The sequence below is a fragment of the Quercus lobata genome, chromosome 9, assembly GCF_001633185.2.
Source record: "Quercus lobata isolate SW786 chromosome 9, ValleyOak3.0 Primary Assembly, whole genome shotgun sequence".
NCBI lineage: Eukaryota > Viridiplantae > Streptophyta > Magnoliopsida > Fagales > Fagaceae > Quercus > Quercus lobata.
The window spans coordinates 31,659,224-31,731,312 of NC_044912.1; the positions used below are offsets into that span (position 1 = coordinate 31,659,224).

General features: G+C 35.5%; 1 protein-coding gene and 1 long non-coding RNA gene across 6 annotated transcripts; both read right to left on the reverse strand.

Annotated features, from left to right (window-relative positions):
- Positions 1-5,265: 5,265 nt before the first annotated feature.
- LOC115958886 lies at positions 5,266-13,304 on the reverse strand. Of its 3 annotated transcripts, XR_004084709.1 has the most exons (5): positions 12,262-13,303; positions 11,908-11,968; positions 10,759-10,843; positions 7,724-7,850; positions 5,266-5,390 (listed from the first exon to the last, which is right to left on the reverse strand). It is a non-coding gene; the product is annotated as an uncharacterized LOC115958886 (long non-coding RNA). The 3 variants fall into 3 exon arrangements; XR_004084708.1 differs by having other exon boundaries at positions 11,908-13,301; XR_004084710.1 differs by lacking the exon at positions 5,266-5,390 and adding an exon at positions 6,214-7,135 and having other exon boundaries at positions 11,908-13,304.
- Positions 13,305-35,397: 22,093 nt separating this feature from the next.
- On the reverse strand, positions 35,398-43,512 carry LOC115958885. Of its 3 annotated transcripts, XM_031077144.1 has the most exons (7): positions 43,014-43,512; positions 42,262-42,473; positions 41,918-41,978; positions 40,018-40,102; positions 36,629-36,808; positions 36,156-36,556; positions 35,398-36,067 (listed from the first exon to the last, which is right to left on the reverse strand). In XM_031077144.1, the coding sequence occupies exons 6-7, from the start codon at positions 36,378-36,380 to the stop codon at positions 35,426-35,428; spliced, it is 867 nt and encodes a 288-aa protein (XP_030933004.1). In that variant the 5' UTR covers positions 36,381-36,556; positions 36,629-36,808; positions 40,018-40,102; positions 41,918-41,978; positions 42,262-42,473; positions 43,014-43,512; the 3' UTR covers positions 35,398-35,425. The 3 variants fall into 3 exon arrangements, with proteins under 3 accessions (XP_030933004.1, XP_030933003.1, XP_030933005.1); XM_031077143.1 differs by lacking the exon at positions 42,262-42,473; XM_031077145.1 differs by lacking the exon at positions 42,262-42,473 and having other exon boundaries at positions 42,843-43,512.
- Positions 43,513-72,089: the final 28,577 nt, after the last annotated feature.

Here is a 72,089-nt window from a genome sequence, read left to right on the forward strand (position 1 = left end):
TCCAAAAAATTAAAGTGTGGGAAAGAATGTTGTATATAATAGGGTTAAGAAGGGTAAATTGGGTGATCCAAATAACTAATTTCTCTACGGTACATAATTACTTGTGCATTGCTTGCTCTTGCGAGTCCAGTCGTAGTTGCAATCTCTAGTTGCTCTTCATGGATTTCTAACCCAACCCTATTACAATATAAGCCCACAAAATACATATAATTTATGCTTGAATATACAAAGAAATTTGGGACGAAATATAGCCAATATAAACAAGAAAAATCACAATTCAACCGCAATACCTAACATGCTTGCACTTATTACATTTTAAATATACAAATATACAATACTTTAAGGGTTAGTTTACAGTTAAACTCTACGGTCTTGAAAGTTTTAAATTTAATAATGAGATTTAAGGCAATTACATATTAAACCTCATAGTTTTGTTAGTTTTAAACCGAAACTTAAACTTTAAAAATCACATCAATTTAAAGGTTCCAATAAAACCCAAAAATCAAACCCAGAAGAGAAGGTTAAAATTCATATAATTTTAAAAGTTCAAGTTTCAATAAGGTTTGATTTGTAACATTATTTTAAGATTTAATTTGAAACTTTTGAAACTATATCTATATGATTATTTAATTTGAACAACCCTTAAAATATTTGATTTTAAATGTAAATTAACCTACTAAAAATGGGAAAAATAAGATGCATAAGTAGTAAACTTTGATATTGAAAATGTCCTAGAAATGGACTGACTCAACAACGAATAAATATCTTAGGGGAACCAATGGTCCAATGTGCCATTTCTTATATTTAATTGAAGAACAACAAATTGTGACCAGATAAGAAAAAAAATTACACTCTGTAATTTGGAAATCATCCAAATAGCATATTTAAACAGAAGCTCATAACAAAAAAGATTGATGAAATCTGGGGGAGGATTACGGACATGTGCCAGGATTTCAATCAAATTTCTGAGTGGGATAAACTCATGGAATTGATTGAGGCTAAAAAAATTGGAAAAGGGAAAAGCTTGATAGCCATGATTTGAAATTAGCTGGATTGAGGTTACTGCAGTGTACGACGCTGGGCCCAAAGAAATCTGATCATCATTCATATAAAATCGAAGAATCTGCCTAATAAAGTGATCTGTTCTTAGATTACTTTACTTTTTATTGCTTGTGTAAACTTGAGTTTGAGATGTCTCTTTTTTTGTAGTACGTAACCAGGCTTTATAGAAGTTTTAATGAATTTCTGATTTCTGGGTCTTGAGCTGTCTAGCACAAAGGTATATATTTCTCGCTTTAATAGAGCTGTATCTTGTTGTTTTGTGCGATAAAAGTTTAGCATTCTTATTAAAAAATAAAAAATAAAAACCAAAGAGATTGATGAAATCAATGAAAAAGAGAAGGTAAAAAAGAAAAGAAAGGGATTGATGTGAACCAAAGAACCAAATCAATAGAAAAAAAGGTCCTTCCTCAAAAAAAAGAAAAAGAAAAAAAGGTCAAGAAAAAATTAATTAAGATAGATACATCCCACCAAGACATATCTAAGATTTATAAGTCGGTTAGCATATTGTTCATTTTTCACAGAGATCAATCTGCCAAATCAGTGTCAAAGTCTACGTAATTAGGTTATAATTGTAACATATAAAAGGATTATAATAATATTTAGAGTATAATTTTTATATATTAAGATGATTCATAAAGTTAGTTATGACTTTAAAAAATGTCAAAAATATTTCTAATTTAATTAAATAATCTTTATTCTTAAAAAATAAAAAATGAAGTTAAAATTGTAATTAAAAAAAAAAAAAAAAAAAAAAAAAAAAAACTACAAGAGAAATTTTTTTCCTTAAAATTAAAACACTGTCTAGTGGCTGGTAACTTATGATTATTAGTGGATTGAATTTGTGGACACATGCTAGACGCATATAGATAAAGTAACCGACTATCTATAACTGTCTTTATAAATCCATTTTGCTTGACACAAGACTTAGCCCACCACCGTTGGTAAAAGTTATACTTTTCTAGGAGAGAGACAATTCTAAGTTTATTATTACTTTCTTGTGTTTTGGCCTACAATTTTTTTTTTTTTTTTTTTTTTTTTTTTTTTTTTTTTTTTTTTAGACTCGATAGTCTGGGAATGGGGATGAAGGGCCGGTAACTCTTGAAGTGTGTTAGAAGGCTTTAAACCTTGACTCAAACTCACTCTTTCGATGTGGGACTTTTTTTTTTTTTTGAGATAGACTCGATAGTAAACACACACACACAACTGGGAATGGGGATGAAGGTCTAATATCACACAACTAACCCACTACAAAAGCCGGTAACTCTTGAAGTGTGTTAGAAGGCTTTAAACCTTGACTCAAACTCACTCTTAATCGATGTGGGACTTACCCACTTTGTTTTGGCCTACAATTTGTTTGAGTAGAAACCAAATTTTAATTAGCCTAGGTAACTCAATAGTGTTTTTTAAGATTGCTTGAAGTGAATATCAAGATTCTTAAACAAACTGGAAGTGAAAATTTGAACTCGAAGACTAACATTTGGAGTTCGAAAACAAAAAACTTTTTAACAAATACGCGAATTAAAATTTATAATGAGAAAAATTCTAAGTTATGGGCCTAAGTTATTAAGTCTAGATTACCCAATTTAACTTATGAAGCAAATTTAAAGGATTAAAGCCTAAATGATTATTTTAAAAGTAAATTAATTCAAACTAAGCAGTAAATCAAATCAAATCAAACTTAAACAAACAACTAAATCTTGCATCAAACTACTTAAATACTTTACTGAACAATAATATAAACATAAATGAAATAAGCTTAATTACAAGAATAAGATCTTCTACAAGCCTTAAGACTATTTGATTTGTCTATAAACTACTTGATCTCCTAAGAAAATAATACAATAATCTCAGTCTAGTATATTTTTGGTAGATTCAACCCCTATTTATATATGAAGTAGTGTCAAGTGTGTTACATGTCATCCCATGATGAACTTCCTCTACCAAGTATTAATATTTGTTGCTATTAATGATCACTCAGTATGCATATAGTAGATTTTTTGGTAACTACTTGAGGTAACTGCTACAACAACTGTTTGGAGATAATTTTCCATGGTCTCACTGTCACACAAACCATTCAAACTAATACCATTTGTCATCTTCTAAGGCTATAATCTTTAAGGGGTTATTCTTCTTCTTCTTCTTCTTTTTTTATTTTTTTATTTTTTTTTAAGAATGCTGTAATTTATTCTTGACTACAATTATATAGTTCAATATGATAGTTTTTTATCATCAGACCAAGACATCAATCAGTATTCAGTATAGGCGGGGATTGAACTCCAAATTTTTTATTCAATTATCAGAAACTTTACTAATTAAACTAACTAGAACCTGCAATACAATCTTTTGAATAAAGTAAATATAAAAAAAGTTCGATTAATTCATGTCTTAAAAGACACACGTTTGTAAAACCAAAAATTGAGACTTTGTAATTACTAATTTTATTTAATCTTCTCAGCAGCATTTAGAAGAATCTTTAATAAGGTCAAAAAAGAAAAAGAAAAAAACAGAGAATCGCCTACAAGTTGGAAAATAGAAATCAAATCCTAAAGCTGTGGCTTTATATTTAACTTGATTAAAATAAAGGGTAATGGTTATCACAACCACGTCTCACTCACTGTATGCCGCTTGTGTCGTAGCTGAAGTCAGTGTCTTTCTTTCTTTAAATACTACATGGCAAAAAGGAATCTTTCATCCATTCACAATTTGAAAAGAAGAAGAAGAAGAAGAAGAAGAAAATCATAGAGAAGAGAGACAAGGCACTGAGAAAAATGTCAGAGCCAGAGATGGTGATCCCAAGTCTGAACCCAGGTGGCGAGGTGGACTACACCAAGATAGACCCCGAGATGGTGATCCCAGATCTGAACCCAGGTGGCTACGTGGTCTGCACCAAGATAGACCCAGAGGTGGTGGCCAAGCTGAACCCAGTTGCAGAACTTTCTGACTCTGGGGTCGACACAAAGCCATGGTTCAACAAACGAAAGCTCGGAAGTGTAATTCCGAAACAGAGGAAGCTAGTGAAGCTACTGATGTTTGAGCGCTCGGCTCAATTCCTCAGACACGTTTTCTGTCCTCGCGGTGCCTCTTCATCACTTGCCAACAAAAGCTTTTGCTGCTTCAAGAATGGCAACCCTGTGCACCCACACACACCATAGCACCTTGGGTTGCTGTACTTGTCAACCATGGTTTAGGCTCCACAATGAGTTTAAATAATTTTTGAGATTCTGGTATTGCCACTGATCTGGAAGTGTACTTGCTTGTGATTTCTATGTTATTTAAATAATACAGAGCATACATTTCTAGCATTTTCAGCCCGCAAAGTTTTGAATTTTGGATTTTCGTCTTGATTTGCTATGTGGGTCTAGTGTGTTATAAGCTCACCGTCATTCAAAGCTTAGGAATTCAACGATTTTGCCCTGGTTAGACCCCAGCGTCAGATAAATGAAAAGAAATGGCCTCTTTTTTTTTTTTTTTTTGTGTGTGTGTGTGTGTGTGTGTGTTGGGTATTTGATCAATTGACCCGATCGGAAAATTTGTGATGTTTTGATGTAATTTGGGGCGGACCGGTGGTTTGTGCGGTGGTTTTGGAGTGTAATGGGTAACGGAATGAGGTGGTGACAGGCCGATACCGATGGGTCAGCTGTGTTTGTGTCTGGTTGGTGGGAAGAAACGGCTGTGTGTGCGGGCGGTTGTAGTGGTTGGTGTGTGGGTTTCATTGCTGCCGGGTCTCGGGAAGCGCCACCATCTCGCCGCCTCTTTGGGCCCACAAAGTGGAGTGGTTGTTAATATATATATATATATTTTTTATTTTTTATTTTATTTTTATGGTTGATCTTTTTGTTTGAATGAGGGTCATTTTGTTTTAGACGCAACTTTGAGGAATAATCATGATTGGTAAATTTATTGGGTCATCAATAACCGGACTTTTTATAACACTGCCCATTTAATAAAGTGGTGCCCTTGATACTCTACATTTATTAAATGCTTCTAAAAAATTTAGGATCACACAACTTTTATAAATATTATTCGCTTTATTTATGATGAACCTCTTTTTTTTAATCACTTTATTATGAACTATGGATCAGAATAATAAAAAAAAAAAATCATAGTTTTAATTTTTTTATAACCTAAGAAGATAATAATAATAATAATAATAATAATAAAAAGCAAGGACGGCAGGTGACAGTTTTTTTTTTTTTTTTTTTTTTTTTTTTTTTGCTGAATAAGACATATATTAACACAAAAAAGAGAGCAGAAACAAACAGAAGCAGGGGAAGGATAATGGCGTGCTCTTACATTTTGTGCAACATGGGCCATAGAGGACAGAATTCCTGTTGCGATCAAGTCAATATGAGTCAGGATTTTATCCACAAAAATTAAATAAATAAAAAAATGATATCCCGAAAGGGACTTTAGCACCAAAAAAAAAAAAAAAAATCCCGAAAGGGAACATGTGTTTTATTTTATTTTATTTTTTGGAAATATTTTTTTAGAATTTGAAAAAATTGTTAATATTTTTTTAATTTCCAATTTTTTTTTAAAATAAAAATTATTGTGTGCCTTTAGGGCACTAATTAGCAAAATCCTATTTTGATATAATCCTATTTAAAGGTTAAAAATAAGAATTAGCGTAACCTAAGTCTACTCCAATGTAATCCTTTTAAATTTTAATAATCTTTTAGGACCCGACAGAGTGACACTCCTATTAATATTTATTTATATACTACAGAATACAAGGTTTATAAATTCCAGATTTATTTATTCTAATAAGTTTGGGACACACCAAATCTAGTGAATTCATGAGCCTTGGTTGGCTCGAGGGGTTGGGTTGGTTACTTGGATATGGGAACGAGACAACATTTCGGGACAAACAAAAAGTATACGGACGTCTAGTACTACCAAAAAAAAAAGAAAAAAAAAAGGAGAAGGTAACAACAAATTGAGAGCTAGCCTAATATATGCTTCAAAAAGCAATCGTATGTTGCCACGCATTAAGGAAAACGACAAATATTGATGGACCATTAGTAGTGTTGTTTCTACAAACTATAATAGTTTCTGCATCGGAAAATGTTAGATGGTGTACACCACTTTATCAACAAATATGTTTAGATGAAATAGTTTTTGATATCTAATCATTTTGATCTTTTGCAAGTATAAAGAAAGAAACAATGTAATGTCATGATGAAATTTTGCAATAAAAGTGAGCAATGTAACATTGACAAAAGTTACTCACGTAGCTTATCAATCTCAATTTTGCATTATCTTAGTTATGAATGTTGTAGTGAGTGACCTAAGAAACCTCCAGGAAACATAAGAAGTGCCTTTCCCATAGAAGCTAGAGCAAATAGCTATACAATTTATATTCATATGAACTTATAATTGTGGTACTAGTGGTTGGTCAAAAGACTCAAAACTTAATATTGATATAACAAGGGGCTTCAAATGATGAAGACATGAAAGGGACATCCCAGTCAAACTTAAAATATTGGCACTAACATCCATATTACAGTATATATTTTTTGAGAATTTTTATTGGCTTGACCTTGGTCTCGGAGATTGGCATACCTAACTTTATTAATCTAGTAATAAGTCTAAAACAGCCAATAGAACCTTCTCTCCCCAGCTTCTAGACCAATGGTGCTCTGATTCAATATTGCATACAAATTTAAAGCTAAATTTGATACTGTAGGCTCCGACACACTCAAGAATACAGATTAAGGTATATAAAATGAAATTAGAAAAAGCAGTTGTTTCCTTCACAGTTTCCTTGAAAACTCAACTGAGCATAAGATCTTACAGAAACAATCTAATATTGAACCCCAAAATTGTTTTTCTAAATGTAAATTATCACTCAAAGAAAAGAATTAGAAATTGACTAATAACAATCTAATGAATACTACATAACCAACACTTCAAAAACAGCAATAAAAAAAAAAAAAAAAATGAAGTCTACTCAGGTTTTATATATAGTGCTCCATCTTCAATGGTTAAAGCTTATCGCTTGAGTTTTTGTTTTGATTACTGATTACTGGTCACAACATAGCACTCAGCAATAGAGGGTCCAAAGACTTTGAACCTGCTTTAGAAAAATCAACTGTAATAAAATATTTCCTTTTTGACTTATTAAAGCAAAAAACCTAAGCAATCTCAACAGGGCTCAAATGGGGTTCTTTGTTTGGCCATATTTTATACGCTCGATATGAAACTAGAAACATTGAATGGGGCTCAAAAGAGAAACGAATAGAAAGAAAGCGGAACCCACTTTTTTTTTGGATAAGAATAAACTTGTGACCAAATTAAATTACAGAAAAAAGCCTCAAATTCTGTCAAATTCCAAAGAAATAATATTTTCAAGCTTAAGTTCATATGCTTTATATCATTTTTGGACAAAAAATGGGGACCAAATTATGAATTTAGACTACAATTTGGAAATCATCCCAAGTAGCAGATTTTTAGATAGAAGCTCAGAAAAGATTGATGCTAACATTGATGTAACACAAAAAACCAAAAGGCAAAAATTGAAAGAAAGAGAAAGTTGAGATAGATTCATGCCACCCACCCATGACTATGACTTTAGAGTTTTTGTACATTTTCAAAGTCTCAAACCAAAAAAATATTCTAAAGATTAAACATACTTAAAAAAGAAAAAAAAAAGGGTACTGACCTGATAGGATCCTGGCCATAATTCCTCAATTAGCAAATAGTAGCTCGTCGATGCTACCCTCCTCTTAAAATCCACATAGGCAAACAAGCATCCATGAATAGATGAATTTTGCAAACACAACACTTCTCTGCAAAAAGTAAAGCAGGCTCAAATGACAATATTAGCAACCAATCAAATAATTCAGCAAATTTAGACCCTAAAAATTGCATTTGGTAAAGCAATAAAACGCAGGTGCAAATGGACATTTTATCAAACACGTAGGATGCTACAAACTCAGAGTAAACACATTAACACACACTAAAATCAATGTCTATTACAAACTCAACATAACCAAAAACACTTACCTGTGGGAGAAAAAAAAAATTATGTCTTTGACAAACAATATTCATTCCAAAACAACCTTTCATTTCTGGAAATGGATTGTGGTGGTTCCTCAACTTCTTTCTTCTTATATATTTAAGCAGCTTAACAATGCTTGGACATTGGAAGGGTAGATAGGACTGGGCTTTGTTTGGGGGAACTACGGAATCTATCTGCTGCCTTTTCTTCTGGGACTTGCGTTCAATAAAAATCAAATGAACTCCAGCCTTTTATTTATTACTAGCCTCATCACACGATTTGGGCAGGATGAGGCTTTTTATTTTTTACTTTTTTGGATTTTCACGTTTTACTCATCACAGTTTTATTTTATTTTTTATTTTAAGAAAGAAGTTATATTAATATTGGACTATAAACGTGAGAGGGAAACGTGTAGGTGGGAAAAAAATAGTTTAGTGATAAAAAAAAAAAATAGTATGTTTGTAAGGGAAAAAAAAGCAGTTATATTTATTTTTTATTTTTTTTTTAAAAAAAAGTTGTATTAATACTTAGATAACTAATTGAGAGAATGCAGAAGTGCAAGAAAAAACCTTTTTTTTTTTTTTTAGTTTTAATTTAGCTAAAATTAGGAGTTTTTAAATTACTAATTTTACATATCTAACTCTATGATTTAAGCCTTAAAATGGATAAATGTGAAAGTATTTTAAGCATCTAAATTGAGAATTCTAACCCGGGAAGTCATAGTATAGATAAGTAATATATTATTGGATTAGGCTTTGCTGTGAGAGACACGTGCCTCACTCACACACACACCCACACTCAAGTCATTGACATCTTCTACTACTACTAATGTCAATTTCGTCAATTTTCAACATAACCTAATTACTTGCTCAGTTGCTCCACCTATAATTAAGTCTTCCACCTTTCTGTTTTTTTTTTTTTTTTTTTCATTAAAAAAAGAAAAAGAAAAGGCAATCCACGTTTCTAATAAAAGTAAAAGCAGAGCAGAGAATAACCCACAAAAATCAAAATTAAAGGTTGAAAAGTGTACAAAGAAATATCTATCACAGGGAGATTAGAAGCCTTGGAGTCCAAGTTTATCACTTTTCATTGGAATGGCCATGTAGCACTCTTGGCGCCCAAGATTGACATTATTAATCTCTATAAAAAGCTTCACAATTTGGAAGTGGCAGTACTATCAAAAAAAAAAAAATTGGAAGTGGCAGTGAACACAATGGCCGAGGCAAATAAGGAGGTGAAATTGAGCTCAAGTGAAGAAGAGGTAAGCTACAACACAGAACAATGGTTCAACAAACCAAAAAATGGGAGTGTAATTCCAGTGAAGAGGAAGTCAGTGATGAAAATGATGGTTACAGCCGTACTAGCTAATAAATCAGCACCACCCACACAGACACAGTCCAACAAGGTCAGTTGATGATTCCAGAAGGGCAAAGGGTAAGGCTATATAGCATTAGCATATATTATAGCCAAACCCACAACATCACCATGACCATGCTTCAAGAAGTAAAAAATATGTACATAGATGCATATGTAGTTAAGACCCACTTGTAATTATAAATAATGGGTCTTCTTGTAGTACTTCTAGTTCTCTATCTTTCTCTCTCTCTCACTCCCTCTTTCTTTTTCTTTTTTCTTTTTCTTTTTTTTCTTTTTTTTTTTTTTTTTTTTTTTTAAATTTTAAATGTCAGTATTTTTAGTTATCTGTATTGTTCATATTCTTTGTGATTTCTCTCTGCCTTTTAAATAGGAAAATGATAAAGCAAGACTAACTAATTTTAGTTTGCACTGGTGACATTTATTATGCAAGATCTTTTTTTTTTTTATTTTTTTATTTGGTGCTAAAAAGAGAAAGAGTTATAAAACATCAAATTACAACACCAAAGTAGGTACTGCAAATAGCCCACTTTACCAGAGAAAATGATTGAAGCTTTCTTGTCTGCCCTTTTATGGATCTAGTCAAGGTTGGACTGGAAGAACAAGATTCTCAATCTGAATTGGTTCAATTGATTCCTTCTCAAATAGTTCTTTTTTTTTTGATAGGAAGATTCCTTATTAAATAGTTGTCTAAGCTTGGTTCTATCCCATTCTTTTACAAATTACAATATCAAATTAATTCCAATTACTTTTTTTATTTTTTTTTAATTTCTCATTTGAGATATTATTATGGATCCTTTTACTGAATCTAATGAGTTCATGAAATTGCATACATTTGGTTCGATCAAGTTACTGATGCTGAGTATTGAAAACAAGTCAAGGTTGTCCATGACCCAATCAATTGTTTAAAATGAAATCATTCATAATGGCATCCATAAACAGGTTATATGCTAATAATTGAGTATGATGAAAAATTATGTATTTTTTTCATTTATTTATTTTGAAATCAACATAGTAGCATGTTAATACAAAGGAAAATGCTAGATTTACAAATTTTTTTACGAATTGCCAATGCAGTAAGTGGCTATTATATTTTATTTTTTGAGTGGTTATTAGTAAGTAAAAAATGATATCAGTGGTATACCCAAATAATAATTAATAAAAAGTAGCCACAATTAATAGTTTGTAAAAGTGTTATAAGGTTGATTAATGTAAACCAAAAAGAAATAAAAAGCCAAGCATAGGCAGATACATACCAGCAGCCCAGATCTAACATTAACATACTTAAAAAGTTAAAACGAAAGAAAGAACAAAAGGCTGACCAGATAGAGCAACCGAGGATTGAAGTCTTCAGTTAGCAAATAACAATCCATAAATAGAAAATGTCTTTGCACACTCAAAGCTTATCTGCAAATAATAAAGCAAGCTCAGATTATATAAATTGCAATTAATTAAAATAATTCAGCAAATTTAGACCCTACAAATTGCAATCCAAAGTTGTGAAGATAAAAAACCTAAACAGCAATAAACCTCAGGTCCCTAAGACATTTTATCAAACTGGTAGCAAATTCAGAACTCAGTAAACACAAACACTAAAGTCAATGCAAGTTACAACCTCAGCAATACACAAACACCTAACTCTGGACAATTGATATTCTGAAAAACAATATTGATACCAACAGAAATCTTCCCTGTCTTCACTCTGCACTCTTTGACTTCAAATTAGAGTGCACTAGCTTGTGATTTTTACTGGTCACAACATAGTACTCAGAAAATATTAGGGTCCAAAAACTTTGAACCAGTTCAACAAACATCAACTGTAATCCAATCTTGCCATTTTGACTTAAGAAAGCAAAAACCTAATGGTTTGATTGGATTGAGGAGAAGTAAAGGAGAGTAGAATTGAACAAAAATTAACCTATTTTCAGCCAACTCAACTCTACTCTACTCCTCCTCCTTCCCTCCTCAATCCAAACGGGCCTTAAATATTCTCAACAATGCTCAAATGGGGTTTTTTCTCTAGTCATATATGATACACTTGATATGACACTACAAACATTGAAGGAACTTGAAAGAGAAACGAATAGATAGAAAATGGAACCTACTATATTAAATATAAGAAAAAACCTCAAATTCTGTCAAATTCCAAAGAAATTAATTTTCTCAAGCAATAAGTCTCATATGTTTTTATATCATTCTAGGAGGAAAAATATTGACAAAATTAGATATTTAGACCATAATTTGGAAATCAACAGATTTTTAGATAGAATTTCCAGAAAAGATTGATGCAAACATTAAGGAAAAAAAAAAAAAAAGGCAAAAATTGAAAGAGAGAGAAAGCTGAGATAGATTCATGGCAACGATCCATGACTTAAGATTTTAGAGTTTTTGTTCATTTTTCAAAGTCTCAAACCAAACACATATTCTAAAGATGGAACATACTAAAAAAAAAAAAAAAAAAAGGTACTGACCAAATAGGATCCTGGCCATAACTCCTCAATTAGCAAATAGCAGATTGTCAATGTCACCCTCCTGTTAAAATCCACATAGGCAAATAAGCATCTATAAAATAGAAGAATTTTACAACCACAAAAGCCTATCTACAAATAGTAAAGAGAGCTTGAATAACATCGTTTGCAACCAATCAAATAATTCACCAAAATTTACAAATTGAACCTCCAAAGCCTCACATTTGGGGAAGCAATAAAATGCAGGTCCACATGGACATTTTATCAAACACTTAGCATGCTGCAAACTCAGAGCAAACACACACTGAAATCAACTTGCATTGCTAAATCAACATTACACAAACACTGAACACTGACCTGTGGGAAAAAAGGTTGAATCTTTGACAAACAATATTCTTTTCAAAACAACCTTTACTTTCTTTTGGCTATAAGATTAAGTGTGGGACTTCAAAGAGCACAAGATATTTTTTTTTTTCCACACAAAAAGTGAAATAAACTCCAACCACTTTATTTATTTGAAGAAACATATTATTGGATTTGGCCGCGCTGTGAAAGACACGTGCCACGATCAATTTGGCTGAGCTAATAGTTATCACTGACAATTTTGTCAATTGCCATCATAATCTAATTACTTGCTCAGTTGCTCCACGGCTATCACTTAAGCCAATCACCCTTCAAATAAAAGAAGATTAAAAGTAGTAATTTTAATTTCCAGCACAGCCTTAGTGCCCAAGAATGCCACTGTTTGCTACTCTTGGCGTCCAAGAATGTCTTTCTACTTCACACTATTAATCTCTTCAAAAACCTTCACAATTTGGAGTAGAAAAATTTGAAGCAAATTTAGAGAGAAAAGAGAGATGGAAATGAACAAAAAGGAAGATGCAAAGATGGTGAGAAAGCTGAACCCAGATGGAAAGGTGGGCTGCTGTGGCTACACCAAAGTAGAGCCAACGAGCCCAAGTGAAGAACCGGTCAGCTCCAGCACACAGACAAATGGAAGTGTTTTTCCCGCAAAGAGAAAGTCAGTGTTGGCACAGATATTGAAATCTGTAGTACCCACGACTGGACCACCACCAGAGTCCAACAATAAGGCCAAATAGCCACACCCACCACACCAACGTGCCCATGGATCAAGAAGAGAAAGGTGCATAGAGGATGGGTCGTGTTGTAATATACTAGTGTTTTCAGGAAAAGTTATTGTATAGTTCCGGACTATACTTCGTCTCACTGGCAGAGGAGGTAGGACCCATCCCTTCATGAGAGGAAGGAAGCATCGTTTCGGAACTATGCAATAACAGCCTTATTTTTAGTTATTTTTGCAGTGTACCCTGTTTCTTTTACTTTTCCTTTTTCGCAGTGTACTTTTTTTATGCTCTGTGATTTCTATGTCTTATAAATAAGAAATTGACAAAGCAAGATTAGCTATTTTTAGTGTGCTTTTGTGACATCTATTATGGCCAGATCTTTTTGTTTTTCTTTGCTAAAAGAGAGAGCTATAAAACATCAAATTGCAACACCAAAGTAGTTTGATTGAAAGTTTTTTTGTCCACCCTTTTATGGAGCATGTCAAGGTTGGATTGGAAGAACAATATTCTCAATCTCAAGTGCTTATATATTGATTCCTGATCATAACTGTTGTCTAAGCTTGGTAGCATTCTAGGAAAAGATTTGACACTATATTTGTTTCTCAAAAGCTATACAAAGAGGTTGTCTTGGCGTGTAGCAATGTTCCATGAAAGTTTGGTAAGCATAGGCAAATCAAAATCTGTTGCTGGTCTAAAACACACAGTTTCATTGTATCTTTGGGCTTATTCAATTCACAATCAGAGAAAAATGGAAGGAAAATTTTTTATTTTTTTTTTTTAATTTATAAAGAAGTATTTCAACCATGACCATGCAACCGTTATTTTACGAATTACAAGATCAAATTACTTCCAATTACATTTTTTTTTTCTTCTTTCTAATTTGAGATATTATATGTATCCTATTACTAAATCTCAAGAGTTCGTGAAATTGCATACTCTTGGTTCAATCAAGCCACCAATTCCGAATATTGCAAGCAAGCCAAGGCTGTTTATGAACCAATCAATTCCTTAAAATGAAATGGTTAATGGGGGCCGGACTTTCTTAGCAAATTATTACTTTCTAATTCTCCCATGCAATTTTGAATTTTTTTCCCCAAATTAAATTTAGAAAAATGATTTTCATTAAAAAAAAAAAAAAGAAAAAGAAAAAAAAAAAGCGCTCTTTGACCGTAAAATGGGCATAATTTGTTGTCTAGAATTTGGACATTGACGTGCGTGCATTAACTTTCTGAAGCACCAGTTGCAGTTGGTGCCTTGATGGGAACTCATAAGTTCCCTTAAGAGGAATTGACGGTACATTGGTACGTGGCCATCAAGAATATTTGTTAGGTTGTTTATGCGCAATAAAGGCAACATATGTTTTTGTTGCATCCACTAAAATTTTAAATTATGAAATAAACAAAATGAACAATATTTAAAATAAAGATTATCTAAAAATAAATAAATAAATAAAGATGATCTATTAATTTTCATAACAAATAATGTTTCCCTCATTCTCATAATAAAAATAGTGTATTCAATAAATTTATTTGGTAAGGGTAATGCTAAATTTTTAAAAAGTTTTTATTAAACTGATAAGTTATTATTGTTTTAGCCAAAAAAAGAAGAAGTTATGATTGGAATAATATTATTTTCATATGAACTTACTATTAATATTATTTTAATTATATACTAATCATAATTAAATTATATTTAAAAAATTACAAAAAAAATTGTGTATTCTTGAACTTTTAGCTTTGAAAAAATTGATTACGGTTGACTAATGTAAACCAAAAATTAAAAATAGTAGAATAAAATGGCGAGCACACAGAGATAAGTAGTAGTAGCAACAGCAGCCCACATATCTAACATTAGTTAATTTAGTAAAAAAGAAAGAAGGGAAAGGATAATAGATAAGATAAGACGACTTAGGCTATTAACTGTTCACTTAGGACTAGGAAATTACAGTGTAGCACTGTTCTTAAAACTGCATACATACAAAGAAAATTACTATTAGTTTACATTTTACTAGTTACGTAAGATTTATATTCTAGACTAAACAAAAGTTTATAGTGTCCAATATTCATGCAAATTATTAGATCCTCAACTTCTTTCTTCTTATATATTTAAGAGGCCCTAAAAGATAAAAATGCTTGGACATTGGAAGAGTATGTTAGTAATGGGATTTGTTTAGGGGTATGGAGTGTATGGACTCTTATCCGCTACCTTTTCCTCTGGGATTTCCTGGGACTTCAAAGAGTACAAGAAAATTTTTTTTTTTTAAGGTGCATTAAAAATCAAATGAACTCCATTCTCTTTATGTATTTTAATTAACATATTATTGGATTAGGCTGCGCTGTGAGAGACACGTACCACTCTTAGTTTGGCTTAATTATCATTGACGTAGACCTCTGAAGACAATTTTGTCAATTGCCATCACAAACTAATTACTTGTTCAGTAGCTCCACCTATCCAGCCAACCACTTCTTCAGCTATGCCTATTATTTTTTTAATTCATTGATCAGAAAAGAAGAAACTTACTTACAAAAATCATAATTAAAGGCATAAAACTTAAAAGTGTACATTGATTATATCTACCATAGGAGATTAGATTCCAACATAGCCTACTAACAACAACAACAACAACAACAACAACATAGCCTTAGCGCCTAAGATTGTCATTGTAGGACTCTTGGTGTCCTAGAATGTCTTTCTACATGATTGACATTATTAATCTCTTCAAAAACCTTGACAAAATTGAAAATTTGCAGCATATATAGAGAGAGAAGATGTAAAGGCATGTGACACAGCATGTGATAAGACTAAAGGAAAATGACCTATAGTAGAGTAGTCTAAGCTGTAGGTAGCTTATGCTAGTGGTATTAGTAAAGTTAGTTATTGGTGCAAGTCCACGTGTAAGCATTTGATGAGTCATGATATAATTAGTTACAATGATCCCAAGCTTTACAGAATGGTTATGTATATGTATAGGACTCAATGAATCAATAAGATCAAGAAACTCAGAATTAGTTCATTAAATTTGCTTTTCTTCTTTACTCTCTTCTCTACTCTCTTCTCTGCTTCTTCATATTTTTCATTTCTTTATATTACTTTTCATGGTATCAGAGCCACAATTTATAGCTTCTGCTCCGAGCTCTAGTTCTTCAACAACACCTTCCACTTCCACTACAACAACTACTCCTACTGATAGGTAGAAATTCTTGAATCAAAGCTGATGAACTTGTGGAAGCTGACGACTTTGCTTACATGCCCATAAACACCTCTAAAAGATTGACGATCCATCTCAAAGACTGACGGGTGCACTTAAAGGTCATCAATGTAAATAGGAACGATCAGAAGGCATTGACAAACAACGAAGCTGACGGGATGAAGCTGACGAATTCAGCATGACTTGGTCTACACACATAAGTATATAAGAAAATATTTTGCGCCCCACGTTTAACCCTAATCAAGAAAAGTCCTATAAGGAAAGAACTTCGCAAAATACGCGACTTAAAGAGGATCTCTCCTACAAGGAAATATCTTCTTAATCAAGGCACGGATGTCAACCCTACACTACTATAAAAACCCAAGACCCTCATAAACTAAGGTTCCCATAATTCACCCCAACTCTAGCACTCTAGAGTTGTGAGAAGTTTTCTAACTTGACCTTCAGAGAGTCTTTGGCCGGCACCACATCGGTGCTTTCTGTTAGGTCTTCTCTTTTTGTTGTGCAGGTACTGTCATGAGCGCATAAGGGCTGTGTGGCTCATTGGTGATTTTTTGGCATCATCAATTGGTGCTGTCTATGGGAACACAGGGCGATCAAGAGATAAGCCATATTCATCGCTTCTCGGATAAGAAGTTGCATGTTACTTACTCGTTCAATGGCAACAACCACCAACAATCAGGGTGACGAATCATGACCCATTGCCCTGGAGAGGCAAGTCTAAACCCTCATAGCAATAGTGGAAAGCCTCACCAAGTAGAATCATGACCTAAAAGAACAGTTGCGCCAGAAGAACGCAGCAATGGATACTCAAGAGAAAGACCAAGAAGGCACCGGCTTTGAGAGAAGGAACCAAGAAGGGCCGGAAGGAAGCAACACCCCAAGCAAACCAGAATGACTGGACACGATTCGGCCATCCGTCACCGAAATGGTTCCACCTCACATAATCGCCAAGATGCAAATGATAAATGAGTGGATGGACTTTATGGTGAACGTCCTTAGAGGACGGGTGTCTAGCGACCTTGATGACTTGGTCCACCAAACTAATTCATCATTCACAGTGCCCATCATTTCATTCCCCCTTCCACCAAAGTTTCGTATGCCCCAGGTGGAAAATTACGATAGATCCAAGGACCCCTTAGATCACTTGGAGTCTTTCAAGACCCTGATGCACCTGTAAGGGGTGATAGACGAGATGATGTGCAGAACCTTCCCCACCACGCTGAAGGGACCCGCAATGATCTAGTTCAACAGGCTGACGCCAAACTCCATTGGAACCTTCAAGGAGTTAAGCGTCCAGTTTGCCTCACACTTCATCGGGGGACATAGGTACAAGAAGTCCACTGCATGCCTGATGAACATTAAACAGTGGGAGGACGCTGAGGTCTTACATAACTCGCTTTAACAAGGAGGCTTTTTTGATCGACGAAGCGGATGACAAGATATTCGTGGTAGTATTAACCAATGGGCTACGAAAGGGCAAGTTCCTATTTTTCCTATATAAGAACGACCCAAAGACTATGTTAGATGTGCTTTATAGGGAAACCAAGTACATGAACATGGAAGACCCACTATTAGCCTGAGAAGAGAAGCCCAAGGGGAAAGACAAGAAGATATACGACCGGACAGAGGGCAAAAGATGGCTAGAATTGGAGAGTGGCGGGAGGAGAGACACTCCAAGCCCCTTGCAAGAAAGTTCTCAAGCTTCACCTCGCTGACTGCCCTAATCGACTAGGTTTTAATGCAAATCAAGGACGAAGGAGCCTTGACCTTTCCCGGCAAGCTGAAGGGGTATCCTCATAAGAGGTCTAGAGACAAGTACTACCACTTCCATCGTGATCACGGCCATGACATAGCCGACTACTATGACCTAAAGCAGCAAATTGAAACCCTTATCAAGCAAGGAAAGCTGCAGACATTCGTTAGTAAGGAAAAAACGGATACGCCCCAAGAGCAGGCTCTCTGACAAGAAAACGAGTTTCCTAGGCTGCCCATATGAGACATAAAAATGATTATGGGGGGCACAACGGCTGTCGGGACGTCCAAAAAGGCCTGTAAGACTTACCTGAGGATGGTCCATAATGTCCAGTTGACAAGTTCCATGCCGAAGATGTCACGGATCGACAACCCCGTAATCGAATTCTCGGAAAAAGATGCCCGACGTCTTCACCACCCACACGACGATGCACTTGTCGTCAGCATACGAGTAGGAGATTACAACACGCACCGGGTTCTGATTGACAATGGTAGTTCAGTTGACATCCTTTACTACCCATCATTCCAATAGATGAGGATTGATAGAGAGCGACTAGTTCCGACGAACACTCCGTTCATGGTTTTGGAGGAATAAGGGTATACCCTCTTGGTGCAATCGCATTATTTGTAATGGTGGATGACTACTCCTAGCAGATCACTAAGGACGTAACATTCCATGTAGTCGACTACTCGGCCACCTACAATGCTATCTTCGGACGACCTACCCTCAATTCATGGAAGGCCGTAACCTCAACCTACCACCTAATGATCAAATTCCCCACCGATTATGGAGTAGGAGAGCTATGCGGGAATCAGGTAGCCACACGTGAATGCTACATAGTTATGATGGAGATGGATGACCACCTCTAGGCCATAAATATAGAGGAGCACAAGACAATGACAGAGCCCGTCGAAAAGCTTGAAAACATACTTCTCGATGACCCCAAGCTTGATCAAATAACTATTGTTGGTACGCTAGCCAGTTCGATGATCTGGTAAGCACTTACAACTTTTCTTAAAGATAACTGAAATGTATTCGTTTGGAGCCATAAAGACATACTAGGAATTGACACTTCAGTTATGGTGCACAAACTGAATATATTGCCCTCTTTTCCACTCGCCTGTTAGAAGAAGCGAGTGTTCGCCCCCAGAACGGGACCAGGCTATAGCAGAAGAAGTCCACATGCTACAAGAGGCGAACTTCATCAGTGAAGTTTACTACCCCAACTAGTTGGTAAACGTGGTAATGGTCAAGAAAGCTAGTGGGAAATGGAGGATGTGCTTACACTTCCCTGACCTAAACAAGGCATGCCCCAAAGATAGCTACCCCCTCTCGCGGGTCGACGTCCTAGTTGACTCTACGGCCCAGCACCAATTACTAAGCTTCATGGACGCCTTTTCCAGTTATAAAAAGATTCGAATGGACAAGTTGGATCAAGAGAAAACTTCATTCGTTACCAGCCAAGGCCTCTTCTATTACAAAGTGATGTCACTCGGACTCATGAACAAGATATTAGCGAACTAGATCGGGAGGAATGTTTAAGTCTACGTTGACGACATGTTGGTAAAAAGTGGAAGGGAGGAGGACCATTTGGTGGATCTTAGGAAAACATTCGACACCCTTCGCTCTTACAACATGAAGTTCAATCCGAGTAAATGTGCGTTTAGGGTGATGGCGGGAAAGTTCTTAGGGTTTATAGTGTCTCAAAGAGGTATCGGGGCCAACCCGAACAAGATTAAGGCCATAATAGAGATGCCCCCCCCCCCCAAAGAACGTAAAAGAAGTACAAAGTTTAAATGGTAAAGTCACCGCCCTTAACAGGTTCTTGTCAAGGGCAACGAATAAGTGTCTACCCTTCTTCCGCACGCTGAAAAAGTCTTTTGATTGGACGGCCGAGTGTCACTAGGCATTCGAGTATCTAAAGGTCTACCTCTCTTCCCCATTGCTATTGAGTCCTTCACAGCCAGGGGAAGAACTATTCCTCTGTTAGGATTAGTGCCCTTAAATCTTATTATATGATGCTATGTATGATATTAAGTATGACATTATGTATGACATTATATATGACTTAATATTATGATTAATAAATTTGTTTTATTATTATCTGAAATAATGATAACATGAATATTCGGACATTATTATATAGTCCATGAGATGCATAGTATGTGATTTATGTGAAAAGTCACAGAAGATATAAATCACAAGTTCTTTGTAAATTCAGAATTATAGTTCGTAGTAGGTGATAAAATTGGACATTTCATCTGCGAAGACTATAACATATCAACTAAGATGATTTGTCTTAATCATGAAAGTGGAGACTTCTAGTTGATATGTTGATATGTTTTAAGAGTTAAGACATATTGAACCGGACTGCTGTGAGATTTATTATTCTCCTAATGACTGTCAATTGAATAATAAATTTCCTGACTTCTATTTACATAAACTCTTAATCCTGAGAGAATAATGGATCTAATCATAAAGTGTAGGTTACTTTGATTCCGAGTAATGCAAGCAAGCCAAGGCTGTTTATGAACCAATCAATTCCCTAAAATGAAATGGTTAATGGGAGCCTGACTTTCTTAGCAAATTATTACTTTCTAATTCTCCACTGCCTTTTTGAATTTTTTCCCCAAATTAAATTTAGAAAAATTATTTTCATTTTTAAAAAAAAGAAAAAAAAAATGAAGAAGCTCTTTGACCGTAGAATGGGCATAATTTGTTGTCTAGAATTTGGACATTGACGTGCGTGGATTAACTTTCTGAAAAACCAGTTGGTGCCTTCATAACTAAGTTCCCTTAAAAGGAATTGACGGTACATTGTACGTGGCCATCAAGAATATTAGTTGTTTTTTTTTTACAAAACTGGGACATGATCCATACACAGACAAAATGTGTTGTTGGGGAGTTCCTCGCTTCGCCGTTGTTTATGCGCAATAAAGGCAACATATGTTTTTGTTGCATCCATTAAAATTTTAAATTATGAAATAAACAAACAAAATGAATAATATTTAAAATAAAGATGATCTATTAATTTTCATAACAAATAATGTTTCTCTCATTTTTATAATAAAAAACGTGTATTCAATAAATTTATTTGTAAAGAGTAATGCTAAATTTTTAAAAAGTTTTTATTAAAGTGATAAGTTATTATTGTTTTAGTCAAAAAAGAAGAAGTTATGATTGAAATAACATTATTTTCACAAGAACTTACTATTAATATTATTTTTATTATATATCAATCATATTAAATTATATTTAAAAAATTACAAAAAAATTATGTATTCTTGAACTTATAGCTTTGAAAAAATTGATTACAGTTGACTAATGTAAACCAAAAATTAAAAATAGTACAATAAAATAGCACGCACACAGAGATAAGTAGTAGTAGCAACAGCAGCCCACACATCTAACATTAGTTAATTTAGTAAAAAAGAAAGAAGAGAAAGGATAATAGATAAGATAAGACGACTGAGGCTATTAACTGTTCACTTAGGACTAGGAAATTACAGTGTAGCACTGTTCTTAAAACTGCATACAAACAAAGAAAATTATTAGTTTACATTTTACTAGTTACGTAAGATTTATATTATAGACTAAACAAATGTTTATAGCGTACAATATTCATGCAAATTATTAGATCCTCAGCTTCTTTCTTGTTATATATTTAAGAGGCCCTAAAAAATAAAAATACTTGGACATTGGAAGAGTATATTAGTACCGGGATTTGTTTAGGGGTATGGAGTCTATGGACTCTTATCTGCTGCCTTTTCCTCTGGGATTTCCTGGGACTTCAAAGAGTACAAGAATTTTTTTTTTTTTTTTTACTTTAAAAGGAGCATTAAAAATCAAATGAACTTCAATCTCTTTGTGTATTTTAATTAACATATTATTGGATTAGGCTGCGCTGTGAGAGACACGTGCCACTCTCAGTTTGGCTTAATTATCATTGACATAGACCTCTGAAGACAATTTTGTCAATTGTCATCTTAAACTAATTACTTGTTCAGTAACTCCACCTATCCAGCCAATCATTACTTCAGCCATGCCTATTATTTTTTTAATTCATTTATCAGAAAAGAAGAAACTTACTTACAAAAATCATAATTAAAGGCATAAAACTTAAAAGTGTACATTGATTATATCTACCATGGGAGATTAGATTCCAACATAGCCTTATCGTAATAATAATAATAATAATAATAACTAGCATCTGAGCATATGCGTCTTCTATTTTTTGGATAAAAATTAATAATTTGTATTTATTATAATTTAAAATTTCTATTTTTTCCAATTACCAAAAAAAAGAAAAGAAAAGAAAAAATACTTGGGATGAGTTTTGTAGATTGGAGGAGTTTAAAACTAACAAAAGAGTGATCTTATTTTATAGAGAGTTAAAGAGTAGAAGTATGAATTTAAATTAACGTAAAAGTAGAAGCTTATTAGAAGCAGAAAAACATTTCAACGTAGAAGTAAGAATATATTATTTTTGTCAATTTATTATTTTAACCTTACTTTTAAGTTTTAGGTAGGGGTATTTTTGACAAAAAAAAAGTAATAACTAACTTTCTTTTGTCAATTTACTATTTTATCCCTATTTTTAAGTTGTTGGTTAATTAATTTAGGGATATTTTTTACAGGAAAAAAAGTAATAACTAACTTTCTAAATCCTCTTAATATATAAAAATAATAATAATAATAATAACATAGCCTTAGCGCCTAAGATTGTCATTGTAGGACTCTTGGTGTCCTGGAATGTATTTCTACATGATTGACATTATTAATCTCTTCAAAAACCTTCACAAAATTGAAAATTTGCAGCATATATAGAGAGAGAAGATGTAAAGGCATGTGACACATCATGTGATAAGACTGAAGGAAAACAACCGGTAGTAGAGTAGTCCAAGCTGTAGGTAGCTTATGCTACTGGTATTAGTAAAGTTAGTTATTGTTGCAAGTCTACGTGTAAGCATTTGATAAGTCATGATATAATTAGTTACAATGATCCCAAACTTTACGAATTGGTTATGTATACGTACTGGACTCAATGAATCAATCAGATCAAGAAACTCAGAATTAGTTCATCAAATTTGCTTTTCTTCTTTTCTCTCTTCTCTACTCTCTTCTCTGCTTCTTCATATTTTTCATTTCTTTATATTGTTTTTCATGGTATCGGAGCCATCATTAATGGCTTCTGCTCCGAGCTCTAGTTCTTCAACAACACCTTCCACTTCCACTACAACAACTACTCCTACAAATTCTTTAGTGAATCCATTGTTGCTGCTCTTATCTAATATGACGAGTATGATGACGATGAAGCTGGATTTCACCAACTATATGGTCTGGAAACATCAAATTGTTGTGATTTTTGAAGTTTATGCCATGATAGGCTTTGTTGATGGTTCATGTGTAGCACCTGATCCTTTCTTGAAGGACAGTTCTGGAAGCTTTACTAGTGAGCCAAACCCTGAGTATCTCAGTTGGAAGAATCGAGAGCAAGCCTTGTTCACCTTCATCAACTCCACTCTATCTCCATCAATCTTAGCCATTATAGTGGGTCAGAAGTCTATGAAGGGAGTCTGGAATGTGCTTGAGAAAAGGTTTGCTTTTGTATCTCGATCTTATGTTTTAATGCTGAGAAATGAATTGTTGAGTACTAAGAAAGGTTTTGAAAGCATTGATAATTGCTTTCAAAGAATCAAAGAAGTTAGGGATAAATTGAGTTTTGTTGCTGTTTTCATTGATGAAGAAGAGCTTATACACCTAGATTTAGAAGCTTTGCCTCAAGAATATGGTGCATTTTGTTCAACAATAAGAACTAGGAATGATGTTTTTACCATAGAAGAGTTAAATACTTTGTTAAATGCTGAAGAGAGAGCTATTAAGAAAAATTTGTGTGTAGGGATACTTCTATGGCTATGATTCTTCAAAGTGGGTTTAATTAGAACAATAATAGAGGCAAAGGCAAGAATGGTAATCAAAGGGGTTATGGCAGAGGTTTTAACAATTTTGGCCCTAATTTTGGTTTCAACAATGGCCAAACATCTATAAATACCAATTTTGGTTTCAATCCTGGTCAATCCTTTGGGACTACCAATATTACTTCTCAATTTCCTGGTTTTCAATCACATTCTCAGATCAAGAATGGTGGTTTTCAATCCTCTAGGACTAGTTCTGGTTTTCACTTAAATCAAGTTCAATATCAATCTCAGAATTCAAGACCTACTTGTCAAATTTATGGCAAGAATGGTCACACTGCCTTGGACTGCTATCATCACATGAATTTTTCCTATCAAGACAAACATGCTCCAGCTAAACTAGCATCTATGATAGTTAGTTCTATGGCAGCATTTGCAACTGCTAATTCTGCTTTAGCATCTACCTCTACTTGGCTCACTAATACAGGATGTTCAGATCATGTGACTCCAGATTTATCTCAGCTTTCCTTACACTCCTAGGCCACTGCAGGGAATGAATCTGTTACTATTGGCAATAGGCAAGAATTGCCTGTGACTCATATTGGAAATGGTAAGCTTCATACACCTTCTCATCAATTTCATTTAGGCAAAATCCTTAGGGTACCAAATTTGGCTTCCAATTTGCTATCTGTTCATAAACTTTTCTTACAAAACAATGCTTATTGGTAGATTCTCTATCAAGGCCAGAGTAAGGATGGTGTCTATCCAATCCCTTTTTCCTCTTAACTAGCTACTGATCCTACTCATCCTTCATCCTTTACCTTCCAATCCTCTGTCAATACTACAATCTCTCCTTAAGCATTGCTATGGCATTAAAGACTTGGGCATCCTTGCTCTAAGCTTCTTCATTCTGCCTTGTCTTCTTTCAATAATATTGTCAAAATTTTTGTTAATGATGAAATTTATTCACAGTGTACATATTGTATAAGTGCTAAGATACACAAGTTTCCTTTTCCAAAGCATGTTATGTCAAGTACTTTTTCTTTACAGTTGGTGCACAGTGATGTTTGGGGCCTTGCTCTTGTTACTTCTGTACTTGGCTATAGATTCTATGTCATTTTTGTTGATGATTTTACTAGGTTTACCTGGTTATTTCTTTTTAAGCATAAATCTAAAGTGTTTACTGTTTTCGTGCACTTTAAAGCTCTTGTAGAAAATCAGTTTGAGTCTACAATCAAGACCCTTAAAACTAATGGTGGGGGTGAGTATACTAATAACCATTTCAAGTCTTTTTGCTTAGATAATGGTATTCAACACCAATTGTCCTGTCTTGTCCTTACACCCCTCAATCGAATGGGGTAGTAGAGAGATAACACAAACAAATTGTTGAGAGTGGTTTATCTATGCTTCACTAGTCTAAGCTTCCCTCTTTTTTTTGGTGTTATGCTTTTAGTACTGCAACATATCTAGTTAATAAGCTTCCCTCCTTTGTTCTTGGTTTCAAATCACCCTAGGAAAAGCTGTTTCATACTACTCCTTCATTACAAGGTTAAAAAACATTTGGTTGTGCTTGTTTTCCTCTACTTAAACCCTATACTGATAACAAGCTTCAACCAAAGTCTATTCAATGTATTTTCCTAGGGTATCCACCTTTGTCCAAAGGTTATATATGTTTTGACCCTCAATCTCAGAAAGTGTATATCACTTCACATGTCATCTTTCGTAAGCCAGTGTTTCCTGCTCTTCCTACACCTTTATCCACTCCTTCCTACCCTACTGGTTTTGACAGCCCTTCTTTTGACCTTTAGTTATCTACTCTTTTACCCAATTCTTTTGATATTTCTTTATCTGTCATTTCTGATGTTCTTCCCTCCTTTATTACTCCTTCATTTCCTACCTCTAGGTTTGATACAGCTCCCAATGTCTCTACTGATCTTTCTTCTTCTATTGGTTCTGATGTTGTACCTCCTTCCTCATCTACTCTTGTCCCTTCTTCTAGTGTTGTTCCATCCCAATTTGCCACTTCTGAGTCCTCCACCAATCTTGTTCTTCAGTTTAGTCACTCTTCTCATCCTAATACTCATCATATGCTTACCGGATCCAAACATGGCATATTCAAGCCCAAAGCTTTTGCCATAGTAAGGGATTACTTTCAGGTAGAACCACCAAGTTTTAATGTTGCTTCTCAGTTTTCCCATTGGATTAAAGCTATGGATTCTGAATTTCATTCTTTTCAGAAGCAACACACTTGGCCTTTAGTCCCTCTTCCACTTGGTAAGAATGTGGTTCAATGTAAATGTGTGTATAAGATTAAGAGAAGGAGTGATGGGGCTGTTGTTAGATACAAAGCCCGATTGGTTGCTAAAGGGTTTTTGCAACAATATGGTTTGGATTATGGAGAGACCTTTTTGTCAAACCAGTAAATGTGAGGATCATTTTAGCCTTGGCTATGCAGAATCATTGGTCTTTGAATCAATTGGATGTGTCCAATGCATTTCTTCATGGCATTTTGCAAGAGGAAGTTTTCATGTTTCAGCCTCTAGGCTATATTGATGCTACTCATCCTGATCATGTGTGCCTTCTTCATAAAGCCATTTATGGCCTTAAACAAGCACCAAGGGCCTAGTTTGACAGTTTTACCTCTGAGCTCTTTCTCATTGGCTTTCAAGCCTCTTCTGTTGATTGCAACTTGTTTACTCTCCATCATAATACCTTTGTGGTTTATCTTCTTTTATATGTTGATGATATCATCATCACTAGGAATAGTCCTTCTTTTATTGCTCACATTGTTTCCAAACTTGGGGCTACTTTTGACTTGAAGGATCTTAGCCCTCTGAAACACTTTCTTGGTCTTCAAATTGAGTACACTTCTCAAGGACTTTTTGTGCATCAATCTAAATACGCTTTAGGCTTGCTTACTAAGTTCAATATGTTGGACTGCAAACCCTGTCTCACTCCTTGTTCCCCTACAATGCATGTTAGCTCTCAAGTTAGTCCCTTACTTCCAAATCCTATTGTCTATTGGAGTATGGTTAGGGCTTTGCAATACTTGACATTCACTAGACCTGATTTGTCATATTCAGTTCAACAAGTTTGTCAATTTATGACTCAACTTACTCAACATCATTTGTTGGCAGCCAAAAGAATCCTTAGATATCTCAAGGGTACCTTGCATCATGAAGTTCATTTTTAGCCTAGTCATTTAGCTCTTTCTGCTTACTGTGATGCAGATTGGGCTAGTGATCCTCTTGATTGTAGGTCCATTACAGCATGGTGGCGTTTCTAGGGAATTCTCCTATTACTTGGTCTACCAAGAAGCAACTGACTATGGCTAGGTCTTCTACTGAGGCTGAATATAGAGCCTTGGCTTCTGCAGTTGCTGAATTATGTTGGATAAGGACGATTCTTAAGAACTTGGGAGTATACTTATCTCTACCTCCTATGCTTTGGTGTGATAATGTTTTTGCATTAGCCTTAGCCTTTAGTCCTATTTCTCTTGCTAAAACCAAGCATATTGAAGTAGACTATCACTATATCAAGGAGAAGGTTCTTAATAAAGACTTGCAGATCAACTTCATTTCCACACATTATCAGTTGGCTAATATTTTCACAAAAGCTTTGTCTTCTCCTTAGTTTCTGGATCTTGCATACAAACTGATGGGTCTTCCTCCCCTCAGTTTGAGGGGGGATGTAGAGGCATGTGACATAGTATTAATCATAAATAAATGTATGTAGAATTTTTGCAGTGTACTTCTTTCTCTTTTCTCTTTTTAGTGTACTTTGTTATTCTTTGTGATTTCTCTACTTTTTAAATAGGAAAATGAATATGCAAGATTAACTATTTTTTGTGCTTTTGTGACATTTATTATGGCAAGATCATTTTTTTTCCGCTAAAAGAGAGTAATAATTACAACACCAAAGTAGTTTGATCGAAGTTTTGTTGTCCACCCTTTTATGGGTCTAGCTATCAAGGTTGGATTGGAAGAACAGCATTCTCAAATCTCAATTGCTTCTATTGATTCCTGATCAAATAGTTGTCTAAGCTTGTGATGTACTCCTTTATATATGTTGTTGAATTAAATTTCTGGTGCAAAGTAAGCTTATGTAACCAGCAAGAAGAATGAAACTGCCACTATATTTAATTTTGTGCACTGTATGTTCTACAGAGTTACCATATAATTTGGAGATTGCTTAGTCTATGTTTATGCTCTCACTATGGAATAGCAGTAGCTCAAAAGAGGACTGTCTGGAATTTAGCATGCCTTGATAGATAGTAATACAAGCATACTGATGGTAATGCAGCTGATGTTTACTGTAAATAGCTAGTTGGTAGAAAAATTAAGGATCATTTGTGTGTTTGGTTGAGTTTTGCTGACTGTTTATTTGTTGAAAGTTCCATAGGAGAAGAGGAATTTTTTTTGGGGTGTAGGACCCATTAATCACAAAGACATCACTATATTAGTGTAGTGTATGAAGTGGATAATTATAAGCCTGACGGGCCTATGGTAATGGGCCTGCCGGATAGGAACTGTTGGGCCGATGTAAAGATGATCCAACGCTCATTGAAGGCCCATCGCTGAAGGACACAGTAAGGGCCCATGATCTGAGATCTCAATCGCTCATTGCCTAGAAACGCCCTAGAATCCCAATATGGAAATCCGAGTACAAGGGTAATTCTAGAAGACACGCATGCTGAAAGTAGATCTCCTCTATAAGGAAAACCTTGCTCACCACGCTCAGAAAGACTTAAAGTAGAGTCCCATATGGAAAAGACTTCTACACCAAGAAGGAAAAGCCGACCCTCTACTACTATAAAAACCCTAATACCCTCGCAAATCAAGGTACGCATAATTTACCCTCTCTAGCACTCTAGAGTTGTGAGAATAGTTCTAACTTGACATTCGGAGAGTATTTGGCCAGCACCACACCGGTGCTCTCTAAGGTTTTCTTTCGATTATTTTTGTTGTGCAGGTTCGCTTTGAGTTGCGAGTGCCGTGTGACCTATTGGTGATATTTTCGGCGTCATCAATTGGCGCCGTCTGTGGGAAACGTAGCACATTATCGCTTCCTAGACAAAAGAGTTATATGGTACTCACTCGCTCAATGGCGACCACTAACGACGTTCAAGAAGAAGAAGCCCCTACGACTGCTCTTGAAAGACAGGTCAGGATGCTCGCCATAGCCGTGGAGCGCCTCACCAAACAAAACCACGACCTAGAAGAGCAGCTGAACCAGAAAAATGCGGCTCCCAATAACCAAGAAGCAGATCAAGAAGGGACCAGCGCTGAAAGAAGGAATCACGAAGGACCACAGGCTAGCAACGCCCCAAGCAGACCAGAACGATGAGACACAAGCCTTCCTTCTCTGGCAGATACGGCTCTGCCACCCGTCATCGCGGAGATGCAGGCAATGAAGGAACAGATGGAAGTGATGATGAACGCTCTCAAGGGACGAGTGTCCAGTGATCTTGACGACCTAGTCAACTGGACTGACTCGCCATTTACGACAACCGTCAACTCCTTCCCCCTGCCAAGTAAGTTCCACATGCCGCATATGAATAGTTATGACGGGGTCAGGGACCCTTTAGATCACCTAGAGACCTTCAAGACCCTGATGCACCTTCAGGGAGTGGCAGACTCGATTATGTGCAGGGCCTTTCCTACAATCCTAAAGGGCGTAGCAAGAATTTGGTTCAGCCGGTTAGCACCCAACTCCATCAGCACCTTCAAAGAGCTAAGCGCTCAATTTACTACGCATTTCATCGGAGGACATCGGTATAAGAAGTTCACAGCTTGTTTAATGAATATCAAGTAGTGAAAGGAGGAGACGTTAAGGGCCTACATATCGCACTTCAATAAAGAGGCGCTCTCGATCGACGAAGCCGACGACAAGATACTAGTAGCAGCATTCACGAATGGGCTGAAGGGGGGTAAGTTTTTGTTCTCCCTATACAAAAACGACCCAAAGACCATGCCAGAAGTGCTTTACAGGGCCACCAAATATATGAATGCTGAAGACGCGCTGTTGGCCAGAGAAGAGAGGCCCAAGAAAAAAGATAGGCAAGAAGACTCCCGACAGGACCAGGGGTGGAAGAAAGGTAGGATAGGAGATCGAAGGGAGGAGAGACGCCCTAAACCCATGGGGGGAAGATTCACAAGTTTCACCCCGTTAACTGCCCCGATAGACCAAGTCCTAATGCAGATTAAGGACGAAGGGGCCCTGACGTTTCCGAGAAAGCTGAAGAGTGATCCCAACAAACGATCCAGGGACAAATATTGCCGCTTCCACCGTGACCATTGTCACGACACAGCCGATTGCTACGACTTGAAGCAGCAAATCGAAGCCCTTATCCGACAAGGAAAGCTGCAAAAATTCGCCAGCAAGGAGAGAACAGATCCACCCCCACAAGAACAACACCCCCGACGAGAGAACGAGCGACCAAGACCCCCCATAAGGGACATAAGGATGATAATCGGAGAAACAACTGCGGTCGAGCCTTCAAAAAAGGCTCGCAAAACATACCTCTGGATGGTACAGAACGTCCAGCTGACGGGCATCGTGCTGAAGGTAGCAAGGAGAGAAGGCCCCATTATCGGGTTCTCAGAAGAAGATGCACGACGCCTACACCATCCACACGATGATGCCCTCGTCGTCAGCATGCGGGTAGGAGACTACAACATGCACCGGGTGTTGGTCAACAACGGTAGCTCAGCCAATATCTTGTACTATCCGGCGTTCCAGCAAATGAGGATTGATAAGGAGCAATTAATGCTGACAAACGCCCCGCTCGTTGGTTTCGGAGGGAGCCTGGTATTCCCTTTGGCCACGGTCACGTTATCAGTGACGGTAGGCGATTACCCCCAGCAAATCACCAGGGACGTAACCTTCTTGGTGGTCGATTGCTCGTCCGCCTACAATGCTATCTTCGAACGACCTATGCTCAACTCGTGGAAGGCGGTAACATCAACTTACCACATGATGATCAAATTTCCAACGGATTAAGGAGTAGGAGAACTACGCGGGAGTCAAATAGCCGCACGGGAATGCTATGTGGCTATGATGGAGATGGAAGACCAGATCCAGGCCTTGAACATAGAAGAGCACCGAACGATGGCGGAACCAACAGAGAAGCTAGAGGAGATAACTCTCGACAGCTCCAATCCGGATCGAACAACCAAGATTGGAACGCTTGCCAAACCCGCAATCCGTCAAGAGCTCATAACTTTCTTGAAGAGCAATCAAGATGTGTTCGCCTGGAGTCATAACGACATGCCAGGAATCGATCCCTCGGTCATGGTACATAAATTGAATGTGTTACCCTCCTTTCCGCCCGTCTGATAGAAGAAGAGAGTGCTTGCTCCAGAACGAGACCAAGCAATAGCGGAAGAAGTCCGCAAACTACAAGAGGCAAGGTTCATTAAGGAAGTTTACTATCCCGATTGCCTGGCGAATGTAGTAATGGTTAAAAAAGCGAACGGCAAATGGCGGATGTGCGTGGACTTCACCGATCTTAACAAAGCATGTCCCAAAGATAGCTATCCCCTTCCAAGGGTCGACATCCGAGTAGACTCGACGGCTCAACACCAGTTACTGAGCTTCATGGATGCTTTCTCAGGTTATAACCAGATCCGCATGCACGAGGCTAATTAGGAGAAGACTTCGTTCGTGACCAGTCAAGGCCTCTTCTGCTACAAAGCAATGCCATTCGGCCTAAAAAATGCGGGAGCGACATATCAAAGGCTGATGAATAAGATGTTTGCGCAGCGAATCGGGAGGAATGTCTAGGTCTACGTCGATGACATGCTAGTGAAGAGCCGGAAGGAGGAAGACCACCTGGAAGATCTTAGGGAAACATTCGGCACGCTTCGATCCTATAACATGAAGCTCAATCCGGGAAAGTGCGCATTCGGCATAACAGTAGGAAAATTCCTAAGATTCATGATATCTCAAAGGGGGATTGAGACTAACCCGGACAAAATCTGAGCCATAATAAAGATGGCCCCCCCGAGAAATGTGAAGGAAGTACAAAGCCTTTACAGAAAGGTAGCGGCATTAAATAGATTTGTGTCGAGAGCCACGGATAAGTGTTTGCCCTTCTTTCGCACGTTAAAGAAGTCTTTCGAGTAGACAGACGAGTGTCAGCAAGCATTCGAGGAGTTAAAAGCCTATCTATCCTCACCACCTCTACTGAGTCCCTCGCAACCAGGTGAAGAACTCTTCCTCTACTTGGCTGTCTCCCCTGTCGCAGTTAGCGAGGCCTTAATCAGAGAAGAGGACAGGGTACAGAAGCCCGTATACTACGCCAGCCGGGCGCTCCGCGGTGCCAAAGAAAGATAACCACCTATGGAGAAGCTCGCTTTTGCATTAGTCATGGCGGCTCGCAAGCTCAAGCCCTACTTTCAAGCCCACACCGTGAACGTAATGACCAACAAGCCCTTGCGAAGGGCATTGAGCAATCCTGAAGCTGTGGGTCGATTAACGCTGTGGGCGATAGAGTTGAGCGAATTTGATATCAAGTACCGCCCACGTGCAGCCATTAAAGGACAGATCGTAGCAGACTTCATAGCAGAATTTACTCGTGACAAAGACAAGGGGGTAGAAGAGTCTCCTCAGTGGAGCATATATACCGACAGATCATCCAATAGGCGAGCCGGAGGAGCCGGCATCGTATTGCTGTCACCTGAAGGAGACAGGATTGAATGTATGGTCTGTCTAGACTTCCCCACCACCAACAATGAAGCGGAATACGAAGCAGTGGTAGCAGGCCTCGACCTAGCCAAAGCCGTAGGAGCCAAGAGTGTAATCATTTACTGCGACTCTCAAGTCGTGACCAATCATGTGAATGGAGATTACGAATGCAAGGGGGAAAGGATGAAGAGATATCTTGATCAAGTAAGGGCGAGAATCGACGACCTAGAAGCCAAGGTCATCCAAATCCCCAGGGAAGAAAATGAGCTCGTCGACCGGCTAGCCAAAACCGCTTCAGCAGATCATATGATAACATCGGGTAATGTACTTTCTTTTGTTCAACTTTCTCCACTAATAGACCCCGGTAACATGCAGGAGATATGTTCCGAAAGTAACTGGACCATACAGATAATTTCATATTTGAAGAACGGGTTACTGCCGGACGAGAAGGAGGCAGCAAGAAAGCTAAAGGTCCAGGCGGCGAGGTTCGTCTTGATAAAGGACATCCTGTACAAGAGAGGTTTCTCCCGTCCATATCTAAGATGCCTGGGAGCCGAAGAGGCAGACTACCTAATGAGGGAAGTACACGAAGGGATATACGGGAACCATTCTGGATCGAGGTCGTTGGTGCACAAACTGGTACGAGCTGGGTTTTACTGGCCAACCATGCAAAAGGATGCCGAGTCTTACGTTAAGAGCTGTGACAAATGCCAGAGATTTAGCAATATTATTAGACAGCCAACCGAGGAGCTGACCCCGATGATGGCTCCATGGCCGTTCGCTCAGTGGGGACTAGACATTATGGGACCTTTCCCAATGGCGATACGACAGCTGAAGTTATTGGTAGTGGGTATTGACTACTTTACAAAATGGGTAGAGGCGGAAGTTTTGGCCACCATTACGGAGAAGAACATTAGAAGTTTTGTCTGGAGGTGCATCATATGCAGGTTTGGTATTCCTAGAGTCCTTGTCTCAGATAACGGGAGGCAGTTTGACAATGACTACTTCCGGGATTTTTGCTCCCAGCTGGGAATAAAAAACCACTACTCATCACCCGCCCATCCTCAGGCTAATGGCCAGGTTAAAGTCACGAATCAATCCCTGCTTAAAATTATCAAGACTCGGCTCAAGGGGGCAAAGAGCATATGGCCTGAAGAATTGCCAAGCATACTATGAGCATACAGGACAACGGCGAGGACCCCAACGGGAGAGACGCCATTCCGACTAACGTACGAGAGCGAGGCGGTCATCCCGGCAGAAGTTGGGCTCACAAGTTACAGGGTTCACAACCATGACGAGAGCAGGAATGACGAAACAATGCGGCTACAGCTGGACCTGATAGACGAGGTTAGGTTAGCGGCGGAGTAAAGGCTCGCTAGATACCAGGATCGTATGGCCAGACACTACAACTCTCGGGTCCGACACAGAGACTTCCAAGTAGGAGACCTCGTACTCAGGAAGGTTATGGGTGCAACTAGAGACCCTACACAGGGAAAGCTCAGCCCCAATTGGGAAGGACCTTACCGAGTTACGTCATGACAATGGAAAGGAACCTACCACCTGGAGACGACAGATGGAAAGAAGCTGCCACATCCATGGAATGCCGAGCACTTGAGAAAGTACTACCAGTAATAGTAACACGGTGAACAGCAACGAACCCCCGATTGACCAGTTTATCTTAAGTTTTTTAATTATTAGTTTTTTTTCAACTATTTTTTGCTACAATCTAGTCGTGCCTTTTTAAAGCCCAAGGGGGCAGGCACTTTTCCCTTATGCATTTCTATTAAGAATAATAATCAGATACAATTTTGATTTTCTACATGGATTTGTTATTATTATTATTGTCCACAAGATGGACGGATCATCCTACAAGGATGACGACTTGAAGTCCGAAATAGACGGATACAAAATAAGTCCACAAGATGGACGGATCATCCCACGAGGGTGACGAGTATAGTCCAAAATGGACGGATATAAAACATGTCCATAAAATGGACGGACCATCCCACGAGGATGACGATTGGAAGTCGAAAATGGACGAATCCAAAATAAGTCAACAAAGTGGACGGATCACCCTACAAGGGTGACGAGTATAGTCCCAACTGGACGAATATAAAAGCAAGTCCACAAGATGGACGGATCATCCTACGAGGGTGACAACTTGAAGTCCAAAAGGGACGGATACAAAATAAGTCCACAAGATGGACGGATCATCCCACGAGGGTGACAAGTGTAGTCCAAAATGGACGGATATAAAACATGTCCATAAAATGGACGGACCATCCCACGAGGATGACGATTGGAAGTCCAAAATGGACGAATCCAAAATAAGTCCACAAAGTGGACGGATTACCCTACAAGGGTGACGAGTTTAGTCCCAACTGGACGAATATAAAAGCAAGTCCAAAAAATGGACGGATGAAAATTTAATTATTAACTAGGACGGATCATCCCACGAGGGTGACGAGTATAGTCCAAAAGGGACGGATATAAAACATGTCCACCAAATGGACGGACCATCCCACGAGGATGACGACCGAAAGTAATGGACGAATCCAAAATAAGTCCACAAAGTGGACGGATCATCCTACGAGGGTGACGAAGTATAGTCCAAACTGGACGAATATAAAAGCAAGTCCAAAAAATGGACGGATGAAAATTTAATTATTAACTAGGACGGGTTTCCAAAGAATAAATTCTTAGGCCAAAAAATATACCTATACATGCCGGACCCAATGATGACAAATAATTGGACGGGTGTAAATAGGTCCCACAATGACAGAATTCAAGCGCAAAATTAGAAAATTCAACATGTAAAACAAAGTGAACGGATGCATTCGACAAAAAATAGGCCCTTAAAAGGCAATGTTTACATATCATCAGCCAACGGATGAAAATTGTTCCCCAAGAACATAAAAAAAAATAAAAAAAAATAAAAAACTAGCCACTGAACTTTGTTCTCATTAACGTCGGACTGAGGAATCGTCTCTGTATCAGGCTGAGGTGCAACTTTCGCTGGTGCTGACTCCCCGTCACCAAGGGCATCGTCATCAGCAAAGAGGTCATCTGTATCCTCTGAAGCAGCAGGTAAGACGGATGTCTGAGCTGGGTCTTTAATCTTGAACTTGGAAATGTCCAAATCCGGATAAGCTTGCTTGACCTGATGGATGGCATCCATGAAACCTTGATGGAAGGAGTCTCCTAGCTTAGTAATCAGGGCGTCGGAGTCACGGTACTCACGAACCGCGACGTCCTTAGCCTGACGGACTTCATTTTTCAGATCTTCTATCTCCTTGTCCTTGCTCTCTAAAGTCTTCTTCGCCTCTTCCGTCACCTGTTCAAGGTTTTTCCTTGCCTTCTCGGAAAGTTCAAGCTTTCTCTCCATCTTGGGTTTCCAGTTTCGTAACTGAAGTAGCTCTTCCTCCGTCTGCTCCGCTTTCACCCGTACGCGATCCAGGGCTGTCTTATGGCTGAGGCATCGTCCTATCAACCCCTTCATCATGACCATTGCCTAAAAAATAATAACAATGATAGTTATGAAACGAACTGTGGGCAAAAAAGATGTAATTTGCATTCTTAAAGTAGACGGGCTGTCTTACTTGTGTAATTGCAAAAAGGCCTGTCTCACCCATGGCCTCCGTCGAATGGTTGCCTAGGTCTTCATAATCCTCCGCCGACATGATGGAGGAAATCTGTTCTAAGGCGTGCTTAGAATCCTCTCGAAGAAGGACGAGCGGCTTCTCTTGATCCTTCAACGGCCCCTTCATGAGGCCTTTGCCGACCCTGTGCTTGATTGGAGTGGCCGTCTTTGGAGGCTCCGCCATAAGTCCCACGACGGGTTCCAAGGACACTTTGGCCTTCTTAGCCTGACGATCCACTTTGGGTTATGTTTTCCTCTTGGCAGACAGATTGCTTGGGCCCATCACAGAGGGAGCAACATCACCGGTCTTCTCTGCAGCTTTGGATCTAATCAAAGCTCTCCTCTTGGCGTCGTCCATTTCTGAAATGTGGACGAGAATATTAGTTTCATAATAAGATACGTAACTTATCAAGAAAAGGACGATGAACTTACGCCTTCTAATCTGTGCCTCGTACTTGACGGCTGCTGGTGTTGGTTCTGGTCCGTCACAATACCAATGAATGGTTTTAAGTGTCACCAACTTCGCCCAAGTCCTTTCCTCCGTTTGGGTCTTTGAGAAGATTTTCTCAAGGAAGGTGAACTCCTTAATATCGACTTGAGGGCATCGTCTAACTGCAAAGAAAAAAGGATGGTTAGATTGTTTTAAACATACATAAAGAAATAAAGTTAAAATTTCGAGGACGGTCCATACTAGACGGGTGTAATATGCCCCAAGTAGTGTCGACGGGCATGTAATCCGTGTCCCCTGGACGACACATCCAGCTGTCACCCTCTAGGAAGAAGTAACGGCTCTTCCAATCCCTATTTGAGTCCGGCGTGTCATAGATGACCTTCAATAGCGAACTCCTGGGGACGAAGCTATATATTCCCCTAGACTTATCGATTTCGTTCGGACGGTAGCAATGTAGGAACTCCCTAACCGTCAGCCTCTTGGCACTGTCGGACATTGCGCCGTACAAAATCTTCATCGCTATGAAGACCCTCCATGCATTAGGGGAAATCTGGTTCACGGATAATCCCAAATATCGGAGGAGCTCACGATGAAGCGAACTCAATGGGAACCTGAGTCCGGCCTTCAACATTTGCTCATATACCCTGACACCTTCTACCCCTTCATAATAACATCTCTCTGATTTATAGGGTAGACGGATGGAAATATTGTCTGGAATTTGATAGTTATCCCTAAATGTCTTAAAGTGCTTTTCTTTGATGACAGACGAGAAGTAATTCACCGTCCACTCTGGTATCATGACGAACTCCCTAAGTCCATCAGCATCGACGACGAATCTAACAATCTGTTCCTCACCGTCATCGAGGCCCTCGTCTTGTTCAACCACCTTCGTATCCTCATATGTTGAGGACGAGGAGGAGGATGACGGACTCCTATCATCACCAGGACTATCTTGTTCTCTATGACCGGACGGATATACTTCCTCGTAATCCAGCCCGTCACGAATAACCGACTGATTACTGGACGCACTAGACATTTCCTACACTAAACGACAAGAGCCTAAGACTTTGACGGGTCTATATGTCCATAACGGGTGTGGATTGTAATTAAAATTAAAACAAGATTGGCTTGGAAAAGAACACTTACCAATTTTATGAACGAAACAAGGAAGTATAGCACTAACGATCGAAGCAACTGGTCGGTTCAACCCCTGACAAACCGTGACGGGTATGCTCTGACAAGTGTGACGGATAAACTCTGACAGGTTAATTTTTGCTGAAATTGGAGAAATGAAAGGGAAGACTCCATTATTTATAAGGGAGATGCACGGAAGTCGAAGCGTCGCTTCGATCCGAGATAAAACCCAATCAAATTACGACACGTGTCATCATCATTAATGACTTTAGTACAGCCTGTCTGTAGTTGGTATGGTCGACGGTCTCCTCGTTTTCACCGTCATCCTAACTTTCATGAATCCGTCAACTCATTAACTATAACCTTCAAACTTGCTTTTTTGTCTTATTGGTCTCATTCCGTCATAAAAAAAGTATCCGTCACGCCCTTACCTTATGGTCGTCACCCCATGGCTCCTTTGTCCTAGGATGACGGACCCTTGGGGTGAAGGGGGCAACTGAAGTGGATAAAATATAAGCCTGACGGGCCTATGGTAATGGGCCTGCCGAATAGGAACTGTTGGGCCGATGTAAAGATGATCCAACGCTCATTGAAGGCCCATCGCTGAAGGACACAGTAAGGGCCCATGATCTGAGATCTCAATTGCTCATTGCCTAGAAACGCCCTAGAATCCCAATATGGAAATCCGAGCACAAGGGTAATTCTAGAAGACACGCACGCTGAAAGTAGATCTCCTCTATAAGGAAAACCTTGCTCACCATGCTCAGAAAGACTTGAAGTAGAGTCCCATATGGAAAAGACTTCTACACCAAGAAGGAAAAGCCGACCCTCTACTATTATAAAAGCCCTAATACCCTCGTGAATCAAAGTACGCATAATTTACCCTCTCTAGCACTCTAGAGTTGTGAGAATAGTTCTAACATGACCTTTGGAGAGTATTTGGCCGGCACCACACTGGTGCTCTCTAAGGTTTTCTTTCGATTATTTTTGTTGTGCAGGTTCGCTTTGAGTCGCGAGTGCTATGTGACCTATTGGTGATATTTTCGGCATCATCAGTGTAGATTCGAGTTTGGTGTCAAAAGTAGTAGAGGCCATTTGTATTGTTCTCTTTTCAGGTAGTAGTTCCTGTAGAGGTGCCTGTCTATAGTTTGTTGGACTCAGTAGTTAGTACCATATATATATTGTTTTTTCAGTCTCTGTCCACTACATTTGGAATATATATATATATAAATGACAGTATTTTTAGTTATCTATATTGTTCTTTTTATTCTTTATGATTTCGCTCTGCCTTTTAAATAGGAAAATGATAAAGCAAGATTAACTAATTTTAGTTTGCATTTGTGACATTTATTATGGCAAGATCTTTTATTTTATTTTATTTATTTGGTGCTAAAAAGAGAGAGAGTTATAAAACATCAAATTACGACACCAAAGTAGGTACTGCTAATAGCCCACTTTACCAGAGAAAATGATTGAAGCTTTCTTGTCCGCCCTTTTATGGATCTAGTCAAGGTTGGACTGGAAGAACAAGATTCTCAATCTGAATTGGTTCTATTGATTCCATCTCAAATAGTTTTTTTTTTCATAGGATGATTCCTTATCAAATAGTTGTCTAAGCCTGGTTCTATCCAATTCTTTTACAAATTACAATATCAAATTAATTCTAATTACTTTTTTTTTTTTAGTGTCTCATTTGAGATATTATTATGGATCCTTTTACTGAATCTAATGAGTTCATGAAATTGCATACACTTGGTTCGATCAAGTTACTGATGCTGAGTATTGAAAACAAGCCAAGGTTGTCCATAACCCAATCAATTGTTTAAAATGAAATTATTCATGATGGCATCCATAAACAGGTTATATGCTAATAATTGAGTATTATGAAAAATTATGTATTTTTTAATTTATCTATTTTGAAATCAACATAGTAGCATGTTAATACAAAGGAAAATACTAGATTTACAAAAAAATATTTGCAAATTATTAATGCGATGAGTGACTATTATATTTTATTTTTTGAGTGGTTATTAATAAGTGAAAAAATGATATCAGTAGTGGGTCCAAATAATAATCAATAAAAAGTTACCACAATTAACAGTTAATAAAAGTGTCATAAGGTTGATTAATGTAAACCAAAAAGAAATAAAAAGCCAAGCATAGGCAGATACAAACCAACAGTCCAGATCTAACATTAATATACTTAAAAAAACGAAAGAAAGAACAAGATGCTGACCAGATAGAGCAACAGAGGATTGAAGACTTCAGTTAGCAAATAACAATCCATAAATAGAAAATGTCTTTGCACACTCAAAGCTTATCTGCAAATAATAAAGCAAGCTCAGATTATATAAATTGCAATGAATTAAATAATTCAGCAAATTTAGACCCTACAAATTGCAATCCAAAGTTGTGAAGATAAAAAACCTAAACAGCAATAAACCTCATGTCCCTAAGACATTTTATCAAACTGGTAGCATCTTCAGAACTCAGCAAACACAAAACACTAAAGTCAATGCAAGTTACAACCTCAGCGATTCACAAACACTAAGCTCTGGACAATTGATATTTTGAAAAACAATATTGATACCAACAGAAATCTTCCCTGTCTTCACTCTGCACTTTTTGACTTCAAATTAGAGTGCACTAGCTTGTGATTTTTACTGGTCACAACATATTGTTGGAGTAGGTGTGTTTCAAACACTTAACCTTTACTTTGTGTCCCACATTGGTTAGAAATAAACAATGTTATAAGTTTATAAGGCTGAACACTATGGGCTTGGTGTTGGTTTGGGCTTGGACTTCGGCTTGTTATGTCAATCTTGGGCCTCACTTTTTCCCTTTCTTTCCTTTTGCCCAAATTTGGTTTTGACGTAGCCGTTGGTGAGTATTTGAGCAGCCCGTTGGGCATCAAATCTGCATAGTAACCGTTAGAGGCCTAGTCCATTTAGGTAGCCCGCTTGTCTTTTTGAGTTGATATATATTAAACCCTGTTTTCACTTCTTTCTCTTCAGTTTTTTTCTGCCTTGCTGCCGCCACTCTCCTTCCTCTGTTCAGCTCTAAATTTTCTGCTCATCTTCACAAAATTTCAGCTTCTAAGTTCTTAGTTTTAAGGAAAGGCAATTAAGGTTGTTCCTAGTTTTTCTTGTTTGAGTGTGTGATCAACTTAAAGAAATCACTATAATCTAATCTTGGGGGTTGTTCGACCAAAAAAGTCATTCACATTGAGTTATAGTCTGGATGGCATGAATCAACCTTTAAAGACAACACATTTTGCGTGATTCTATAGTTTTTGAGATCTATAGTTTGTGAGATCTTTCTAACTCTATCTATTTATTTTTGTCATTGCTATTTTTTTTTTTCTAGAGTTTGTATTGTTGAATCAAAACTTGTTTATTTAGCCATATTTTCCAACACATACCACTCAGCAAATATAGGGTCCAAAGACTTTGAACTAGTTCAACAAACAGCAACTATAATCCAATATTGCCATTTTGACTTAAGAAAGCAAAAACCTAATGGTTAGTTTGGATTGAGGGGAGGAAGAGGGAGTAGAGTAGAGTAGAATTGGCCCAAAATTAGCATATTTTCAGCTAACTCAATTTAACTCTACTCTCCTTTACTCTTCTTTCCTCCCTTCTTGACCCAAACGGAACCTAAATATTCTCTAACAATGCTCAAATGGGGTTTTTTCTCTAGTCATATCTGATGCACTTTATATGACACTAGAAACATTGAAGGGACTTGAAAGAGTAACGAATAGATAGAAAGTGGAAGCTCCTATTAAATAATAATAAAATAAAAAACCTCAAATTCTATCAAATTCCGAATAAACTAATTTTTTGAAGATATAAGTCTCATATATTTTTATATCATTCAAGGACAAAAAATCTTGACCTAATTAGATATTTAGAAAATAATTTGGAAATCGACCAGATCTTTAGATAGAATTTCCAGAAAAGATTGATGCAAACATTAATGTAAAAAAAAAAAAAAAATCAAAGAAAATGAAAGCTGAGATAGATTCATGCCAACGATCCATGATTTAAGATTTTAGAGTTTTTGTTCATTTTTCAAAGTCTCAAACCAAACAAAAATTCTCAAGATTGAACATTCTTAAAAAACAAGGTACTGACCAAATAGGATCCTGGCCATAACTCCTCAGTTAGCAAATAGCAGATTTTCAATGTCACCCTCCTGTTAAAATCCACATAGGCAAATAAGCATCTATAATAGAAGAACTTTACACCCACAAAAGCTTATCTACAAATAGTAAAGAGAGCTTGAATATCATCATTTGCAACTACTCAATAATTCAGCAAAATTTACAAATTGCACCTCCAAAGCCTCACATTTGGGGAAGCAATAAAATGCAGGTCCACATGGACATTTTATCAAACATATAGCATGCCACAAACTCAGAGCAAACACACACTAAAGTCAATGTCCATTACAAACTCAACATTACACAAACACTGACCTGTGGGAAAAAAGATTAAATCTTTGACAAACAATCATTCCAAACAACCTTTCCTTTCTTTTCTGGAAATAAATTGTAGTTCCTCAACGTCTTTCTTCTTATATATTTAAGCAGCCCAAACAATGCTTGGACATTGTAATTTGTAAGGTTATATAGTACTGGGCTTTGTTTAGGGGTATGGACTGTTCTGCTGCTTTTTCCTCTGAGATTTCCTATGAATTCAAAGGGTACAAGATTTAAAAAAAAAAAAACTTTAAAGGGTACATTAAGAATCAAATGAAGTTAATAAACTCCAATCTCTTACGTTTTAGTACAAATTTAGAAGTAACACACACACATATATATATATTATTGGATTATGCTGCGATGTGAGAGACATGTGCCACGCTCAATTTGGCTAGTTGTCATTGACATCGACTTCTAAATACCCTTGGAATAAAAGTAGATTAAAAAAAGATATTAATTTTAATTCCTAAATCTCTTCAGCTATTATTAAACAAAGATAAATATTTTTTCACTGATCAGCAAAGCAGAGAATTACCTACAAAAATCATAATTAAAGTGTAGAAAGACATATCTACCATAGGAGATTAGATTCCAGCTCAGCCTTGGAGCCCAAGAATGTCACAGTTCACTCTTGGCGTCCAAGAGTGTCTTTCTACTTAACATTATTAATCTCTTCAAAAACCTTCACAATTTGGAGTTGAAAAATTGAAAGGAAATTTAGAGAGAAAAGAGAGATGGCAACTAACAAGATGGAAAAGGCAAAGATGGTGAGCTCAGATGAAGAGGAGGGCTGCTGTGGCTGCACGAAAATAGAGCCAAAGAAGGTGGTGGACTCTAGCCCAAGTGAAGAGCAGCTCAGCTCCAACAAACAGAAAAATGGAAGTGTTTTCCCGGCAAAGAAAAAGTCAGTGTTGGTACAGATATTGAAATCTGCGGTACCCAAATCTGTACCAACCCCAAAGTCCAACAATAAGGTCGATTGCTGCAGGCTAAATTAGCCACACCCACCACACCACCATGACCATGGTTCAAGAAGATAAAGGTGCACAGAGGCTTATGGGGTTTAGTAACCACAAATAATGGGTCATGTTGTTGTATTTTTAGTTATATGCAGAGTCTGCAGTGTACTTTTTTATGCTTTGTGATTTCTATGCCTTTTAATGGGAAATTGATAAAGCAAGGTTAGCTATTTTTAGTGTGCTTTTGTGACATCTATTATGGCCAGATCTTTTTGTTTTTCCTTGCTAAAAGAGAGCTATAAAACATCAAATTGCAACACCAAAGTAGTTTGATTGAAAGTTTTCTTGTCCACCCTTTTATGGATCATGTGGAAGAACAATATTCTCAACTTGGTAGCATTCTAGGAAAGATTTGACACTATATTTGCTTCTCAAATGCTATACAAAGAGGTTGTCTTGGTTTTGTAGCAATGTTCCATGAAAGTCTTTTGCTGGTCTAAAACACACACTTTCACTTTATCTTTGGCCCCATTCAATTCACAATCAGAGAAAAATGGAAGCAAGGTCTTTTCAACCATTCTTTTACTAATTAAAGATCAAATTAATTCCATTTACTTTTTTTTCCCTTTCTAATTTGAGATATTATATGGATCCTATTAGTAAATCTAATGAGTTAGTGAAATTGCATACACTTGTTTTAATCAAGCCACCAAATTCGAGTACTGCAAACAAGCCAGGGCTGTTTACGAACCAATCAATTCCTTAAAATGAAGTGATTCTTGGGGACCTGTCTTTATTAGCAAATACGGAGTAATTACTTTCTAATTCTCCTCTGCCTTTTTTGAATTATTTTTTCCCCAAATTCAATTTAGAAAAATGATTTTCATAAGAAAAAAAAAGCTCTTTGACCGTAGAATCTACATGTTTTATTTTCTATCAATTAAAACTTTATGTCATAATTTGTAAGTTTCATAAAAAAAGAAAAAAGAAAAAGAAAAAAAAAATGTATAATTTGTTATCTAGAATTTGGACGTTGACGTTGAAGGACTAAAACTTTCTGAAATAGCAGTTGGTGCCTTGATGGGAAACGAGTTCCCTTAAAAGAGTTGACGGGACATTGATACGTGGCCATCAGGAATATTTGTTTGATTGTTTCTGCTTAATAACAACTTGTCGTAAAATTTTGCTATATGCGAGACCCTATTTATCTATGAGGTAAATTAAAGTAATTTTATAAAATTTTAAATTAATTAAAAAATTATATCATTGCATGATTTATTCTTATATGACTTCAACTTGTATTAAAATTTGATGAAGAAGTCATTGCTTAAATGTGCAATGGTTTACAAAAAATTTATATGACAATTTCAGATTCTATAGAAAAATAACTCAAAAATTCAGATATTAAAACTTTTGAAAGAAATAAATTATTAAAAAATCAGATGATTTATTATTTAGATATTATTAAAAAAAATATATATATATGACTAAATAATAGAGAGAGAAAAAAACGATGAGTTACATTCAAAAGAAAATTTCAATTATTGCAATTTTTTTTTATCTTGTAAAAAAGGGCTAAAGAGAGTTTGGTGGTTCATGTATGAAAATTACTTTTTCAAAAATACATAAAAGACCATAATATATATATATATATATATATTAACAAAGTAGAGGAGAAGAAAATAACATAAGAAATGCTCATACCTCTACTTGGCTTTAAAAAAAATTAAGGTTTGCATTGTTTTTATAGTGTTCATAATTAACCTCACAAATTTTGAGATAAATTATCAATATTTGAGTTTGAATTTAAGTTGAACTTGTTAGAGAGATAGAGTTTCACTCATTGTTAAGTTTAATAAAAATAATTTTGTTCAAAAAAAATAATGAGTTTGAGTTTAAGTTGGACTTGTTAGAGAGATAGAGTTTCACTCCTTATTAAGTTTGGACTAAATAAAAATAATTTTATTTAAATATTATACTGACGTGGAAAATTATAAGAGTTTCAGAAATTTCGATTTTAAATCAATTTTGAAGAATTTCATCTGGTATAAAATTTCAAATTGTAAAGTAGTTAGATTTCTAATCAATATGAATTATAAGAGAAGGAGAATTATTGATAATGGTGGAATGAAAAGTTTGATAAGAAGAATAAATCAACTAAAAAAAAAAAAAAAATTGTGACAGTTCAACATTAAAAAAAAAAAAAAAAAACTGTGTATTAGGGAAAAAATTGTGACACTTTCTACCTAATAGCCAAGGTTTTGAAACTCGGACCGGACTAGACCAGGCGGTCCGATCAGGAAAAATGGGAGCTGGATTGAAATCCCGTTTTTTAAGCCTAAAAAATCGGGTATCAATGAGTTGTGAGAGAATCGGACAAACCAGGGTTCAGCCGGGAAAACTGGATGAATCATAGGCCGGTTCAACCGGTCATAATGTAGACAAAAATTAAAGAAAATGTGGCTGCCAAGATCCGAACCTGAGCTCTCACACCTTGTAAGCAAGACTGATGCCATGACCAACAGACCAAGTGCTTTACTTGGGAGCTAATATGCAATATTATTAAATTTACATGATTTATATTTTCTAAACTTCTATGTCATCTTTCTCAACATATTAAATATTACTAAATTAACTTTTAAATAATACCTATGCAATTTATGAATTTATTTTAAAAGTCGTTTTTAGTTAATTGAAATGATTTCTCCTAAAGGATTATTATAAAGATTTCTTTTTATGCTTATTTATGTTGTACTATTTTTTATTAACCTTATAATGTACTATTTTATGTATTTGGTTTCAATTTTTAAGATATTTTTAATAAATTTTGCTAATATTTACAAATTTAATATATTTAAATAGTTATTAAATTAATTATGACGTCATCACGGTTCGATCCTGGTTCGACCTCGGTTTGACCTTAAAAACCTTGAACCTCTCACTTTTACGGTTCAATAAACGGTCCGGGTTTGAAAACCTTGCTAATAGCTACTAATTTTAGCATAGAAAAAGACAATGTGAAGGAATAAAAATTGATTACCTTTTGCATCTATCCAAAAATTGGATAAAGTAGTAGAGGAAAATGTTGTATATATATCTAAAAATTTGCTGAAGTAATACGTAGAAGAAAAGTTGATAAAAAAATTAAAGGTGGTATTTCTATGTGTGTGTGTGTGTATATATATATATATTGTGACACTTCAACATTAAAACAAAAATTAAAAAAAAAAAAAAGGAAAAATTATGACATGCACTTCAACATTACTAATTTTAGGATTGGAACAATAAGTAAGTTTTCATATTTATCTCGAAATTGGAGTTTAAGTTGGATTTGTTAAAAAGATAGAGTTTCACTCTTTATTAAGTTTGAACTAGCATGTAGTCCGTGCTTACGCACGGAAATATTAACAATTGTGATGATAAGATGTTTATCTTAGTAGATTCAATTTCCACATTGAGCATTATGAATGGAAGTAACTTAACACCAACATTTAAAAATCAAATTGGACACATAGCACAAAATTAAACTACAATTAGAAATTAATTTGATTCAATTTGAATTCTAAAATTGAACTTCAACTTAATATAATATATATGATTATATTTTTGTCACTTTTAACAAATTAACAAAATCTTAATCCAGACACACTAAAAACTATTAAAAAATAAGAACTAATCATTGAGCTTGAAATCTTCTTGGAGGCGCCAATGAAGCGCTAATGTATGAGAGTGTGAAGCAAGGAAGAGTGGGATTGAACATTGTGTTTGAACCCGGCCTTGCTCTAAAAAATCCGTAAGGAGGAGGAGAGGGCAGTGTGTGGATCTAGTTGGTAGAGGTTGAGAGAAGAGGAGACATGGGATGAAGATATGGAATTAGGAGGAGATGATGTTTTACTTTTATAGTCTTTCTCGTTGGACTCCTTGGTTCTGGTTGTGAGATTAGAAGAGCTCCAGACTCTATTGAGATCACCCATAAAAGTGTGCAGGTGAGATGTTCTTGCTTAGGCCAATGAGTATTATTATTGTGGTTTTCTTGGTTTCTGTGTTAAATGTTAATGCATCATTTATTTGGGCACAAAAATTAGAAAATTTAGATAAGATACATGACACAAAATTGGAGTCCAATTTATAATCTCCATGAAAGTGTGCAGGTAAGATGTTTTTGCTTAGGCCAATGAGCATTATTATTGTGGTTTTATTGGCTTCCGTGTTAAATGTTAATGCATCATTTATTTGGGCACAAAAATTAGAAAATTTAGATAAGATACATGACACAAAATTGAAGTCAAATTTATAATCTAATTAAAATTTTTTTTTGAGTTTTGGTTAGGACAAGTGGCGCAAAATTGAGAATCCAATTGAAATCTAATTGGATTTTCTCTCTGCTTCACCTATTATTATATATATAGATTAAACAAAAATAATTTTGTTTAAAAAAGATGATGAGTTTGAGTTTAAGTTGGACTTATTAGAGAGGTAGAATTTCACTCCCTATTAAGTTTGGACTAAACAAAAATAATTTTATTTAAATATTGTGCTAATGTGGAAAATTGAGTTTCAGAGGTTTCGGTTATAAATATATATATATATATATATATATATATATATTTATATATAAAAGAGAAGTGCTACGTCTACAAGATTTTCACAACAAATTATAGGTGGTTAGCTGTTATTGGTTCAAATTTGAACTCATCACTTATATTACTTTTTACCCTAATAATAGCAACCAATAACAACCTACTACTTATGATTTGTTGTGAAATAAACAAAATGAAGGCAATATATATTTTTGTTGCATCCATTAAAATTTTAAATTATGAAATAAGCAAAATGAACATTATTTAAAATAAATATGAACTATCAATTTTCATAAACAAATAATGTTTCTCTCATTCTTATATGAGTTGTAGCTTTGTATGGTGGGCCTTTTTGTGTTGTTGGGCGTTTATATCTCCTATTGTACTGCGCCTTGTGGGTCTGAGGTAAAAGAGTTGGGGCTGTCCTAAATGAAATACACTTCAGGCCAGTTTGTACACAAGTCAAGCTGTCCCAATATAGACGCACTCTGGCAAAAGCGTTAAGCGTATGGTGTGCCCACAGCAGGAACAACTATTACAAATGTTATTGCATGAATATAGTATGGTAGAACGACTATAATACTAAACAAATAATGGTAACATCAAAATAAAGGAAAGTGGCCTAATATAGTTATGGAAGAATAATACAATAGTGATAATAAAGCAACAAGCATAAAAGAAAAAGGTGTCTGCCCGAAGAGTAGGCTTAGTTTCTTAGCAAATACAAGTCCAAGAAGGGAACTAATTCCCAATATGAGTGACCTCAAGGAAGGCTTCTACCATAAATGTTATGCACTTTGGAAAAAATGGTCTAAATGGTTTAAGTTTCAATCCTCAATATCTCAAAGAGTGGGTTTGTCAAGAGGGAGAGAAAAAAGGTAGTCTATTGATGCATGCTTTTATCCCTACCACTCATGTCTCTATGATTTTTGTATGTTCTTTTATTTTCTCTTTTTTCTTTCTTGTTCTACCTCTTCTTCTTTCATTCCTTCCATCCCTTGTCCCCCCCCCCCCTCCCCCCTCTTTATTGTTCACAGCTACCACTTTTTATACTATTTGTCATGGTGAGATTTACCATTTTTACCTCTCAACTGCTTTTGGCTTCTTATGGGTGTCCTTCCAAGACTATCCACTAGTCTGCCGACTACTTAGCTACTACCATGGCTTTGAATTTGTTGGTTGCACCACTCCCCATTCCTAGACAAAATTGTTTGTCTTATTTCTTACCTCTCTTTGTTTTTTTACTACTCTCATCTGGATAAGGATTAAGCCTTATGTTGTTGGTTGCACCACTCCCCAATATGTGTTTATTGAAGGATGCGTGGGCTTTTCATGTCATGTTTTTTTGCCTTTTTTCTCTTCTTGGATTGGGCGTTGCTTGGGCAAGGGCCCTCATCTTCTTGCCGAGTCCATATTTTTCTTCCTTGCGTTTGTGGGCCTCTCGACTATCGATCCTACCATATCACTTCATCGTGTTTGCTATAACTTTACTCCCCCATTTACTTCATGTTACCCCGTGAACTTGTGGGCTGACGTTCTTATTGTGCCAGCTCACTTCTTTGTCAATCTTTTACTCAGAGCTTCCTAGATCTACTTGTCACATCTTTACTTCTTTTGGGCTTTGTTAGCTAACATTCCTGCTGTACCAGCCCATTTCATTATTTCATTTCTTAAGCTTCCTTAGCTTGTTTACTTTCTCTTTACCATTTTTACTTCTATGGCCTTTTTGTTAGATCCTTTGAGTTTTTTTGGCTCAATTACCACATTTTTACCTCTTATTACTTCTTGGGCTTATTGGCCTTTGGGCCGACCCATTGACTTTACTAATTCATTTCTCAGGCTTCCCTGACCCATTTACCTTTTCTTTACCTCTTTTTTTAATTGTTGTGGGCTTGCCAGTCATCAATCCTACCATTTCAGCCTACTGGGCTCGTTTCCTTATTCCTTTACTATTTTACCTTTCTCACCTTCTCTATATTGTTGGACTTCTTCTACTGTTGGGCCCTTTGCCAAAAGTGGGCATCAACACTTTGTATCAAGGAAATAGAATCAAAAGTATATTCAAAAAATTTCTGAGCAAATAAATTTGTATAATTTGGAAAGGGTTAAGGACACAAATTATTTCAATTTTTTAACTATTTGTTAAGGTGACAAATTATTATTAGTTTAGCCAAAAAAGAAGTAGAAGTTATTATTGGAGTAACATTACTTTCACATGAACCTATCATTAATATTATTTTTATTTTATAACTATCATAATTAGATTATTTACTAATAATTATATAAAAAGTTGTGAAATATCATGTATTCTTAAACTTATTTATTTGGAAATCATCTTAATAGCATCTTTCTAGCATGTTAAGTTGATTAAGGCTGACCAAATGTAAACTAAAAGTAGTAGAATAAAACGGCCAAGGCTTTTAACTCTTCACTTAGAAAGTAACAACTTGTAAGTGCCGCATTGCTTTTAAAACCAAATAGGTATGTTTATCCCACAGGGTAAAATATTACTTTAGTCTCTAAACTTTACTAAAAGTTTGTTTTCCGTCCCTAAACTTCAAAAAGTTTTTTTTTTTTTTTTTTCATTCCTAAACTTTGTAAAGAATTTTTTCAATAGTTTAGAGACAAAAATAGGGATGAAAAAAGATTTTTCTTCAATATTTAGGAATGAAAAACAAACTTTTCATAAAGTTTAGGGACTAAAATATTATTTTACCATTTTTAATAAAAGATGGAGTCTTTTCTCTCCTAGAGTATTGAGTTTGATAATCCCCATAAATCCCTCTTTAGCAAAAAGAAATTGCAATAAAGGATTTTTTATATTATAGATAATTCGATAATTACAATAATTAAGAGTGAAATTTAAGTCTTGATTCTTTTAATGGCTATATCACTTAAAAAAAAAATTGAAGGTTATAACACTTAAGAGCATTCACATTAGTTAATACAAAATAGCATTTTTGCCCAACTTTGCCCAATGAACCCCCAAAAATAGCCACATCGAATTAGCATCCCATTAACCAAAATAATAGTTTGCTACAATACTTATTATAATAAAAAATGAATGAAGAAATAGCATTCTAATAAAAATTAAATATATTATAAATAATCAAACGTGTGTATCTTAAGAAATGGTCAGTTAAAAATTTAAAATACAAAAATTAGGTTACTATGTCATAATAGAGAGAAAATTTTGTATTCAGCAATGTGGACAAGGGTCTAGGTATAAAGAATGGATTATCATAGGTAGTTATTGAAGCCTTTGAAAAAAGTAAAAGTTAATCTTTTGAAGATATTGTCACATGGTCACTTGCTGCTGATTGCTTAAGTTGAGTCCAAGGGTGGAGGGTTAGATGTCCTGTCTCTAGTCAACATACATATAAGACCAGAGTCATTGGCAGCCGCCTCACATTATCTAGTCCATAATGAAAAAATGAAAGCTTCCACGTTCCAATTATGCAATCTAATTTTATTTTGTTTTAGTATAATCTAGAACATATATGATAGACTAATAATAGTTTCAGTCCTCCCAATGAGCATTGTTTTGCACAAAGTAAACAATATGCTATTAAATTCTACATTACATTTGTCAGCACAAAATAAATACAAAAGGGATTTGCAATCCATTCTTTTCCTAAAAGAAAGCAGATAATGCACCAAGCACCAATGCTCTCGACAAACAATTTGAATGCTTTTATGTACTTCATACGCAAGGAATATTAGAAGTTTAGCACTCCTTTTCCAGATTCCCTTATGATGAGTGCAAGAAATTTTTTGACTAGTTCATAAAAAAGGGCTTTGACCAAGTAAAAACTAAAAAGACAAGTACATCATACTCAAAACAAGGGGCTAATGGCAGCATTGGCGTTTTGGAAGATTATATTCTTCATTAGTGCAATCTATTAATTGCAATGAGAACATGCGTGAAAACTTTAAAGTTACTGAACAGAATATTGCTGATGTTCACAAGGTATTGTCGGTACTTGAAAGCCAACCTTATTGATCGGTTACCACTAACATATTTGAGCCATGATTGCATGTTGACACATTGTTATGATTAGGTTTCTATCAAACTTTACTAGTTTTAGTTCAAGTTAACCACATTCAATAACAAAGTGTGTGTGAAAACTTTTAGTTCAAACTACCCCAGAAGCACATTTATTTCACATGGATGAAGCATAGTATCTGAAATGAATAACTTAAAACATAACCTGGACATATATAATAAGATATATGTTTCATAGGGACATGATAGCTTGAAAGCATGTACAATATGGGAATCAAATTCTGTAGCTCATCACTTGTGCAAATAAGTTTCTGGTGCAGGCTTCTCTAGAGATAAGCCAGAAACTCATTTGCAATTAGACCTCACCTGCACCAGAAATTGTTGGAGCCTTGGTGAGGTATAATTGTGCAATTAATTAACACCCCCTCAAAAATGTGTATATATATATATATATATATATATTACAATATTTAAAACTAGAAAAAAGAATATTGGAAGTTAGGATATATTTGGAGATCCAATATATATATATTTTTTGAGAGTTGGAGATCCGATATTGAAATTGCCATTTGGAGCAAAAATTAAAGTTTGTCTTAAGCTTTTTATTTATTTATTTTTTTCAAATAATATGTTTTTAGTAAAAAAAATAATTAATGTAATCCGTCAAAATAAGTGGAAAATTAATAAGAAAAGAAATTTATAAATGCTAGGGTTTTTAGCAAATTTATATAAATTTCATGGTTATTAGGATTGTATCAAATTGATTGTTGAACCGTCAAATCAGTAGACTAGACAAAATTTTGGTTCAGTGTGAAAGGAATATCAGATTAAAGAAAAAAAAAAAAAATACCGAACACGTGGGATTTAATTTGAACCATTTGATTTTTTCAATTTAAAGTTACTTTTAGCAAATAATCATCGTAAATTTTGCACTTTTATTTATGGGCTTTTTTATTTGTGTGCTTTATACTTGAAGTAATTAGCTAAAAGATCAAAATTTTTTATTTTAATTATTGTCAAAAGATCAATTAAAGTGTCTTATATTTAGTCATTTTGTACATATAAAAAAAAAACATGAAATTATGTATTTGAATACATTTTAGAGCAATAATATTCTAATAATTTCAATCTTTGGTATGCTTGAATATATATGTTTAAATTTAATATTGTCTCATATTTTATAGTTTTTTTTATGTAATTTTTAATATATATAATAAATTATAAATATTATGGTTGAATTAATGACACAATTGTTGAACCCCTGAAACATCAAACCACCATGTTGACAGTTCAATGCTAGGTTCAATTTTGATAACTAGGCTAAAACAAATGGATCTAAACCCATTATTAATTTTATATTCAAAAGACCAAATGAGAATATTTACTTATAGGCCAATTAACCAAAAAAAAAAAAAAAAAAAAACTTTTAGGCTAAATGAAAAATGTTATTCCTACAACATTTTCATAACAATTTCGAAGTGACATATTGTTATTTGCTCTTATTGATGGGCAAAAAAGAAATTTTAGTGTTAGGTTCAAATTAAAACCAATAACAATTTTACATGTAGGATTTGTTGTGAAAGTATTGTAAAAATGTTATGGACATAGCACTTCTCAATCTAAATTTATATGCATGTTTTTTTTTTTTTTTTTTTTTCATCTCCATTATTGCTATACTAGTTTACGTTCTTTAATCTTTTTTGTCCCTGTATTGTCATTTGAATTAAAATATAATACATGCATTGATTGCATTCATGTTTCATATCTATGCCGTATATATGATTCTTGGATTTCTAGTTCCCGCAAAAAACCACTCAATGAATGACAAAAGATTGGACTCGGCCATGGTTGGAGCCAAGGGCCCAAGACACAATTCAAGCAAAGATAAGCAGACGATGTTTAAATAATTTACACACACACAGTCCCTTTGCTTGCTTCTCTTTCCCACTCCAGCTTGACTATCGATCTTTAAACAAGTACCTAAAAAAATACAACAGCAAGTAATTAGCCCAATGGGCCTCTAGTTGTAATTACTCTGACCCTGTTCCATTGTTCTGAAGAAGTCATATTTAGGATAAATGTCTACTACACAGTCCCCGTTATTGCTTTATTGGTTTATTATTATTATTATTTTTAAATTTCATTTTATTTACTTGATTAGTATATGCTTTTAGGTGCATGCTCAAGCTCACTTTTACTAAACAAATCAAGCCAATATCAAACAAATTTTATGAAGCACTAAGGGTCAAGAAAAAGCCCAAGACAAGCCTGGTACTGTTGAGGCTCATGGCCTACTAATCTTAAGACTACATGCTTACATAATCAAACTCATGGTCTGAGGTTTTTTCCTTTGAACCAACTGGTTGACTGAGCAATAACCCGTCCAATCTATAGGCCCAATACTCCGCCCATTCCTGACTCTTATAGAGCCCCAAAGACCCATTTCATCTATCCATATGTGTTGGGATTTCAGCCCAAAATTCCTCATACTGCGTATTGGGCTCATGGTCCATGCCATTTCATCACTTCAAGAATTGGGCTCAAGCTCAATATTATTTCTACCCCCGTAGATTATACTTATACATGGGTATGTTTGGATTGAACTTATTTTTGCTAAAACTGAAATTTAAAAATATTGTAACAAAATAATTTTTAAATGTGTGAATAGTTTCGTGGGACCCATGAACAGTACATGAATAGTATATAAATAGTATGTGAACAGTGTTTTTTTCCTGTACAATAAAATCATGTGATATTACTGTTCACGCGCAAAGAAAAAAAAAAAAGAAGAAGCCAGAAAACGCAGACTTGTAAACACAGACACCCAATCCAAGCCCCACCATAGCCTATATTTTCCCCTTAAGAAATTAACACTCGCAGCTGACATTATCCTCTTAGAGCATTATTATTGGTGTGCTAAAAAAACCATATTGCAATTTTTAGCACCACCGACTATTAAAATGAGGATGCATTGGTGGAGCTAAACCAAAAAATAGTTGACAGCTATTTTGACTATACGCAATAGCTTATTGGTAGAATATATATATTTGTGTGTTCACACTTGCAGTAATATTTAAATAATTTATTTTCTTTTGTTATTTTTTCTTTTCTCTTCCTTATTGCTCTCTCTCCTGAGACTCACTCGGCCTCTCTTCCTCATTTTCTCTCTTCTTCCTCCACTGCCAGCTCAGGCTCACTCGCAGGCCAGCCGACCCACTCCCGGCGCCGACCCATTTTCCTCAACCTTGCCGATCTCGCCTCAACTTCGCCAATCTCCCCTTTGCCTCGCCAATCTAGCCTGCTCCTCCACCTCGCTGATGTGGGTCGGGTTTGTCTAAGTTTGCGTGGTTAGGTGATTTGGATCGGTGGTTTTAGTGGTGGTGTGGGTTGTTGCTGGGATCGGTGGCTGGCTGGGTTGTCACTGGGATCGGTGGTTGGGTTGTTGCTGTTGTGGTTGAAATCAGGCTGTTGCTGTTATGGGTGGATTGTTGAGGTGGGTTTGTGGTGGCGGTGGTTGTTGTTGTTGTTGTTGTTGTTGTTGTTTTTTTTTTTTTTTTTTTTTTTTTTTTTTTTTTAAATCAGAGTTATGGTGGTGGATTTTTGGGTGTTGATTTTTGTGTTTGTCTTGATTTGTGCTGTGGGTTGTGATTTGCGGTGGTAGATGTAACCGGCAGTGGTAATATAGAAGTGTGTTGTGATATGATAGATTAAAATAAATAAGGTGATTTTGTTGGGTGCTATAAAGCTAAAAATTTACCTATACTCTTGTCTCTTTATGATAGGCTTCCCAGATAAAAGGCATTACGAAGTCCGAAGCTGCATTGGTGCAATACCACATTCGGGCCAAGGAAAATCCTTGCGTTTGTGGGCCTCTCGACTATCGATCCTGCCATATCACCTCATCGTGCCTCTATAACTTTACCCCCCATTTACTTCAAGTTACCCCCTGAACTTGTGGGTGGACGTTTCTGCTGTGCTAGCTCACTTCTTTGTCAATCTTTGACTTTGGACTTTCTAGATCTACTTTTCACATTTTTACTTTTGGATTTTGTTGGTCAACATTTTTACTGTGTCAACCTATTTTATTATTTCATTTCTCGGGCTTCCTTAACCCGTTTACTTTCTCTTTACCATTTTTACTCCTATAGGCTTTTTGTTAGATCCTTTGGGCTTCTTCGGCCCAATTACCACATTTTTACCTCTTATTACTTCTTAGGCTTATTGACTTTTGGACCGGTTCATTGAGTTTACTAATTCATTTCTCGAGCTTCCCTGACCCATTTACCTCTTCTTTACTTTTTTTTTTAATTGTTGTGGGCTTGCTAGCCATCAATCCTGCCATTTTAGCCTACTGGACTCGTTTCCTTATTCCTTTACTATTTTACCTTTCTCACCTTCTCTATATTGTTGGACTTCTTCTACTGTTGGGCCCTTTGTCAAAAGTGGGCATCAACACTTTGTATCAAGGAAACGGAATCAAAAGTGTATTCAACAAATTTCTGAGCAAATAAATTTGTATAATTTGGAAAGAGTAATGTTAAGGACACAAATTATTTCAATTTTTTAACAATTTGTTAATGTGACAAGTTATTATTGGTTTAGCCAAAAAAGATGTCAAGGTTGTTATTGGAGTAACATTACTTTCACATGAACCTATCTTTAATATTATTTTTATTATATAACAATCATAATTAGATTATTTACTAATAATTATATAAAAAGTTGTGAAATATCATGTATTCTTAAACTTATTTCTTTGGAAATCATCTTAATAGCATCTTTCTGGCATGTTAAATTGATTAAGGCTGACCAAATGTAAACTAAAAGTAGTAGAATAAAACGGCCAAGGCTTTTAACTCTTCACTTAGAAAGTAACAACTTATAAGTGCCGCATTGCTCTTAAAACCAAATAGGTATGTTTATCTCACGTTGGTTGTGTATGTTTAGTGTCCGTTATTTATAACCCTCATCTATAATTACAATAGTTATGCTCTTTTGTAATTGTACTTTGATTATATAATATATTATAAACCCGGTTTAATTAAAACACTTGTTATTTTTGTGTGTATTTTAATAAGTACTACTGCTTACTCTAAAAAAAAAAAAAAAAAAATTACACATGGAAAATTATTAGTTTACATTTTGCTGTTCATATAAGATTTATATGGTAAAATAAACAAACGTGAATATTTATACAAGGTTCATGCCAATACGTTATACACTGTTCATGCAAATGATTACATCTTCAAATTCTTTCTTCTTATAAATTTAAGTGGCCCTAAAAATACTTGGATATTGGAAGGGTATATTAGTACTGGGGTTTGTTTTAGTGGTAAGGTATGGACTCTTATCTGCTGCCATTTCCTCTGGGATTGCCTGGGACTTCAAAGAGTACAAGATTTATTTATTTATTTTTCTTTTTTACTTTAAAAGGTGCATCGAACGAACTCCAATCTTTCTTGTATTTTAATTAACATATTATTGGATTAGGCTGCGCTGTGAGAGACACTGGCCACGCTCAATTTGGCTAGCTATCACTGACATCGACTTTTAAAGACAATTTTGTCAAATTTCATCATTAACTAATTACCAGTTCAGCTATTGTTAAATTTAAACAAAGATTTTTTATTTTTTATTTTTTTTACGCTGATCAGAAAAGGCATAAAACTAAAAAAGTGTACCAGATATACCAACCATAGGAGATTAGATTCCAACATAGCCTTAGCGTATGTATATAAAACAACATCGCCTTACTTAGCGCCTAAGATTGTTATTGTAGGACTCTTGGTGTCCTAGAATGTCTTTCTACATGATTTGACATTATTAATATCTTCAAAAACCTTCACAAAATTGAAAATTTGCAGCATATTTAGAGAGAGGAGAGATGGCTATGAACAAAATGGAAGGGACAAAGATGGCGGTGAGAAAGCTGAACCCAAGTGGGGAGGTGGGCTGCTGTGGCTGCATCAAAATAGAGTCAAAGAAGGTGGCGGACTCGAGTCCAAGTGAAGAACAGCACAGCTTCAGCAAACAGAAAAATGGAGATGGAAGTAGTTTTCCAGCAAAGAGAAAGTCAGTGATGGGAATGATATGGAAATTTGTAGCAGCCAAAATCTGCACCAACCCCACAGCCCAACAATAAGGTCGCTTGCTGCTTCCAGAAGAAGGGTAAGGGTAACCCACCACACCACCATGACCATTGTTCAAGAAGAGAAAGGAACATAGAGGCATATGTGGTTAGTAACCACAAATAAATGGTTGTAGAATTTTTGCAGTGTACTTCTTTTTCTTTTCTTTTTTCAGTGTACTTTTTTATGCTTTTTTGATTTCTCTGTTTTTTGAATAGGAAAATGAATATGCAAGATTACTATTTTTAGTATGCTTTTGTGACATTTATTATGGCAAGATTTTTTTTTTCTTTTTTCTTTTTTAATCTTTGCTAAAAGAGTTAAAATTAGAACACCAAAGTAGTTTGATTGAAGTTTTGTTGTCCACCCTTTTATGGGTCTAGTTAAGGTTGGATTGGAAGAACAGTATTCTCAAATCTCAATTGCTTCTATTGATTCCTGTTCAAATAGTTGTCTCGGTTTGTAAATTTAGGGAGCATAGGCAAATCAAAGTTTTTGTTAGTCTAAAACACAGAGTTACATTGTATGTTTGGGCTTATTCAATTCACAATCAGAGAAAAATGGAAGGAAGGTTTTTTTATTTTTTATTTTTATTTTTTAATAATAAGAAGTATTTCAACCATGACCAGACAACCATTCTTTTAGGAATTACAAGATCAAATTAATTCCAAATTACATTTTTTTCCTTTCTAATTTGAGGAATTTTATGGATCCTATTACTGAATCTAATGAGTTCATCAAATTGTATACACTTGGTTCGATCAAGCCCCGATGCTGATTATTGAAAACAAGCCAAGGCTGTCCATGAACCAATCAATTCCTTAAAATGAAATGATTGGAGGGGCCTGACTTTGTTAGCAAATGTTACTTTTAGCAAATATAATGCTATCCCATTCTTTTTCTATTTCTTTAGGTGCTTTCTCCTGTGTCTTATATTTTTCTCTGTTGCCCTTCTCTGTTTTTCTGACTGCCTTTTTTGAATTTTTCCCTCAAATCCAATTTAGTAAAATGTAATTATTTTATTTTCTATCAATTAAACTTTCCAAGGTAAGTCATAAATTGACGTTTCTCAACAAAAAAAAAAAAAAAAGTCATCTTTTGTAATCTAGAATTTAGATTTTGGAAATTTACGTGAGGGAATTAACCTTTTGAAATGGTAGTTGACTAGTTGGTTTGGTGGAGATTATGGCCCTGCTTCAAGGCATTTTGCTTGCCCAAGACTTACACCTCCCTCGGGTTATTTTGGAGTCAGATGCGCTGGTAGCAATCCAGGCCATAAATAACAAGTATACAGGCAGCAGCTCGGGTCACCTTATCCTGGAAATTCTGCATATTCGCAGCTCCTTTGAGTCCTGCTCCTTTCAGCACATAAGCCGAGACTTCAATCAAGTGGCTCATGAACTGACCCACTATGCGCGCAGGACTGGAAATTCCCAACTTTGGAGGGGTGTAACTCCCCCTTTTATTTCTTTGTTAATTCAATTGGATGCTGCTTAATATGTAATCTGTCTGGTTCTGCTTCTGCAGTTCCTTGTATGGTTGTACCTTCTTTGTGGTATATGTAATCTGTCTGGTTCTGCTTCTGCAGTTCCTTGTATGGTTGTACCTTCTTTGTGGTTTAATGAAATCCAAGTCCATTTTCAAAAAAAAAAAAAAAGTTGGTTTGGTGGGCGTTTTTTCTGAGACCGAATATAGAATATATATTATTGATTGTACATGGGCGTTGATAGTACGTGGCCATAATATTATTATTTTGGATGTTTCTTCTTAATATAGGGATTATAACATTTTTTATTTTTAACCTAGCAGCCTAAAAGGTGATGATGACACATTTTTGTCAATTTCACCTATTTCATGGTTTAGATTCTATTTTACAAATTTTAAATGACACGCTAGTCTACATCTTGTTACATCTATTAAACAAAATATAAATAATAAAATATACAATATGAAAAATATTTAAAATAGAGAGGAACCATCAATTTTCATAACAAGTAATATGTCCTCATTCTTATGTGAGTTGTAGCTACATAACAAGAGCCAAAATCAAAAGCCCATTCAACAAATTCAATAACAAATAAATGTAAAATTTGGAAAGAGTAATGTTAAGGACACAAATTATTGTAATTTTTTAAAACAATTTGTTAAAGTTATAAGTTGTTATTGGTTTAGCCAAAAAAAGTTGTTATTGGAATAATATTATTTTCATATGAACTTACTATTAATATATTATTTATTATATACTAATAATTATTTTAAAAAATTTGTGAAAAATTATGTATTCTTTAACTTATTTATTTGGAAATCATATTAGTACCATGTTTCAAAAAAAAGCTCAGAAAAAATTTGATTAAGGTTGACTAATGTAAATCAAAAACAAAAAATAGTAGAATAAAATGGCAAGCCTAGGGAGATACATAGCAGCAGCCCACATGTAACATTAATTAATAGTTTAATACACTAACAAAGAAAGTAGGAAAAAAATAGCTGACCGGATAAGACCGAATGAGGATTTTGAGTTTTGACCCATTCTCTTTGGAAGTAATAGCTTGTCAACATAGGCGAAAATTATTAGTTTACGTTACACTATTTATTTAAGGATTATATTGTAAACTAAACACGTATATAGTGTATAATATTCATGCAAATATGTTATATACTGTTTATGTAAATGCGTACAATTATGTACAATTTACTATAAACCAATAGAGTAAGATTTAGGTACAGTATTTAGGTATTGTTCCTTAAATTCTCTTTTTAAGATTCTGCCATGTGGACTCATGAGTTGGAAGTGTATTTTTTAGTTAAATAATCACATAACTGAATTTAAAGAGAAGAATCTAAGAAACAGTATCTAAGGTACTGTGCTTAAGTTTTGTCCAAACGAATAAATGTCCCACAACAAGGCCGACTCAACAGTAGATGCAAGAGATGCAATCGTCTAAGGCCCCCAAATAAAAGAAGGCCCCACTTGTAAAAAAAAATTTAAGCATTTTTATTAGTCAATAAAATGCATTAAAAAGGCCCCATTGTATCCTAAAATGCAAAAGATTTAAAAGGAAAAAAAAAAAAAAAATTCAAAGTTCAGCTAACACAATTAAATTTTAGGAGACAAATGTATTAACTCATTCTTGAAATATGCTAAAATTAAAATTAATAGCAGACAAATTCATTAATAATATAACGTAATTATCTTGAAATATGCTAAAATAGAGATTATAAATGTCAAAAACAAAAGAAAAACCTCTCATCTCTTTGCCTCTCCATCTATATTCTTACGGTCTTACCTTTCTTTTCATTGTCTTCATCTTGATTTTTGATCTTTTTTCATCAACTCAGTTAGCCCCTCTAGCTTAAAATTTTTCTTTGTTGACTCCAGCATACCATTATACCAGCCGGCAGTCACAGAAGGTATTCTTCTGCTTCAGTTCTTTCTCCCCTCTTTCTCTTTGTCTTTCTGAAAATAAAGACCCAAGAGTCTTCTATTTCTTTAATTTATATTCTATATATTTTTAGTTTGTTTCACGCTTTCACCGCACTGCACAACTGTTTGATGGGATGGGACACGTTTTTTGTTTTGCTCCTCTGTGAACCTTTTTCTACTTTAAAACTTAGCCAGAGAAATTGGAAAAAAGGCTGATCCGGTTGGATGGTTCTCATTTTTTTTTTTAATAGGAGTACTGTGGTCAGTGGTCTGTCACGCCACTGACCACAGTTTTTTTTGGTTAAAGACCACAGTTATTCACTTATTTGGTCCGACGGTTTCTCACCTCTTTTTTTTTTTTTTTTTTTTTTTTTAATCTAATACTTTATCTATCATTATAAATTATTATGCCAATTAATAATTTGATGTATATCATATTAACTCATTTGTATTATAGTGATGCTAATTTATTAAACCATGTATTAAATTAATTTTTATTTGTGCAGGTTTAAACTTTCAAGTGGTCACGGCTTTAGAAAAATTGCAATAACCAGGTTCTATTGTTCTATATTTTAAATTTTATTTTTAGTTAAATTATCATTTTTAATTATAAATTGTGTTTTATTTATCTATAAATATTTTCTCATTATAAATGTCTACTAGAAAATATTTATCCGGATATGAAAAACTACTTAAAAAGAGAAAAATTGAAAAACAAATTGAATCTCAAAAAGAATCTATGGATAAATTTGTTACTAGTATTAAAAAAAACACAATAGAAAGTTTGGGTGAAAATATTACAAATGAACAAGAAACTTATCAAAAAGAGTTGGAAGATGATGAAATTATACAACAAAAAGAGAATAATGAAAATAGTCCTAATAATGTTGAAATATCTGATGTAACAATAATTGATAATGAAAAACAAAATAATTTAGAAGAAAATGAAAAAATGACTAACCTACTTACTAATAATATCTATGATCCAAGTCAATGGAAAAATATTGATACCTGTTACGGTTGCATCTGCAGAAAGAAGTTTTTCAAAATTAAAATTAATAAAATCTTATTTAAGGTCTACTATGTAACAAGAAAGATTAAGTGGATTAACTATATTATCAATTGAAAAAGAAATGTTAGAGGAACTTAAATACAAAAACTTAATTAGTAATTTTGCATCTCAAAAAGCAAGAAAAATAGATTTTAAATAAAAAAAATTCAATATATAAATATATTTTATTTTATTAATATTTAATTATAAAAAGGTCCATTTAAAATTTTCGTCTAAGCCCCAAAACTTGTTGAGCCGGCCTGTCCCACAAACAACAATCCATAAATTGTTGCATCAAAAAAAAAAAAAAAAAAAAAAAAAAAACATTAATAGAGAGGATCTTTGCAAACCCAAAGCGAATCTACAAATTATAAGGCAAACTCAGATGGCATCAACTGCAACTAATCACATAATTCAGCAAATTTAGACTCTACAAATTGCAATCCAAATCATTAAATTGGGAAGAAAAAAAACCGTAACAGCATTAATAAACTGCAGATCCGCAAATCCCAAATACATTTTCTCAAACTCATAGCAGCTTCAGCACTCAGCAGCACACAAACACCAAAGTCAATGCAATATACAATCTCAGCAATTCACAAACACTATGCTCTGGGAAAAGTGATATTTTGAGAAACAATATTTTATACCAAAAGAAATCTTCCGTGTATGCACTCTGCATTCTTTCACTACAAAGTGGAGAGTACCCTTTGAAAATTTTTGAGCATAACCATTAAGTTATATACTTCTTTCTTGGGATTGAAATCGGCAATTGCGTCGAGAATGAGAATGGAATATAAAACTGTTGTAAAATTCTAGAAGACGCTCTCTTTAAATAAAACTGTGATTCTTATTGAAAAACAATGACAAGAGAGTACAAAATCAATTAATTATACATCACCACTACTCCTATATATACATGATGTAAACAAGCTAAAACTGTATGACTAACTCCCTATTTTGGTGGAAAAAAAATTGTTATGAAACTAATCCTATTCTAATATGACACGTGTGCTTATATTATAACTAATTTCCAGTTGTCATACAATCTAATTGCACTGATCCAAGTCAATGCATAAAATCTTCAAGAAATGGCACTGCCTCAATTGTTTCTAACAGCTCTGCACTTGCCAAGACTGATTTTGCAGTGACCACTTGATCACTACACTTCCTTGTCCCAGCTGCTATACTAGCCACTTGATTACTACTTCCAATTCCAATTGCAACACCCTGTTGTACCTCATATTACTGTACTCTTTGCTTCTCATTTTTCACACTTTCCCTCAAGAGCAAAGCTCTTGCACCTTGATTCTCAACTGTCTGTTCAAGATACTGAATACAATGAGCAAAGATATTGATTGAGCCTAACCTTCTCAGCAACCTTAGGTAATTATCCACCCCAAGTGCCTTAGTAAAAATATCAGCTAGTTGATTCTTAGATGACACATAAAAGGTTTTAATTGTCTCATCTGGAATTTTATTTCTAACTATATGGCAATTTGCCTCAATATGTTTAGACCTTTCATGAAACACAGGATTTGCAGAAATGTGCAATGCTACCTAGTTGTCATAGTACATCAATGCTGGCTTTTCATGTGTGATGTGCAAGTCCCTCAACAAGTATAATATCCAAGTTAGTTTACAAGTAGTAGTGGTCATGGACCTGTATTTAGCTTCTTCAGATGATCTGGACACTGCACTCTGCTTCTTGGACCTCCAAGACACCAAGGTATTGCCTAAGAACACACAAAAACCAGTAAGAGAGTTCCTAGTATCAGGGCACCCTGCCCAATGTGCATCACAGTAGGCTTTAAGTTGTAAATCGGACTCTGTAGGATAGAATATACCCTGCCCTGGTGTGCATTTAATATACTACAGAATCCTTGTTGCTGCCCTCATATGTGGTACCCTGGGTTGAGACAAAAAATGGCTAAGCCTATGCACTGCATAGGTGATATTTGGCCTACTCAGAGTTAAGTACATCAGCTTCCTAATTAGTCTCCTGTACTGTTCAGCATCTTTAATCAATTCTTTATCACCTTTAGATAACTTCAATTGTTGTTCCATAGGTGATTTTGTAGGTTTGCATCCAATCATTCCTGTCTCTTTAAGGATCTCAAGGGCATACTTCCTTTGATTCAAACTAATTCCCTTTTCACTTCTTGCAATTTCCAATCCTAAGAAAAACTTAAGTGAACCAAGATCTTTAATCCCAAATTTTTGGTCCAATAGGTATTTTAAGGTTGCAACACAACTTGGATCATTGCCTGTGATGATTATGTCATCTACATAGACAAGTAGGGTAGTAAACAAAGAACCATTTGTATGATCAGCTTGTGATTGGTGAAAACCAAGCTGCAAAATGGTGGCTCAAAGTTTGGCTTTACATTGGCTAGAAGCTTGCTTCAAGCCATAAAGGGACTTGACTAGCTTACAAACCAATGGAGTGGATGGATTGGAAGATAAGGACTCCCCCTTACTATGATAACTAGGTGGTAAGCTATACCTCTTCTTCAAGATCCCCATGAAGAAAGGCATTATTAATGACTAATTGATGCAAAGGATATCCCTTGGCAGAGGCAAGAGCAAGCAAAACTATATCTGAAACAGTTTTTGCTAGAGGAGAAAAGGTTTCTAGAAAATCAAGACCTTCCCTTTGTGTATAGCCTTTAGCCACTAAATGTGCCTTGTACCTTTCCACAGTCCCATCAAAATTAAGTTTGATCCTATATATCCACTTATAGCCAATGGGACTTTTGCCAGATGGCAGTGGGGTAAGAACCTAAGTGTGAGTCTTCTCAAGTGCCTCAATTTCCTTATCCATAGTTGCTCTCCAAGCTAGATCCTAAATTGCTTGAGAAAAACTAGCAGGCTCTTGATGACAAGCATTGATGCTCATAAGATAGGACTGATATGAAGGATCCAAATGTGAGTAAGTCGATAAATCTACAATATCATATGGTAAACCTGGAGGATGAGCAGTAACAGCTTTGTTGCAAGCATAGTCTTGCAAGTAAACAGGCGTTTGGTGAGCCCTGGTACACTTTCTGATAGGTGGTGGAACTGCCATAAGCGGTGTAGGACTAGGAGCAATGAAAGAAGCTGAATCAGGTTGGGAAGAATCAAGTCTTGCAAATTCAGAAATTGAAGAAGGAGATGTTGGAAGAACTGTAACAAGCTTATCTGGAACTTGAAAAGATGAATCACAAGTACTAGAATATTGAGTTGGAACCTTTATAATACCAATGGGAGTAACAAAGCTATCTATACAATCTTTACTAGAAGAATGAGCTTCAACTTTAGAAAAAATAGTAAAAGGATCAGAAAAATCACATTTATCAGATGCAAAAGGGAATATGTGTTCATGGAAAACCACATCCTTGGAAACAAAGACTGTATTAGTGGATAAATCAAGAAGTTTATAGCCTTTAATTCCAAAAGGATAACCCAAAAACACACATTTCCTTGCCCTTGGTGCAAACTTGGACCTGTTGTGAGAGAAAGTTGAATCATAACACAAGCATCCAAAAATATTCAAATGTGAATATGTTGGAACATGACCAAAATGTACTTCAAAGGGTGTTTTGTGAGATAAAATGGATATTTGTACTCCATTTATTAAGTACATAGCAATAAGGATACAATAACCCCAAAGATGCATAGGTAAATTTGATTGAAATTTAAGAGCTCTTGCTACATTTAAGATGTGTTGATGCTTCCTTTCCACAATAGCATTTTATTTAGGAGTTTCAACACAACTAAGTTGATGTAAATTACCTTTTTGGGCAAAAAATTCTTTCATTATGAATTATGTACCATTATCAATTCTAATGGTTTTTACTTTTCTTGAAAATTGAGTTTCTACCATTGTACAAAAATGCTCCAAGGTGGCTTAGGTCTTGTTTGGATACTTTTTTTTTCATCACTCATCACTAATTACTCATCACTCATTACTTAAAATACCCTACCCGTTTGGCACTGTCACTTACTTGTCATCACTCAATATTTTTCACACTGTTTGTGGGTCCCATACCTGTCACTTGGTGCAGTTTTGTTTTGTTTTGTTTTTGTTTTTTTGTTCTTTTTGTTTTTTTTTTTGTTGTTTTTTTGTTGTTGTTGTTGTTGTTGTTGTTGTTGTTGTTGTTTTTTGTTTTTTGTTTTTTGTTTTTTGTTTTTTTTTTTTTTTTTTTTTTTTTTTTTTTTTTTTTTTTTTTTTTTTTTTTTTTTTTTTTTTCCGGATAATTACACATAACCCACAAGTGGTTTGGGCGAAAATCACCTTGCCTACCCGTGATTTGAAAAGTGTCACTTAACTCACCTGAGGTATGTTCCGTTTGTTTTTCGTAACCCACCTTTGTTAAAATCAGGGGTAAATAAGTATCCTTGCTCAAATTTTATGTCTCTCTCCTCCCAAAACAAAAATAACACTAAATGCAAGAGAAATAAGATCAAAAAGTGGTATTTATCTCTCTCTCCATTCACACAAATTTTGCACATGAAGAATATACCCAACTATGATCCACTACCAAACCCATTAACAAGAAAAAAATCAAAAACAAAATCTAGCAACCCAGACCATGACCATGATCCACCCATCAAAAACAAAATAAAAAACAAAACCCATTAAACCATGACCACGATCCACCCAAAGAAGGGAGGCATGGCGACGAAATCCAGTAACCCAGCTACCACGAAACCCAGACAAAATCCAGCCACACCACCATTGACCCACAATCCACCACAAAACAAACGAAAATCCACTACCACAAACCCACTACCACGGCCAAAATCCACCACCATCAAACCCACAAACCATTAAACTTGAAACCCACATTGAACACAGTGAAGCCCATGGCTTGGGTTGGCGAGAGTGAGGGTCGGCGGCTAGTGAAGGAATACATTTGGGTGGGGGAGTTGGGCCGGTGAGGAGTGGAGGAAGATCGGTGAGCTGGGTCGGCAGAATGGGCTGCGGAGATTGGCAAGCTAGGTCGGCGGAAGGGCTGGATCGGAGCTTGGGACGCGAGCTGGGTTTATGGTGGATGGGCTTATGCAGATCGACGATGGAGGAAAAGAGAGAAACTCAGAGGGAAGATGGAGAAGAAAATGTGAGGAGAGAGATGGCTGGGATGAAATGAAAGAAAAGGAAGAAAAAAATAAGGAAAAAAAAATCATTAAAATAATCAGAGTAGTGTAAACGTGCGAATAAATTTTTTTTTTTGGGTATGTTCTTCATGTTCAAAATTTGTGTGAATATAGAGAGACAAATTCCACTTTTTAATCTTGTTTCTCTTCTATTTTTGTGCTATTTTTTGTTTTGGGAGGAGAGAGACATAAAATTTGAGCAAAAATATCTATTTACCCCTGATTTTAACAGAGGTGGGTTACGGAAAACAAACGGAACATATCTCAGGTGGGTTAAGTGACACTTTTTAAACCACGGGTAGGTAAGGTGATTTTCACCCAATCCACAGGTGGGTTATGTGTAATTATCCTTTTGTTTTTTTAGTACCCAAACTCACTGAATCCAATGAAAAAAAAAAAAAACCTAGAAACCGCACGCAATGAAGGAAGAAGAAGAAGCCACCTAGTGTGAAAGGAAAAATAAAAATAAAAAAAGAGAGGAAGAAACACACGCACTGAACCCAATGAAGAAAGAAAACAAAAAAAAAGAGATGGTCAAAAGTTGCAGCTTCATCTGATAGTGGGTCCCTCCATGTAGTGTTATTTACGGAAATGCCATTGAGTTATAAGTTATGAAAACTGAAAACAACTAAAATGTGTTTTCAGTTTCTATAACTCATCACTCAAAAATAAGAAAATTGAGTGATGGAAACAGAATAATGGTTGTGCCAAATAGACTTCTAGCTATGAGTCCCACTATTTTTGAGTCATGAGTTATGAAAACAAAGTTATGAGTTATGAAAATTGATGATCCAAACACCCCCTTAAGTTTGAGACTTATGATGCAGTAAGTATACCCAAGTGCACCATCCACAATAGTTAAGAAAAACTTACAATCATTCATAGTAGAAACAAAAAATGGACCCCACAAGTCATAATGAATCAAATCAAAGCAATTATTAGTAATATGAGTACTTTTATTAAAAGGTAACCTCTTTTGTTTGACTAAAGGGCATACATCACAATGAAACTTCTCAAAAGGATTAAAAAGAGGTACGTGATTGTTATTCAACAAAGCCAACTTGTCATTTGACAAGTGTCCTAGTCTAGAATGCCATACATGTGGCTGAGTTTTATTAACAGAAACTATAGCAGAAACAAATGTTGGAGTTGAATAGCTTTTTTCTAGCAGGTAAAGACCATTGCATTCCCTACCTAGACCCATTGTTCTCCAAGGAGCAAGGGCCTAGATAAAGCAAAGATTTCCAAAGAAAATAAGGCAACAAAAAATGGATTTTGCTATCTAACTAATTGAAATGAGATTGGAACTGAATGAAGGAGCACAAAGCACATTATACAAAATAAGCTTTTCTGAAATTTGGACAGTCCCTATGTGTGTAACTAAAGTAGTCTCACCATTTGGAAGATTAACATGAGTATTTAAGGTAGCAGTAGTAGATGTATAATAGGAAATAGAATGGATCATATGATTTGTTGTTCCTGTATCTATTACCCAATCAGACTCACTAAAGGCTTCCCTATTGACTGTTTTTGCAGAAAAGATTGAATGTTCTAAATTGGGAGTGAAATTGGATTGAATACTTGACATGAGGTTGAACTGAGGTTGAGAAGAAGCAAAAGCCACATCAGAAACTACACCAGAAGTTCCTTCAACACTAGTACTTGTAATGACTGTGCTCATAGTGGCTGCATGATGTCCATCACCAAGATTACCTCCAATATTGAGAAATGCCAACAACTGCTCACATTGTGCCTTAGATATAGGACACTGAATCATTGCAACAGGGAAATTTTCTACATTTGCTATTGGTTTAGAGGAGACTTGATTTGCATTGGCATTTGATTTCCCTTTTGGCTTGTATCTTGGTGGATAGCCATGTAACTTGTAGCATTTTTCAACCGCGTGACTAGTCATGTTGTAGTGAGTACAAAAAGGCTTCTCCCTTTTGTTATTCCCTTTGTTCTAATTGGCACTTCTAGAATTCCCTCTTGTATTAGCATACATTATTATGGCATCAGACTGAGGTGTGCCAGAACCTCCATGTCCAATGTTTTTGTGAGATTCCTCTTGAAGAACCGGTGCATAAACTTTGCTCATAGAAGGAAATGGATCTGACATGACAATTTGACTTCTAATGGCCTGTTTGGAAGTTTAGAGAGGGAGGGGAGTAGAGGGGAGGAGAGTAGTGGGGAGGAGAGTTGAGAGGAATGGTTCCCCTCTATCTTGTTTGGATGTTTTTAAAACTAGTAAGGGGGAAGGGAGTAATTAGCCCTTCCCCTTGTTTGGATGTTTTAAAAATTAGGATCAAGAGGAGAGGAAATGATTAAAATAGACAAATTTACCCCTATTTGAAAATGGATTTGCAACATTGGTCTATTATTAATTTAGAAAGAATAAATTGGGAAATTTATCTAGTCAATAATTTATCTACTTTACTCTTCCTCCAAATCTCTTCAATTTGGGGGGAATTAAAAATGAGGGGTTAGAGGTGGTTGAAACCCCTCCAAACTCCTCCCTCTCATTCCTTAAAAAACTTCTAAACAAGGTAATTGAATTACTCTCCCTCCCTCTACTCTACTCCCCTTCCTTTTTTTTTTAAGTTCCAAACAGACAATAAAAGTCTCAAAATTCTCATTTAACCCCATCAGAAACCTCATGACATAAGCTTTGTCATGTGAAGCACTCAGCACCTTCACAGCACCACAAGAACACTCTGGAAGTGGCTTGTAATTAAGCAATTGATCCCAAAGTCTCTTGAATTTGGTGTAATACTTTGTCACTGACATTTGGTTTTGAGAAATATGAGAAACTTCTCTCTGCATATTGTAAATCTTGGGACCATTCCCTTGTGAAAAGAGATTCTGTAATTCAATCCAAATCTCCCTTGCCATTTCACAATACATGATGCCGCTGGACACATCTATATGCATAGAATTGATCATCCATGAAAGCACCATGGTGTTACAACTCTCCTAATCTTCACACAAAGGTGAATCCAAATCTGGCTTTGGATTCTTTCCATTCACAAAGCCTATTTTCTTCTTCGTAGTAAGAGCAAGAATCATTGCTATAGACCATGAGTGATAATTCTTCATTCCAAGCAATGGTTGAGTAACCAAAATGTTGCCTAGATTTTCACTCGAATTGAGAAAATAGGGATTGGGAGGATTAAGAGTAGTAGAATCATTGCTAAGGTTCAAACCAGATTGTGAAGGCTGAACTTGAATTGGATCAGATGGATTGGTTGACTCAGTGGACGCCATTGAAGAAGCTTCAATGCTCTGACACATTGTAAAATTCTAGAAGACTCTCTCTCTAAATAAAACTGTGATTCTTATTGAAAAACAATGAAAAGAGAGTACAAAATCAATGAATTATACATCACCACTACTCCTATATATACAGTGTAACTCCTTATTTTGGTGGAAAAAAAACTGTTATGAAGCTAATCCTATTCTAATATTACACGTGTGCTTATAACATAACTAATTTCCAGCTGTCATACAATTTGCCTACACTGCTCCAAGTCAATGCATAAATTCTTCATGAAATGGCACTGCCTCAATTGTTTCTAATAGCTCTGCACTTGCCAAGACTGATTCTGTAGTGTCCACTTGATCACTACACTTCCAGCTGCTATACTAGCCACTTGATTACTACTTCCAATTCCAATTGCAACACCCTATTGTACCTCATATTGCTGTACTCTTTGCTTCTCATTTTTCACAGCCGTAGCAGACTGTAGCTTAGTAAGCAGACTATTGCATAACTGTGGTAATGGCAGCACAGGAGCAGAGAAAAATCAGAATTAAAAATCCGTCTTACTTGGGGACTAAACTGTTTACTTATTTAGCAATTAGCATGTGACAATGTGATCACCTTTTATTTCACTCGGCTAGCTTATAAATTTATAATAAAAATTCTAGAAAGGATAATCAAAAACTGTTGTATGAAAGTGAGAGAGAGAACGTTTTCAATCACCAATTTTCTTTTTTGGTAAAAAGAAAATAACTAGACACACTTGACTTTTTTGGGTAAGAAGGTCAGTCACTCAAAGAAGGAATATTATTTCAAACTTTCTTGCTTTTTGGGGGGATTATTAGCCCTTTGGAAAAAAAGAAAATTAAACAAAAATTGAAAAATAGAGAATGAGAATAATATTATTAAACTGATAAATCTACTGTACAAATATCAGATTAGCACGAATTTCATTTCAGAAGCATTTGTAAACCCCAAAAATATTCTAGAAACACATTTTTTTTTTTTTATAGGAATTCTAGAAACACTTTAGTCACTCGTATACTTAACTTCCAAGTTTCTATCCTGGGCCGTTCATATAAAATAATTAGTATATTTAAAATTTTTCTAAATAGGCCGTACCTTTCTTTTTTCTTTTTCTTTTTTATTGGTGCAAAGGCCTTACCTTTCTTTTATGTGTGTTTTCCTATACCACTTTCTTAGGCAAATAGGCCATTGTGACATTGTCATATATATGCTTGTCTCCTAAAAAAAATCACCTAATTTGGTTTCC

Bases quoted from the DNA above. Each gene is read 5' to 3' on its own strand.
- LOC115958885 (XM_031077143.1), bottom strand. From the start codon at position 36,380: ATGGCGGAGCCTCCAAAGACGGCCACTCCAATCAAGCACAGGGTCGGC. The intron at 36,068-36,155 runs GTAAGACAGCCC...ATTATTTTTTAG, and splicing joins GCCTTTTTGCAATTACACAA to GCAATGGTCATGATGAAGGG.